Source organism: Podarcis gaigeae, assembly GCF_964106915.1.
Source record: "Podarcis gaigeae genome assembly, chromosome: 4".
NCBI lineage: Eukaryota > Metazoa > Chordata > Lepidosauria > Squamata > Lacertidae > Podarcis > Podarcis gaigeae.
In genome coordinates, this window is record NC_139677.1 from 32,409,353 (window position 1) to 32,470,300 (window position 60,948).

The 60,948-nt window shown below is 43.6% G+C and overlaps 3 protein-coding genes across 10 annotated transcripts in view; 1 reads left to right on the top strand and 2 right to left on the bottom strand.

Moving 5' to 3' along the window:
• The window catches only part of TMEM182 (transmembrane protein 182), a 17,101-nt gene extending 13,121 nt beyond the window's left edge, over positions 1-3,980 (bottom strand). For both annotated transcript variants that reach the window (XR_014563498.1, XM_083735688.1), the window contains exons 1-3: positions 3,470-3,980; positions 3,014-3,113; positions 655-753 (exon numbers count right to left, since the gene is read on the bottom strand). Coding sequence is in view for 1 of the 2 variants with exons in the window: in XM_083735688.1 (XP_083591814.1) it covers positions 655-753; positions 3,014-3,113; positions 3,470-3,610 (340 nt within the window). In the remaining variant the exon portion in view is untranslated. The remainder of the gene's footprint in view (positions 1-654; positions 754-3,013; positions 3,114-3,469) is intronic.
• A 9,057-nt stretch (positions 3,981-13,037) lies between these two features.
• MFSD9 (major facilitator superfamily domain containing 9) lies at positions 13,038-24,718 on the top strand. 4 transcript variants are annotated; one of them, XM_083735593.1, is made up of 6 exons: positions 13,038-13,464; positions 14,740-14,827; positions 18,345-18,388; positions 19,610-19,739; positions 20,913-21,122; positions 21,748-24,718. In XM_083735593.1, exons 1-6 carry the CDS (start codon positions 13,237-13,239, stop codon positions 22,536-22,538), a joined length of 1,491 nt encoding a protein of 496 aa, XP_083591719.1. In that variant the 5' UTR covers positions 13,038-13,236; the 3' UTR covers positions 22,539-24,718. The 4 variants fall into 4 exon arrangements, with proteins under 4 accessions (XP_083591719.1, XP_083591716.1, XP_083591718.1 ...); XM_083735590.1 differs by having other exon boundaries at positions 14,740-14,823; XM_083735592.1 differs by lacking the exon at positions 19,610-19,739.
• On the bottom strand, positions 22,841-54,719 carry SLC9A2 (solute carrier family 9 member A2). Of its 4 annotated transcripts, XM_083735522.1 has the most exons (13): positions 53,934-54,462; positions 51,874-51,929; positions 48,301-48,764; positions 44,114-44,364; positions 41,440-41,657; positions 40,328-40,530; positions 38,379-38,468; positions 36,996-37,066; positions 34,964-35,125; positions 32,856-32,958; positions 30,880-31,005; positions 30,458-30,548; positions 22,841-26,970 (listed from the first exon to the last, which is right to left on the bottom strand). In XM_083735522.1, exons 2-13 carry the CDS (start codon positions 51,899-51,901, stop codon positions 26,645-26,647), a joined length of 2,133 nt encoding a protein of 710 aa, XP_083591648.1. In that variant the 5' UTR covers positions 51,902-51,929; positions 53,934-54,462; the 3' UTR covers positions 22,841-26,644. The 4 variants fall into 4 exon arrangements, 3 of the variants coding, with proteins under 3 accessions (XP_083591648.1, XP_083591647.1, XP_083591649.1); XM_083735521.1 differs by lacking the exon at positions 51,874-51,929 and having other exon boundaries at positions 53,934-54,719; XM_083735523.1 differs by lacking the exons at positions 48,301-48,764; positions 51,874-51,929; positions 53,934-54,462 and adding an exon at positions 46,789-46,911 and having other exon boundaries at positions 25,941-26,970.
• Between the last annotated feature and the right edge of the window lie 6,229 nt (positions 54,720-60,948).

A 60,948-nucleotide genomic window follows, 5' to 3' on the forward strand; every position in this document is an offset into this window, starting at 1 on the left:
CAATTTGAAACAGCACCAATGTATAAACACAGCACACGTTTTATAAAATAGTATATGACACCAAATCAAATCACGTGACACAAAAGCTTACATGACAGAAATGGAACAAGGTGTAAGTAGGACTTTTTCCAATTAAAGCACTTATGGTAGATAAGAATCAGTTTCAGTGCACGCATTTAGGAGGTGCTGCTGTATAGCAATCATTAATGAAACAGCAATAGCAAATTATATTGATTGAAACATATGAAATAGTGGGTGGAAATCAACTAAGCCAGGGGTCAGCAAACTTTTTCAGCCGTGGGCCGGTCCACACTGTCCCTCAGACCTTGTGGGGGGCTGTACTATATTTTTTTGGGGGGGGGAGAACGAATTCCTATGCCCCACAAATAACCCAGAGATGCATTTTAAATAAAAGCACACATTCTACTCATGTAAAAACACGCTGATTCCCAGACCATCCGTGGACCGGATTCAGAAGGCACTTGGACCAGATCCGGCCCCCAGGCCTTAGTTTGCCTCCCCATGAACTAAGCTTTACTCAGATTGCAGCATGGTCCTCTTCGCCTAGGATTCTGTTTTCCAACAGGAGAGCTCTCATGCAAGTCATGAAAGCGATAGCGCTATTGACACAGTAGTGAACAGGAAAATACTTACTAATTGCCGAGTTGTAGGCAGTTGAATTGTGCTCATCTCGGAAGAACGGAAACGGAGAGAGATAGGCATGGGTGCAGTTTTTCGTAGGTGACTGGTTTGCTGAAAAACATCAACAGCACACATTAAAACTACTGTCCTGCATTTACTGGAATCTGCAGAGGAAGCCATTAGTCATACCATAGCCTAGACATGTCTATCTTTACAGTGATACAGAGAAGGGATTTATCCATGGTGCAACAAACTCCGATGGACATCGGGCAGGAAATGAATGTTGCATGCTTTCACTTACAATTAAAAACATGCCTCTTTTCCAGCTTTTCCCAACTGTTTATATCAGTTCCTAGGATTCTAGCTATTGTGATTGATACGGATGTTTTATTGCTGTTTTATTAAGAAGGCTTTTGTTATATAATGTGCCTTAAAGTGCACACATTGAGTAAGTATGGGGTACAGTGGTACCTCAGTTTTCGAACATCTCCATTGACTAACGTTTCGGAACTCGAACGCCGTAAACCTGGAAGTAAATGCTTCGGTTTTCGAATGTGCCTCAGAAGTTGAACCGGAAACACAGCTTCCGTATTGAGGTTTCCACTTTGAGGCTTCCACTTTGAGTTTTCAGTTTTCGAACATTTCGGAACTTGAACAGTCTTCCGGAACGGATTATGTTTGAAAACCAAGGTACCACTTGTGGTCAGTGGGGTGTTATCCAGATATTTTAAACCTCAACTCCCATTAACTTCAACTAATGGGCAGAGATTATGAGAGCTGGAGAACACAATATTCCTTTATCTACCTCTTTATTTAATTTCTATCCTGCTCTTCTTCCGAAATGGGCTTAGTGTGGCAAACAACAAAACTGCAAAGCAATACAAACAAATGTTTTGCTTTGTTTTAAACATTTAAAACATTAAAAAAAATTCAAAACATTTTTTTCAAAAGACCCAGATTATTATTTCATATTGGCTACACCTGCACTAAATGGCTATTCTTGTGTTTTGTTGTTTGGCTAAAGCATTGCTACTGTTTACTGATTGTATGGTTCTAAATTCTGTTATTGCAAAGCGTTCTTGTGTGTTATATTGAAAGGAGGGCCATGCATATTTCAATAAAATAATTAATAGCTATAATACTTGAACTTTTCAAGCACTGCAAGCAGCTCATACACCATCATTTAATCTGTCCTGTTCTGCATGCCACCTGTTTTTCATTATGATTCGTTATTTTTAAAGCTCCCAGGATAATGAGGTGCAGTACAAACTAAAAAAAAAAGACCCTGCCTGCCTGCCTGTGGGTTTGGAATATAAATCAAAGATACTTTGTGCTAGAGTAGTGCATGAAGAAAGTAAACCCAAATCCAAGTATATTCTGCTACCTGTTCAACTGCTTGAACAAACAGAGGCATCCAAAATGACGTAAAACCTAGTGCAAGAGCCTTTGCCAGCCTGCTGCCCTCCATATATTTTGGACTACAATTCATATATATATATATATATATATATATATATATATATATATACATATACATATACATATATACATATATGTATATATATATTCTGTTTTACAATTTAAAGTACTCATTTTTACATCCTTAAGATATCAAGGACTTCCCTTCTTCTCTTTCCATGGTTCATTTTACATATCATAAATCCCTGCATATTTTACAAAAAACTATACCATTCCGTATTCCATTATGACATACATCAAAACTTATTTACACTGTTGAATTTATCTTAATGCTGCCAGTATTTTCAGCTGCGCACAATTATTTCCCATATATTCAATAAACATTTTCCAGTTTTCTCTAAACGTATCTTCTTCTCGTTCTCTTATTCTATATGTTAAGTCTGCAAGCTGCACATATTCTGTCAACTTAAGTTGCCATTTTCTTTGGTTGGGACCTCACCCATTTTGCATTTGGGGGCTAACAAAACACGGGCCGCAGTCGTGACATACATAAATAATCTTTTTTGACACCTGGGAATTTCAGTCTGAATTATCCCCAACAGAAAAGACTCTGGGGGGCTTTGGACTACAATTCTCATCAGCCCCATCTATCCTGGCTGTTGACAAATGCTATAGCAGTGTGTGAACTCTTATACGAGCTGTTGCAAACACATTTGAATAATGTACTTGTACAAGCATTTGCAGAATTGCACCAAAGGGATCCCTCTGTGATCACTGCGAAACATCACAGCACTGTCGCTCCTAATGTGTGAGCAAACATCTATGATGACCACCACTTTAAGAACCAGGGCATTATACAAATAGTGCTCTTTTGGGAAATGTAGACATACTTTAAATAAAAGCACCAATTCTAAGTAAAATTATATTGCCAAAAAAAGGGGGGGATACTTACTGTACCAAAACTTTATCATACTGTGGGCATTCTCTTCGACATTCCCATCAAACCAGCACCTCCAGAAAAAACCCTCATGGTGGAAAGTTACTCTCTCTTCCTGTATAAAAGAAACATGTAAATTGCTATTCACCAACTGGAGCGCTACTCCCTGTGCAAATATAGACACATACAGGCAAGTAAGAAATAGAGAAAAAAATGTTAATAAAGGTTTCTGAAGACGCCTACAAAATTATGGGGAGGGGGGTTAATATCTCTGCTGGTTCTGAACGTAACTGACCAAAATGAGAATCACATAATATCATCTCCTGGATGTTAATAGGATTTAGATGAGGCTCACAGTAACCTATACAGAGCGCTCCTCATTTGTAAGAGATATTTCTGGTGAGAAAGAAGCAAGCACCTTTGTGGTCCTAGTGCAAGATGCCATTCAGAGGAATAAAAACATATACTGACCCTGGTGTCGTTCAAGCCATCTGAACAGCTTCCAACCTCTGTAGCAAGAAGCCAATAGTCCGTTCCAAAGGCAACCAAAAAGAACAAAATTCCGAGAGCTCCAAATAAGCCTCCAAAAAAGATCCCGATTCTCAATTTCATTGCTGATTTGTTTGTTTGTTGTTGTTCTTTGACAAAACGGACGTGAAAGATTTATAATATACTTTTAGTGAGAAAGGAAAACCTCCCCCGAAAAACAGCGCATCGAGGATTAAACTTCCGGACCAGAAGTTCTTCTGAAAGAATTGAAGTCTTGAAAGAAGTTGGGTTTTTTTAAAAAAAAAATCTTTCTCAATGGGTTTCCCACTTGTGCTGTGGTTTGATTAGTGCTCCATTAAAGTGCAGCCTAACGAATAGACAGGACTTCTATTTTAGGACACTCCATGGAAGAAGGAACTTGACAGGCTTTCCCTTCGCTAGGAGTGGCCAGCCCAAAATAGCTGACCTTCCCTTAGCTGGGTATTGACTGGAAATATTGTGGCACTTGGTGCATCAACAGACCTGGAAGAGGGATGAAGTTACTGTGTGCCCTTGTTACTCGGCGCAGGTTTGAGTTTCAACTCCAGCAAGCATGTACGCCATGCAATCAATGTATCTACCGCCCATAAGCAGGCAAGGAATTGGCTCAGCCTCCATCGCAGACAAGCACACAAAAGCAGAGAGCCAAGCTGAGACCCAGGAACATACACGCTACACTGAAAGCGTGGGCCTCATTGATCGACGAGCACACCCACACAATATCAGGCGTTGTTACAGAGCTTTCTTGACGGGTTAAAAGTGACAATTTAGAATAGATTTAGAAAACTTATTGATTAGAATATTTGTGTGAGATTGTATGGGGAAAATACTGAATAACAGACACATTCTTGATTAAAATGTATATAGGAAGTGCAGTGTAAGCGATGGAAGACAATCAATGAAATTTTATTAATATTTTCATATTGAGATATTTGTAGAATAAATTTGGAAGAAATTCTTCCAACTTTTCTTTCTATTTTTTCTTTTTCTTTTTTCTTTTTTTCTCCTTTGTTCTTTTATATATATGTGTGTGCTTATCTGAAATACGTATGTATGTATGTATGTATGTCGGTGTGTATGTATGTATGTATTTGCAATATTTTGCAATGATTATGTTAAATAAATTAATATTTTTTTTTAAAGTGACAATCTATCAACCTCTTACTCCCTCCACCCTCCCCCCAAAAGGAAATTTTATGCCTTGATCTAAAACCCATAGCTAAAGTCTACTTCATAGCAGCAGAACCAGCACCAGTAGACTTGGCGCATTTGCAAAAAAAAGGAGAAGCAGTCATTGGCAAACATGCATGCCCGACAAGCTATTCCATTGGTGGCAATGCTGTGCTTCCTTCAGGCCAAATTTCAGAAGGGAAGCAGTAGAGAGGCGGTACCCTGTAGGTGCTACTGAAGACCTTTGTGATGCAAAGGTTTCTGAGCACCATGATAGTTGACCCCTGATATAAAGGACAAAGACATACAGCTTTTTAGCCACATTTCAGACTCCTTTTTCTATTTTACGTCAAAACTATGCCTCAGATTTAAACCTCTCTAAGGCCCACATGTGTTAACTGCTTTGTTACAAAATATATATGTCAGGGAACTGCCATCGGAGGGACAGGTGGTGGACAGGCTCCAGGAGAATAGGAGAGAATCTGCAGCAGAGGAAGGAACCAGCAGGGGGAGTGCAGGAGTCACAGCGGAGGGGAGGCTCTGGGATACTTCTAGTGAGAATAGCGAAGAGGTAACAAGACCCCCATTAGGAACTCCCACCCTTCGCCGGAAACTGTCACGCAGAGAGTCACGAAGGCGCATGTCCGTCAAACAGCTTTTATGTTGGCGTAAATTCCGTAGACGCCCACTGTCAGATTCTACCAGCGACTGACGGAGTCATGCTTTGGGGGCTCCGTTAGTGCCTCGGTTTGGATGACCAGCCAAACCCCAGAGGGATCAAGCTTTTACGCACAAGCAGCTCACTATCCCATCACAGCAATCTGACAGTCTTTGAAAGCAGCTTGTGCAAGCAGAGGGCATCATGAGCGAACCAGCCGGAACCGGAGGAGCAGGAGCTGGAGCTGGAGCAGGTCCAAGCCTGGAAGAAAGGTACAGGGCGTTGGAGGTCCAGCTGGCGCTGCAAACGGCGAGGCTCGAGGAGAGGAGGGCTCAAGATGCGGATAAAGGGAAAACCACCCCACTTGCCAGACGGGTGCCTGGATTGGTGCAGAAATTTGGGGGGGATCCCAGGAACTATCAAGCCTTTAGGACAGAGATGCAATATGCTCTCAATCTACTGTTTGATGACTTCCCCGATGAGAACTCTAGAGTGGCGTACGTGATTGGCCATCTAGAGGGAGGGGCGAAGGACTGGGTTCGGCCCCTGATGGCAGCCAATAATGAAATCTTAAAGGACACTATGAAGTTTTTTCGCGCCATGGACTTGATGTTTTCCAGCGAGATCGAGCAGGGGGTGGTGCGCAGACAGTTAATGGCGTGTAAACAGGGGAGCCGATCTGTACGTGAGTACTGGACTGAGTTCACCATGCTGATTCATAGACTAGGGTGGGACCTTGCTAGTGAACCTATTCAAATGCTGTTTGAAGAAGGTCTCTCTCCGGCAGTGAAAGATGAACTTTCCCGGGCGCCTAGGGCGGAGTCTATGGATCAGCTGACTAAATCAGCGCTGTCCATAGGAGCACGCCAGGAGGCTAGAGCTATGGAAAAGCGGGAAGGAAAGGGGGAACGTTGGAAGGACTTCCGCATTCCAGAGATTCCGGAGCAGCCTTTCCCGCCAGCAGAGCCGATGGAACTTGGAACAGCGCGCGCGCGCGCGCAGTTTCAAACACCAGTGAAGGGCGGAAGAAGGAGGGAAAGAGCGGCAAGAGATGCTATCTCTGCCAACAGCCAGGTCACTTTGCCAGAGTCTGTCCGCAAAGGAAGGAATGGCAAGGGATGGCGGGAACTGTTGGGGGGAAGGAGGAAGAAGAAATCACGGAGCAAGTAAAAGCCAACGCCTGGTTGCCAACATCAGGGCACAGCAGCCAGGCCAGGGAGTAGTGAATGTGCCCACGCCGGAACCTCCAAGACCAGCGCTTGTGATAGAGGTGTTGCTGGAACTGGCAAACGGACACCCACTGAAGATAAAAGCGCTATTGGATTCAGGTAGCTCATGTAATTTCATGAGTAAGGAGTTTGCAGCTGAACACCAGATACAGACTATCCCATTAAGTAAGCCTTTGCAGGTTACCACGATTGATGGGAGGGAGCTGTTGGGAGGAGAAGTGAACCAACAAACTGTACCAATGATAATGAGGGTGGCAAGACACACAGAACTGATAGCGTTTAACGTAGCCACCTTGGGAGGAGCTCCTATTATCTTGGGAATGAGCTGGCTGGCACTACACGATCCGCTAGTAGGCTGGCATCAGAGAGTGGTTTCCTTTGGATCAGCACATTGCCTAGAACACTGCAAGGAGGGAGAGGCTCAGGCAGGGGCCAGGGCCACTCTAGCAGGGATGGAAGTGATAGACAAGGGGAGGGTGCCACCACAATACGCTGACTTGATTGACGTATTCAGCGAAAAAGAAGCAGATAAACTGCCCCCACACAGACCCTTTGACTGTCAAATTAACTTACTCCCAGGAGCACAATTGCCAGTGGGCAAGCTGTATGCAATGTCAGACAGTGAGATGCAGGAGTTAAGGGAGTTCATTGACAAGAACCTCAAGCGAGGTTTCATCAGAGAGTCACGAGCGGTGGGGGGCAGCCCAGTGTTCTTTGTGGACAAAAAAAACACGGGCAGGCCCAGGCTTGTATGTGATTTCAGGGCCCTAAATGCAGTGTCAGAACCAGTGACTTTCCCTATGCCTAGAATTGATGACATTCTAACACGGGTGAGAAAAGGGAAAATTTTTACCAAGCTGGACCTTAGGGGGGCATATAACTTGATACGTGTGAGAAAGGGGGATGAGTGGAAGACCACTATGTTCACCCCCTTGGGGGCTTTTGAGTACCGGGTTATGCCTTTCGGATTACAAGCGGGCTCCGCCTGCTTTCAATCATTCATGAATCACGTCCTGGGGCCACTGCTCTACAAGAACTGTGTAGCGTTCTTAGATGACGTCCTGGTGTACTCAGAGAATGAGGAGCAGCATGTGCGAGATGTAAGAGAGGTACTGAGCAAGCTGCGAGAAAACCGGCTGTGGGTGAAACTGGAGAAGTGTCAGTTTCATACCAGGGAGGTGGAATTCCTGGGGTACCGGTTGTCTGACAAGGGATTGGCCATGGATCCCAGCAAGGTTCAAGCGGTACTGGAATGGAAAACACCAAAGACCAAGAAGGACGTGCAAAGGTTCCTGGGCTTCGGAAACTTCTATAGGAAGTTCATCAAAAACTTTGCCCATTTAACAGCGCCTATCACGGATTGTCTTAGTAGCAAAAAGAAATTTGTTTGGACGGAAGAAGCGCAGCGGGCGTTCGAACGTTTAAAGCAGGCGTTTGCGTCGGAAGAGCAACTTTTGCACGTGGATCTACAACAACCAATGAGAGTGGAGACTGACGCGTCAGACCGAGCGGTGGGGGCCGTTCTTCTCCAGCCGGGAAAAGATACGTCTGAATGGAGACCGTGTGCATTCTTCTCGCGGAAGTTGAACAAATCCGAGAGGAACTACACAGTATACGACCGAGAACTGCTCGCCATTCATGAAGCATTCCGGAAATGGCGGCACTTGCTGATTGGGGCGCAGCACAAGGTTCAAGTCCGAACTGACCACAAAAATCTGGAATACTGGAGAACAGCCCGAGTGCTGAACCAGAGACAAGTGCGATGGGCCCAGGAGTTCTCCAAATTCCACTTTGAGATTCGTTACGTGCCCGGCTCCGAGAACGTGAGGGCGGACGCTCTTTCCAGGAAACCTGAGTACTTAGAGGGGGAGGGAGCGCCTGAGGCAAGGCATGTAATCCCTGAAGACCGCTGGGTGTGTGGGGCGGCATTGGTGGGGCAGAGGGAACTGATAGAGGGTACTGAGAACGATGAATACGCCCAAGAGAAACTCAGAGAGCTCAGGAGGACAGAGGAGAACACAGGGGGGTTTGAAGAAAAGAACGGGGCATTGTATTACAAAGGGGCACTGTACATACCCGATGGGGAACTGAGGGGCAGAGTACTCAAGCAGTTGCATGACAGCCCCACAGCGGGACATTTTGGACAGCACAAAACCATGTGGTTGGTTACCAGGGAGTTTTGGTGGCCCAAGGTGAGGGAGGACGTACGGGAATATGTCAGGGGTTGCGACAGGTGCCAGCGAGCGAAAGGAGAGAGGGTGGCGCCAGCGGGGCTATTACAACCCTTACCCACGCCAGAAAGGCCATGGGAGGCAGTATCCATAGATTTTATGACGGACCTGCCAAAATCCAAAGGCAAAACAGCTGTCATGGTGGTGGTAGATCTATTAACCAAGATGTGTCATTTTATAGCTTGTTCACATGCGGTCACAGCGGAGGAAACCGCCAAGTTGTTTGTAGAACATATTTTTAGGTTGCATGGCGCCCCCTTGAGGGTTTTGAGCGACAGAGGGAAACAATTTACTTCCAGGTTCTGGAGGAAACTTATGAGCTTACTGCACGTAGAACTCAATTTCTCAACTGCCCGGCACCCAGAAACAAATGGGCAAGCGGAAAGGGCAAACGGGATTTTACAACAATACCTGAGGTGTTATGTAAAAGACAGAGAAAATGATTGGGTGGATAAGTTACCTCTAGCAGAATTTGCCTACAACAACGCGGAGAACGTGTCCACAGGGATGAGTCCCTTTCTGGCAAATTATGGGTGTCACCCCCGGGCATTCCCAGGAGAGGGAGGGGAGAGGTGGAGCGTGCCGGCGGCGGAATATTTTTTTGAAGAGATGGAAGCGATCCACCGTCAGCTTCAACTTAACTTAGAGAAAGCCAAGGAAGAATATAAGAAGCAAGCAGACAGAAATAGGAGGGAAGGTGAAACTATAAGGGTGGGAGACCGGGTGTGGTTATCCACCCAAGGACTACCGTTCAAGGGCGGGAGTAAGAAATTGAGACCCAAAAGATTGGGACCCTTTGAGGTCATACAGCAGGTCAACCCAGTAGCATTCAAACTCAGGCTGCCCAGTCACATGAAATTACACCCAGTATTTCACAGGTCATTACTGTCGCCGTACCGAGAGGGACGTGAGTGGGGGGAGCGTGAGAGAGAGGCCACCCAAACGCCCGTGATAGAAGAGAGAGAGCGCGACATGAACGTGGCAGGAATCATTGATTCCAGGTGGAAGGGGAATCAGGTGGAATATCTGGTAGAATGGGAGGGGGAAGTAGAGTCGGAAAACACTTGGGTACCAGCAGAGGTAGTCAATGACGAGGTCTTAATAGAAACATTTCATCAGCGTTTCCCAAGAAAACCGCAACCCGTGGCACGATTTAGAAGGGAACACTTTGGGACCACCGATGAGGAAGGAGAGTTTGAAGGGTTCCCAGAGTCAGGGGTGGGTGAGGAAGCCGACTCCGACGAAGAAGAGGAAGACGGGGAGAGAGACGGTACGCCGTGGCTAGAAGTGTTTGAATCCTCGGATGACGAGGAGAGTTCCTTCAGGGGCTTTCCGCCCTCACCGCCAGTGGGAGAGGAGGCGGGAGGGGGTGAAGGGGGCCCTGGGGGGGAGGTGGATGTCAGGGAACTGCCATCGGAGGGACAGGTGGTGGACAGGCTCCAGGAGAATAGGAGAGAATCTGCAGCAGAGGAAGGAACCAGCAGGGGGAGTGCAGGAGTCACAGCGGAGGGGAGGCTCTGGGATACTTCTAGTGAGAATAGCGAAGAGGTAACAAGACCCCCATTAGGAACTCCCACCCTTCGCCGGAAACTGTCACGCAGAGAGTCACGAAGGCGCATGTCCGTCAAACAGCTTTTATGTTGGCGTAAATTCCGTAGACGCCCACTGTCAGATTCTACCAGCGACTGACGGAGTCATGCTTTGGGGGCTCCGTTAGTGCCTCGGTTTGGATGACCAGCCAAACCCCAGAGGGATCAAGCTTTTACGCACAAGCAGCTCACTATCCCATCACAATATATATATATTGAACATCTAAATAAGAGAATTTCAGGCATATTCAGTATACCTGAATCAGTGGAAGTGATGGCAATGTTTTTATCTCCTTTGTGAAAGTTTAGACCTTTTAGGAAACGGAACGTACAGTTGCAATAAACTTTGGGTGGGGTGGGACCAAAACAACTTGCTATGACTCCTACAATGTCCACCACAGTTACTCTCTACCTAGCGCCCACGTCCGGCCATTTTGTAAAACTTTTAGAATTCCATTCTTCAGAAGCTGTGCAATTCACTTTCAGAGGTCGCTGTTTCATACGTTTTGCTTATGAAACTAACAAAATAAACACTGCCCACCTCATGCATCCTTGTGGGAAATCTCGCAGTGGCATCTCTTACACTAAAATTAAGCCCTGATGTTTCGTTGTAAGAAATAAATTGTAGCCTTTACAGCCATGGCCTCCAGCCTTATGGAAACAATTATTTGCTCTCCTGATAAAGATAAAATCTTTTAAGATTCAGATTTTTTTTTTCTTAATGGAGAAGTTACTGGGCCAAATATATGTTTGGTTAACCATACACACACTTTGCGTTTCCTGGGGTTCGATCTGGCATATTGTGCCTATCTTTCCATTGCAATCCTATATGCAGGCTTATGTTGAAGAAAGCTCAACTGAAGATCATAAATTGGATCCAGACTAAGGATATGTTCACAATACCGCTTTGCTCAGCATCCAGTCAGAACCGGATTTAGGTTTGATGAGGACCTAAACTACTGAAGGTAATGGGGCCCTTTATATGTCCAGCTGTCCTTTGTCAACAACAAATTATCACTGTTTTTTTGTGTTGAATATATCCTATATGGTAATTTACGGACCTAATAGGTATCTAAAGCCATTTGCACATAACAAATAGGAGCCTACACAACACAAAACACTGTTGCATATGTAGGTTTTATTTTATTTGTTTTTTAATCTAATATTTTGGAAATATGCATCCAGGGGGTTTTTTTCTTTAATTTTTTTGGGGGGCCCCAAGAGAGTGGGGCCCTGAGCTATAGCTTGTTTAGCTTATTGAGTGGTACCTCGGGTTAAGTACTTAATTCGTTCCGGAGGTCCGTTCTTAACCTGAAACTGTTCTTAATCTGAAGCACCACTTTAGCTAATGGGGCCTCCTGCTGCTGCGCCGCTGGAGCCCGATTTCTGTTCTCATCCTGAAGCAAAGTTCTTAACCTGAAGCACTATTTCTGGGTTAGCGGAGTATGTAACCTGAAGCGTATGTAACCTGAAGCTTATGTAACCTGAGGTACCAATGTACATAAAACCAGCACTGGCCCAGATTGATCCTTAGATTGCAATTGTCCAGGCTGCCTAAACGCCATGCATTTAAAACCAGTCCACACACCCCCAAAGAATCCTGGGAACTGGGATTTGTTAAGGGCGCTGAGAACTGTAGCTCTGTGCAGGGTGAACAACAATCGATAGGGTTATTTGCTGGGGGGCACTTTAAATGTGCTTTCCAAAAAAATGTATACAGTGAGCTTGTGACAGAGTCAAGCTTCAGAAAAGGAACCAGTAATGTCAAGAGGTCATACCTAGGAAGAGAACTATGACTGTGTGTTGCTGTTCAGCAAAGATAGGGCAATATAAGAATGATGAGCCAAACAAGCTTCAATCCGACTAGAAAACGTAAGCCACATTTGCTTTGTCCTGAAGACTGGTGGTACACCTATGCACACCAACCACATTTCTTAACACATTTCTATTACCATCCAGAAGAACAAAGGGTTCTTACAGTTTGAATCAGAATCATAAGAATCTTTATTTGCATCAGAAATAAAATAAAATAAACTGAAGAGAGGTAAAAACTTAACTACAGAAAATACATTTTGAGGTTTTACATCCATAATCAAATAATAGATCTTATTCTAATTGCCCCCACTAAAAATCTTGCAGTTTGATATATAATCCATAAGGATAAATACGCCCTTTTTCTTTAATCAAAAATCAGGATAATGGATTTGAGAAAACACTCCAAAGTCAACTTTATTAGGTCATCCAGCCGAAATGTCACAAAGCTGAGAGAGAGGTTTTTATATTTTTATTTTACAAAAGGGGGAAGGGGGAAGTATTTCTGTCACAGGACTTTAGCGCTGGAAAGGACGACGAGAGTCACCGCGTCTAACCTCTTGCTGAAATGAAGCTTATTTAGCCCAGTGTGGGGTTCTCCAGAGACTACAACTCCCATCATCCCTAGCGACCAGGTCAGGGACGATGGGAGTTGTAGCCCAACGACGGCGGAAGCTCCACGTTTGAGGCAACACCGGACTACAACTCCCATCGTCCCTTTAGCTAGCAGGACCTGTAGTCGGGGTTGATGAGAGGTTATGCGACCCAAGTTCGGCAAAAAACCCTGAGGAGCCTATATGCCCCGCCCATCCTCTCGTTCCCTCTCCTCACAAGCGAATGACGATTCCCCTCGGAACGCCGAGCGGGCGCTGCGCAGGCGCGGAACTTCTCTTAGGCCCCGCCTTCCGGGGGCGGGGCGGAGCGGCTGCCGCTCCCCGGCGGAGCCTCCCCGCTGTTCTCCCGGCCGCTGCGCCGGTTGTGTCTCCCCGTTTCCTGGTCCCCGCGGCTCCTCCGCCCTCGCATGGCGAGTGGGAGGCGCGGCAGGGACCGGGTGCCGCCGGCGCTGCAGGGCGGCCCCTTCGCCGCGCGGGGGGCCGAGACGGGGGCGGAGTCGGCCGAAGAGGAGGTGGTAGTGGCGGCGACGCCGCTGCGGATGCCCTCGGTGCCGTCGACGTCGTCCTTGCGCGGCGGCGGAGGGGTCGCCTGGCCAAGCCGCTTCGTCCTCTGCCTCTACGCCGTGGGCTTCCTGGTGAGCTGGGCCTCGGCGGGCAAGGAGGCCGGGGGAGACCCCGGGGCCGGCAGGCGAAGCCCCCTGAGGGGGTCGGGGAGAGAGAGGACAGACCTCTCTCAGAAAAAGACACCCCCCTTGAACTCGTGCCTACCGAGGAGAATGCATTCTGCACATGTTCAGAGGCGCGCGCGCGCACTGTACCGCTGGTTCCTCGCCAGCTATAAATCCTGCCACTAAAAAAACAGTCTTTTCTTCCCCCAAACTTGGGCCTCCCACCTGCTTTTGGACTACAGTTTCCCTCATCGTCCCTGACTGCTGGCTAGGGATGGCAATGTTTTAGGAACAAAATAAAAAAATAAAATTCCTTCCAGTAGCACCTTAGAGACCAACTAAGTTTATTGGTATGAGCTTTCGTGTGCATGCACACATGCCATAAGCATAGCTGTCAACTTTCAGATTTGAAAATAAGGGATCAGCAGCCACACCTGTCCCGGGGACAGTCTACGGGATATCTAACAATCCGGGATAGCAGCGGGAAAGGGTGCTGGAATAAGGGAATTTCCCGCAAAAAAAGGGGAAGGTTGACAGCTATGACCATGAGCACCAAATGTACACGGCCGTTTGGAACACAGAAATCAAGAAAAGTCATCAAACCCTCAAATCTAGCATGCGGGGTAGGGGGGCACCTCAGTTATGTAATTCGGCATTTGAATGATTGGTATTAGTAATTGTATTATAATTTGGTGTTATAATATTGGATTGTAACTGAAAATTAATCAAATGGTACAGTGGTACCACCAGGGATGATTTGGGGGGCACATGTCCAGGACCATGCCACTGCACAATGAGCAGGACAGCCCCCTGCTTTCAGATGCAGTAGGGCTAGTTTATCACATCTGAAGGGAAATGATGCACAATGCTGTCTTGAAGAGTTCCTTCAGGCCTAAAATCCTAATGGCATACACCATTAGGTGTACACACTACATTCAGCAACCATGCCACATAATTCACACACCCTCCCCAGCCCCATAGTCCAGAGGTGTTCCTTAAATGGGAGTTTTATAAGCAAGTGTAGTCATATTTGTTCTATATTACCGGGACAGGTCTTTTCCTTGGGACGCAACAATAGAACGTGAAGCAAAAGCAAGTGATTACACAACATAATAGGTTTCTGTGTTGTGCAAAAGTTGCTGTGAAATTACAGTGTCAGTACATAGCTGTACATCACAGTGCATAACTGGCCTGGGTATATATATGCTTAAGTCGCTGAAAATCTGTGTTGTCTGTTTCCAGGATTTCTTTGGTGTCAGCATGATTGTCCCCTTATTAAGCCTTCACATCAAGTCTATAGGAGCAAGCCCAACAGTTGCAGGAGTGGTAGGTGAGCACATCATCTAACCTTGTAAGCAATTGGAGGAAGTGTGCCTTCCTTTTCAGCGAAAGGCTGTGGAAACCAGCCAGTCCGAAGCAGCAGGGTCTCACTCAGAAGCCTCGGTATAAAAATGTGCAAGTTGTCATTTAAGTTAGCAACAGTTGTTAATGGACCTGGGGATAGAAAATGAAAGACTTCTCTATACCCTGCTAAGCAGCCAGCAGTGAGGGCCTTTTCTTGAAAGTCTGTCTGACATCACAAGGCTGGCTCTTGAACAACTGACTTACTTGAAAGCCTTTAGCACAGAGCGCCTTTCAGGTTGGTGTGTCCAGCTGAGACTTCTGGACGGAGATAGTCTGGCCATAGTTACCCATACGCTTGTTACATCCCCCCTGAAGTATTGCAAAGCATTATACAATGTGGGAGCCAGTGTGGTGTAGTGGTTAAGAGCGGTGGACTCGTAATCTGGGGAACTGGATTCACATCTCTGCTCCTCCACGTGCAGCTGCTGGGTGACCTTGGGCCAGTTACACTTCTTTGAAGCCCCACTCACCTCACAGGGCCAGTCACACTTCTTTAAGCCCCACTCACCTCACAGAGTGTTAGTTGTGGGGCATGAAGGGAAAGGAGAATGTTAGCCGCTTTGAGACTCCTTAAAGGGAGTGAAAAGCGGGATATCAAATCCAAACTCTTCTTCTTTTTCTTCTTCTTATACACTGTGTTCTCTATGAAAATGGTTCTGAAACTTCAGTTAGTGCAGGTTGTGCTGACCAGAGTTTTGATTGTTTACTTGCATCATATCTTGCCAACCATAGAACTTCTCTGGCTGCCTATTGACTTCTGGGCCCAGTTTAAAGTGCTGGTGCTTCTTTTTAAAGCCCTAAATAGGTTGGGACCTAAGCATTTGAAGGAATACCTTCCCTCCCATACCAGCTGCCCACACACTAAAGTCACGTGGGCAAGTCCCTTTATTTCAGTGGGTCTTCTCTGAGCATTACATAGTTGGATGTCACCCTTTGTGATTATCATAAAAGAAACAGAAAGTCTAATAACTAAACCAGTTGTCATTTACATTTTGCATTACGTTACTAGTAAGGCGGGAAGAAGCTGGGCTTAATTATACCATAGGGGGGGAAATCCACTACAACTGCTGTTTAGATATTAAATCTGTAAGGAAGAATCCTACCGAGAACATGCCGGGAGTCATATAATATCTCAGAACTCCATCTCTAACTTCAGAGCCAATGTTGGATCCTCCCTTTTGTAGAAACATCTAACTACCACCAGAGCTCTGGCATTGGTAGAGCCAAAGGCAGGTGGGGGGGGGGGGTGTTGGAAACAGTTTGGGGGCATGTTGGGCAAGACCAAGAATTGGCCTGGATCCAAACCATATTAGCAACACAGGATGTTCCCAAACTGGGAAGATATTTAGAAAACTTTGTGAATTTCCTACAGTTTCCAGTGGGAAGGAAATGGTTGGTTGGTTGGTTTAAAAAATCAACCAGAAAAAGCGCAGAAAAATGCAAAAGTGCTCCTCTGCCTTTGTTTCCACTCTGCTGATAAGAGCCCTGATGAGAGCTTTGTCTAAGGCAATCAATCTCTGGGGCTTGCCTCCCCTTCTTTAGAACTGCAGCTTGAGTATTCTTAGTTGATGGCCATCACCACAGCTTATGATAGTGAAATTCGTATGTTTTATGTGAAGAAATGCTTCTTTTTCTCCTGAACCTATTCCAGTAATTTGCACTGATGTACCTGTGCTCTAACTTGAAGACGGTTTCTTTTTTTCTTTCTCACCACTGTTTTCACACTATTTATATTCCCATGTGCAAGTCAAAGTGAATTATTCCAAACTACTTTATGCATGTCAGCATCAGGAGACGCCAAAATCAAACCCTGAGTTTATAACTAAGGACTCAACACATTACAATCACTTAATTACGCAGTAAGAATGTCAGTGGTTTGCCTTTATTGTGTTCAAATACATGCCAATGAGTTTTTACTTTACTGTAAAACCTCCAACCGTTCCATTGCATTGCCACCAAAGAGAACTCTGATCCGAATTAAACTTGTCTCATAAATAGACCTCATAAAGTTACCAGCCTGCAGCAGCCTGCTGATTTGTATGCTGCATACAGAGAAGGGGGACTTCCTTTTTCTTGTGATTGCTTCGTTTTGTGCTATGTTTGCTCCATCCCTCCTCCACCAATTTGCTCTCACATTTGTGGAATTCCACGTGCTTGCCTTCATGCAGTTCCTTGTTGCTAGTAGACAGGTGATACGCTTCAATGGCCTTTTTCCAAATTCAAACAAAAATGATATATCTGGAAGCGTTTCTTTTAGTAAAATTTAGAAACATGCTATTTCTCAAAGTTCTGAAAGTTCTGAAGTTTTGCTGTGCACAATTCTGGCCTTTAGTATATGTAACTATGCACTGTACTTGCCCAGTACAAACTGCATCCTGCCGTGGCCTCTTAAGATCAGCTGCCATCTGCCGCCCATGTCTGAATCAAGGACAGATAAGTTGTGGCCCTCCAGGTGTTGTTGAACTGCAACTCCCACCAACCCTGGCCCTTGACCATGTTAGACGGGGTTAATGGGAGTTGCTGTCTCTAAATCTGATGGGCACCATGTTGGGAAAGGTGTGTTAAAATGGCATTGGTTCATAGACTGTTCCTGATTGGTTCAATGTTCCACGGCTGCAGAATTCCATTGAGCTCAAGCAGTGGATTCAAGCTTCCCAGACGAATTTGTGGGAAGGCAACCCCACACAGATTTGTCTGGCATCATATCCCAAGTATTGCAGAAAATATAAGGCATACCTTGGCTTCTTTCAGTGAGTTATTCATACCTCTTCTTTCATCTGTCTTTGACACAGACTCACTAAATGGTGGGATTTATCCAGTTTTTTAATTTTATTTTTAAATTACCTAGCCAGAAGAGTCAGTGAGCCAAAGTTTACAGCTGGAACAAGTCAGGATATATTTTCCCCCTTCATTGAAAATCTGCAAAAGGCACTCGATATCTTTTTGTACGCAACCGTGCCAGCTAAAATAGTACCGTATATGCAAACAAATGGGGAGCAGGAGAAGAGATACCCACAAAAGAAATTTGGCAGAACAAATTGATAGAATACATAGAACAAGTAACCATGACCAGGAAACTAAGGAATAAGGATGAGTTAAAGAGAAGAGTGGAGGTGTTTTGGAGATTATTTTAGAGGGTACAATATGCAATTTAACCTACAAGTAGGAGTTAACATATGAGCAGCAGATAACATCAAAAAAGGAAGACTTGAGATGATAATGGGTGAAATATCAGGATATGCCTCAGATCCAGATTTCCCTAGAATGTCACAGAGAGATGGATTGGGAAGTCACATTTTATGGATAACATAAAATGTGTGTATAAAAGCTGGTAAATTGCGTAAATAAAAGTTAGAATTGCATACATAAAGGTTTTTTTTAAAAGAAAGTCTATGAAGTTATAATTCTACTCTGATTTTTAAAAATGCTTCCTTCACTTTTAGGATCTTTATATGGCGTTCTGCAGCTCATTTCCAGTACCTTAGTGGTAAGTTTGGTCACCATTTTTAATGTCTGGACTAGTGTGATGCAGTAGATAGAATGTTGTATTTAAATACAGGCATTCCAGCTTCAATTTATTGTTGAACTCTTTAGCTTATTGGGTCGCTGTGAGTAAGTCAGTATCTCTCAGCTGAGCCTGTCCCATAAGGTTAGTGCGACAATACATACATATGCTGTGGAAGTGATGTGATAAAAACTGATCAAATTAAAAGTGTATTTTTTGAGTGGGATGCATAGTGACAGAGCTGGCATCTAAGAGCTCCATGGGTAGGCAAACTAAGGCCTGGGGGCCGAATCCACCTGAATCGCCTTCTAAATCCGGCCCGTGGACGGTCCGAGAATCAGCGTGTTTTTACATGAGTAGAATGTGTCCTTTTATTCTAAATGCATCTCTGGGTTATTTGTGGGGCATAGGAATTCATTCATTTTCTTTTTCCAAAATATATTCCGGACCCTGACAAGGTCTGAGGGACAGTGGACCCCTGTCTGCTAAACAAACGTAGGGGAGCTTCCATTGTTGTTCAACAAATGACCACCATATGGCAAACTGTATTTGAAACTCCTCAATTTCAAAAGCAATTTGTTGTGCATTATAGGTAGCCTCTTGGGCTGCCTTTATTTTTGGAGACAACAGAGTAATTAAACCATTACTTCAGATTAATTTTGAAATTTCCGCATGTACTTCAAAATAAGAAGCTGCCCTTTCTGTAGCTGGACTTTACTTATTTATTGTTGTTACTGCAGTTCTAGAAAATTATCTAATACATCAGGGAAATGCCATGCGGTTCTTTAGCTTTTACAGGATGGGGTCCCTAAATGGTGGCATTTAGGTTCTTCCTCCCCCCCCCCCTTAATCCCAGCCTATAACCAAATGTTTATGTCTTCCCCTCCTTTTCTATAGCTCCAACACCAACCCAAGCAAAAATTGCTTGTTCAAACCAGATATCACAAAACACATTTTTACGTTTGTAATCATACCCGTGTTCAGTACCAGTCAGTGCCACTATCTATCTAAAATATCAACTTCTTTATTTAGCTTAACTGTTATTGTCACACTATGTTAAGAGAGTGAAATTATTATCAGAACGCATTAATGAAAAGGCTTGAGCAACAACCCCACCCCTTCAATTAATGTTATTTATAATTCCATAGAAATAGGAAGTAGGCAGCTGTGTTGATTTGAACAGGCTCCTTCTGTATTATCCAGGGATCCTGGAGTGATGTGGTGGGAAGACCTTATTGCCTACTTGTCTGCATTATCTTCAGCGCATTGGGTTATTTTATGCTTAGTGTCTCCAGCAATGTGGTTTTATTTGCTGTTGCCCGGATTTTTGTGGGTAAGTAGCTGCTTGGCTATTCATACCCGAGCTCAGTTCATCTTTCAATCAGTAGTGGATAATCATAGCATAGTTCATTCCTCTTACTTCTGAGAGGCACAAATTCTGAAGAGTTAAATGCATTAGATGTAATAGAGCCAGTTAAGCACTTTTAATACCATTTTTCCCCAATGGGAAAGCTATATTTCTCCCATTTTAATTAAGGGGACAAGATTTGAAACGAGGGCCATGATATGCCCATTCTTGCTATGAGTGATAGAATTATTCAGTGTAGGGCTGTTCTTTTAGGATAGCTTTATCCTTCAAAAAAAACCTTCCTAGGACAGCTTACATTTGTTGTTGTTGTTGTTGTTGTTGTTGTTGTTGCCACAGTCAAAAGTTCCCAAAATGCAACCTTTTAATTCCATTATGGCGTCATTGGTTAGCAAAGTGGGAGCATCTTGTCCTCCAGCCTTGTAGTAAAGCTAGCAACATTGCAAAGTATCTCCCGCCAGCTGTTTGCTAAAGGTATAGGAAATCTCTAAACAAGAACAGAAACAGCAGTCAGTTGCAAAAAATACATCCTAGTGGGTAAAGGGCACCAGGGAGATCCGGGTTCAAATCTTCACTCAGTCAGGAGGCTGGTTAGTTACTTTTGGACCTGTCGCACACAAGCTCAGCTGAACCTTGCTCACAGGGCCTTTGTGAGGATTTGAGGGAAAGGCAGAATAAAAATGTGATAGAAACCATGAATTGCAATATTTTTAAGGCTGATATTATAGTTTCACAATAATAGCTATTTGATTTAATTTTGTCTTAAAAATAATCTTAAGTATCAGTGATTTTCTTCTCATAACACTAATGCCCAACTTTAAAATGATCACACAATTAGTCACTTCTGGGGAGGAAGAAGAAGAATTTGGATTTGATATTCCACTTTATAACTACCCGAAGGAGTCTCAAAGTGGCTAACAATCTCCTTTTCCCTTCCTCCCTGACAACAAACACTCTGTGAGGTGAGTGAGGCTGAGAGACTTCAGAGAAGTGTGACTATCCCAAGCTAGAAATTGAAAAGGACATTTTATTGCATTTTCAACTTTTCTTTGCTGCCTTTATGACATGGGTTTGACAGTTTGGGATCTGCACTTCTCTAAGTAAATTTCTTCTCTAAACACATTTCTCGTTCGTTTCTAGGTATTTTCAAACACACACACTCAGTTTCCAAAGTTCTCATCTCTGACTTGGTTTCTGAGAAGGACCGACTCCGAGTAATAGGACATTTCAACGCCGCTGCCAGTATTGGTTTCATTCTGGGGCCTGTTGTTGGAGGCTACCTTACGGAGCTCGAGGGGGGCTTTTATATCACAGCTTTCATCTGTGCTTCCATCTTCATCTTGAATGCTGGTATGTTGCTTGATATTTTTCTCTTGATGCCCCTCCTTTTACAATATAAATGTTGTTATTGTTATCAGTCTTTTGTATATTTATTGACCGACTGCAACAGTTGCATCAATGACGGATGGGGAACCTACTGCTCACAGACCCTCCACATTTGGTCCCCTGCGCCATTTTGGCCAGATGACGTCCATTTGCCCTACAAGTAATTGTCAGATCTCCATAGGCAGCATTCTGTTGTAGCCAATGTAATAGATTCAGGTAGGCAGCCGTATTGGTCTGACACAGTCGAAATAAATTAAAAAATTGTCCAGTAGCACCTTAGAGACCAACTAAGTTTGTTCTGGGTAAAAAGAAGTGTGCATGCACACAAAAGCTTATACCCAGAACAAACTTAGTTGGTCTCTAAGGTGCTACTGGACAATTTTTGTATTTATTTCCAATATAATAGGTAGCAGTGTGCGCTTGGTTGTGGCATGCATATGTTGCCCACAACAATTTCTCTGCTTTGCCCCCAAAGTTTGGTTCCATCTTACGTCGGACCTGTGTAATACATTTCGATGGGCACTAGGTTATTTCTAGAAAACCGGCAGCACAGCCTTGATTTGTAAAGGTGTCTCAATTTCCTTTGCAGGTCTTTTCTGGATACTGCTATGGCTGGAAAAGAAAAAGCATGGTAACGACTGGAGCATTATTAACCCAGCAAAAGGCAGTCCCTTACCAGTGGCAAAGCTCAGCTTGCAGAAGGACCCTCTATCTCGCGAAGCCACAAGGAACAGTACACACCCCCAGACCTCTTGGGCTCAGATTGTCTCTGTGTTGAAGAGGATTCGCAGCATTACCCGTTCCGATCTGCGGGACGTCTTCCTGGTACGGCTACTGATGTCGATCGCAGTCATGCTTTACCACAGCAATTTTGTCTTGGCACTTGAAGAGAGGTTTGGGATCAAACCTAAAATCACCGGTTACCTCATAAGCTACAGCAGCGCGCTTGGAGTGGCTGCCGGCTTTCTGCTCGGTCCGATTACAAGACTATATAAGCACAACACCTACGCCATCTTACTGCGGTCCACCATCTTCACCTGCGTGCTCACAATGATATATTCTCTCTCGAAGAACGTATGGGCGGTGGTCCTGTCCTCCACCTTTTTAGCATTTTCGACCACCATTGGACGTACTTGCATTACTGACCTCGAGCTGACTTTGGGGGGAGACCACGCCAGTGGTATGCTCATAGGTGTCGGTCAGTCGGTCTCGGCCATCGGCCGCATACTTTCCCCTCTTCTGTCAGGAATCGCCCAGGAGTTCAGCCCTTGTGGGCCCCCCATTCTCGGGGGCCTGTTGGGATTTATAGCTGTTCTCATCATGGTCCTCAACAAATCACGATACACAGTCATCAGGGGCGCCAGAGTTAAATTGAGATAAGCTGTTAGTGCTGCTACTTAAAAAAGCAACACAACTGAGAGAAATGAAAATGTTAAGGGTTCAGGAGGACTGTTGTTGGGACGCTTTATAACAAAACACTATAGTGTCAAGGAAAGAACAGTTCCCTTATCTTTCATCCTGACCAGTAAACTTAACAGGTAAATTTGAGGCTGGTGAAGGGGAGTTAATTCACACAGCTAATAAGAAATCTTGCTGGTTGTAGTGCAAAGGGAAAGCTGCTGAACTTTACATCTATTCAAATAATTTTAAATTGTGATTAAGATCCTGGTATATGTTTTTAAAAAAACAAGTATGACAATAGGAGTAGAGCCTGACTCCAGGTATCTGGTGTCATTCCAAAAGGAAAAAGGAGAATGGAAGAGATGTTATCCGTTTCTGCTGTGGTCCAGTTAGATCTCAAAATGTGGGGCAGACTTCCTTCAAGCCTCACACATCGTTGCCAGAAGATGCAGGGCAAGGTTTGGACTTTCTGCAGGGCTGTGGTCCTTGTATATGCTGGCAGATGAATGAATCTGTAGTTAACATGCAATTTATTAAAGGTGGTGTTCTACTAGTTGTGCCATCTTAGTTTGGAACAATTCTAACACTGAACACTTACTGGGGAAGGGGACCTTAATGACGAATGTGCTTTCGACTTGGGAAGAATAGTACCACTCAGGGCCATCAGCTGTGGGGTTTACAAAGCCGCAGCAAAGACTCAAAAGCAGGAAGAGTCCATATTGGGGGTTTTCAAGGAGTTCCCTGCCTCCTTTGCTACAGGACATCCTAAGCAAGTCGTTTCCTCTTTATTATGGTTTACTGAAGTGTTGTGTTTCAAGGAATGCATGTTTCCTTTATACTTGAAATAGTACAGGAATGGGGAAAGGCTGCTCTCTGCAGCAGACATCCTTAAAGGAGGCTTGTGATGGCGGCCACATATTTAAAAGAGAGTTTTAACTTGCTTGGCGGCAATTTTGTTGTTGAGTTTGGGGGCTTGGAGGAATTACCTGGTCAGGTTTGTCAGGAGCATTGGTTTCGTACCAAGTGTAATAATGTGATGTAACATGAGAGCATTGAAGCTGGAATCTGTATTACATGTAACTCAAACCTCAAGAGCCACAAACCTTAAACTAACGGTATGCCTTTTTGAAAACAAGTAGATGGAGCTTGCTTCAAAAATATATAGATAGGGATGTCCCTGTTTTGTATTCATCCGTCTTTGATCAGCTGCTTGAAATAGAAACAATTGTCCAATCAACTCCAGCTGAAATATAATGAAATATGGCCTGCTTTTTAGTTAAAATGGCACTGGCACAGGCTTGGACAACTTGGTCCCACTAAGATTAATGCATATTGTAGACTGCAATCTGAGGGAGGCAGCAAAAACAAGAACGCTTGGTAGGCTGCACTCATTTAATAAAACAGATAAGAAAAAAAATGTGATGCATTTACAAAACAGGCAAGATAGAATTGTCATCCGTACTAAGGCTGCAATTCTAAGCGTATTTATTTAGGGCCTAACTACATATTGCACGCAAAAGCAAGGAAATGAACCTTGATGGCCTCACCATCCTGAAAAGCTAGTTGGCAAGGGATGATGTTGAACATTTTTTTCTGCCTGCTGCTTCTGCACTCCAGGTTGCACCTCTTCCGCTTTTACTCTCCACACCCTCCAAATGAAAGTCCAGTTGCATTTGTCATAAAATTTAAGGCTAGAATTTCAAAGCATGTGAGAGTAGCTGTGGTGAGATGGGGATCAGAGCAAAGAGGTGGTGAGTTGGGAGCTGGTTAAGTACCTCTGCCCAAGCGTAGATGCATTCTGTTCTTAGGAACCTTTGCTTGCTTTAGTGCTGTCCAGTAAGAGGCTCAATTCCTAGGGAAATGTGCATATGAACCTGCTCACAGTTCAAAACTGGTCTGCAAAGTTTCTTTTGAAACTGCGAGCTCAGAAAACAATCTTAACTACTTACATGATGTAGCAGAATAAACATTTAGGAATCATTTCTCGTATCTGTGGAGCATTCGGGACAAAGAACATCTGTAAAAAGAGTCCCTCAGGGATGCATTGTACTTCGTTCGAAGGCAGTTTAGAATGGCTTCGCATTGTTCTCTTGAAAGTTAAGAGCTCTTGGAATTACATAACAATGTTGGTAACTGGAAATAAAAGGGAAAAGAATGTCCACCTTTTCTGCTTGTCGTCAGTTATTGTTGTCTATTTGCTCATTATTCTAGCCAAAATAATTGCTGGTCTATAAATTGCACATCCCACACAGAGGCTGTTCCAAACAGCTTCCATGTGTTGAGTATTTACACTTGTAAAGTGTTTACACTAATTATTATTATTATTATTATTATTATTATTATTATTATTATTATTATTATTATTATTATTAGAATTTATATACTGCCTTATACCCGGAGGTTTCAGAGTGATTCACAGAACAAAATCAAAATATAAAAGCACAAAAATATATAATCGAAATAAAAACAATACCCCCCCCAAAAAACCCCACATTTTAAAGGGGCACTTGTAGAACAACTTGCTATATGGATTATCAATTGGAGTTTTCACACCATTACCAACCACTCCTAAGGCTGTTTGAGGTGATTGTGTTGAGAACCCTGTGGTGGTGGCAAGCCTTGTAGTTTAGCCATCTTATAAATCACAAACATTTTTGTACTAAATGATAAATAGTTACATCACATGTATATTGCCCAATGATGAATCTCCATTTTATATAGAGTTTGGACTTCCTCACTTTGTCACGGTGCCTAGTTCCTAAAATATTTGTTATGCGAGGCATAAACTACCCACATTACAATCTTCAGTGGGGCTTAATCCAAGGTAAGTATGTACAAGACTCTGTCTCCAAATGATCAACTCTTCTCACAGAGCTTTTAATCACCGTTAGCTGATGGCTGATACTTTTGTATAAACATGGAGTATTCTGTGTTGGTACAGAGCAAACTGAAAAGAAAGTTGTGTTTTATATCTTCCAACAGATGGCACTAGAGATTAGGTATTACTTCGGCAGTTCTGCTTTCAAAGCATCCGTAAATTTACTGCAGCACAAACCCAGGAAAGAAACTAGCCATTTTACCGCCAAATAAAGATGTATTATGCTATTAGAACTGCTTGGGAAATGCTTGTCAAAATCATATTTTTTCATAGCCCAATCCAATTTATGCTTCATTTCACACTTTGCCATTCTGTAGATATATCTTTTTCATTTATTAAGCAAATATAACTGTATTTTCCGTGAAATAAAATCCAGATCCATAAAACCTACTGAGAGGATCAAATTCAATTTTGAAGTCAATAAACGAAACAATTTTGGACTGAAAACAAGGTATTGAGGTGACTATCCAATCATGAGCTCATTTACTTATTTGACAAAATGCTCCAGAAAAGTGCATATATATTTATAAATTAATATATTTCAAGTGATAAGTTTCAACAACTAAATCCAAAGAGTTGTTGGAATTATCAAGTAGAGGGGCATTTCTGACAATGCATAAGAGCAGTATATTCTCATACCACTTTTCTATTACAGTAAAAAGCATGGCAATAGAAACAAAAGCTTTTCCATTTACATCTTTACATAGTGTTAGAATTTGGGTTTCAGAAACCCAAATTAGGAATTTCAGAATTTGGGATTCAGGCTGTACTGCGGCCTTAATCTCTTGCATTTGTTCAGTTTCACAGTTTCCAACACCTAATTGTGTTTCAGTGCATCAGGCACTCTTAGAATTGCTTTCTGAGGATGAATTCTTTTAAAAAGAAGTGCATTGTGCAATTTCTTAGTGCAACTTATACTGCGAACCTGCCATTGGCAAACACACAAAACACAATTTACATTCAAAAGTACTGTAACTAACTGATAAAACTTATCTTCATCGCAGAAGTTTAAAAACAAAATATAAAATAAAATAGTTGCATTATTTGGTTCCACAGAAGGCGAAGATGTTTTTTTCCACATAGTGAAAGAACATGTTTTCTTTCCCTCCCATCCCCAACCAGTACCCATGACCTTAAATGGCTCCATCTGTCCAGTTTAAAGTGCCTCCCTCTGCTGTTCATTGTTAATGGCTCCATTTAGCTGCTTTCAATATGGTTTATTCTCGGATTTATCACTAGGCCTTTTTGAAGCCTGTCGGATTAAACGAGGCGGTGGGAGTGGTTTGGCGGGTCCCTCATCTTCCGCTGACTCTTCCTCGTTCAGTGTGCCAAATGGTGGTCTTGGCAAAAGTGGTTGTCTGAAGCCTCTGTTTCCCTGGCTTGCTGTCTCTCTGTTGTTCCTCTCCGTTTCGTTTTTCCATTCCATCCTACACTGCTGCTGTCGAAGCCTCTGGTCTCTCAGAATTTTTCCTGCTTGGGATTTCAAATTCAGCACTGTGCTTTGATCAGATTCAGAATCGCTGTCATCCGGTACTGTAAATTAAAGTATATATTGATATATGCATCACCAGAAGAATAAAAAATGGAGACAAACAAAATCTCAGCATGCCCAATGCTTCACTACGCAAAGTACCATGATGTTACGATGGCCCTGTTCAGGTGGTTTCTCTAACCCCATTAACAATTATATGAATCGGGAGAGCAGAGTTATGCTTTCCGGTGCAATCACAGTTCCACGCCATGGGGTAAAGGAAAATCATACAGTGGTACCTCAGGTTAAGAACTTAATTCATTCTGGAGGTCCGCTCTTAACCTGAAACTGTTCTTAACCTGAGGTACCACTTTAGCTAATGGGGCCTCCCACTGCCACCACACCACCACCACACGATTTCTTTTCTCATCCTGAAGCAAAGTTCTTAACCCAAGGTATTATTTCTGGGTTAGCGAAGACTGTAACCTGAAGCGTTTGTAACCTGAGGTACCACTGTACTTGCATAAAGCAAGTGCCCTCCTACACATGTCTGCTCCCCCATATGTAGATTGGGGGGAGCAACGAAGTGAGTTCCCACTATCCTTCTCCCCACATCATGTATTTAATCATGCAAGGAAGAGTGCCCAGGTGCTAATGTATTACTAGTTTCCTAAATCTGTGGTGCATTTTGCTACCTATGGTCCAGCTTCCTACCATCGCCAAACACATCCTTACACTCATTTTTTGCCAGCAAGTTTTTATTTGGAATTTAAGGTTTGCCGCAGTGGTTCCTAATGAAAACGAAAGTTCATGCTGCCACTGCTAATACCAAGTCTTACCACATGAGGGCACAGTCAGTCTCAGTACAGGAAAATGATGGGCGAAGGACATTTCGCAGAGGTTTTTACCACCCCAGCAACTTTACTTTGGGACACATACCACATTATTCCCCAGCTCTGTAGCGAAAATTGCACAGGCTACCTCCCCAAAGCTGCCTATACTACTAGGGTTGCCATATTTCAAACAGTGAAAATCCAGACAGAAAAGTTGTTGATGTCCTCTCCTCTCAAGTGAGAGGTCGCAGGACCAGTGATCAGGGAGGATGGGAACTGTAGTCCAAAAACAACAGCAGAAGACCCAAGTTTGGGAAACACTGATGGTGCATTGGAACTGAGTGCTTATTTACTTTTAAATAAGAGTTACGTGTTTTTTACAGCTATCTGTAAGGAATTCTCTGCAGGAGAAGCAGTTGCAAGGTTAGACCTGCAAAGAGGAGATATTAAATTAAAGGCACAGAAGCCCTGAGATGTTATATTTGCCTGCCCACACGGGACAGGCTGGTGCTGCAATTGCATTGTGCGGAAAAAGAATTGCCAAAATGAGAAAAAACACAGAAAACATTGGGTGGTGATGATTGTATGGGGAAGTTTTTAATGTTTGATGTTTTACTGTCTTTGATGTTTTAATTCATTGGAAGTCACCTAGAGTGGCTGGGGCAACCCAGTCAGATGCGCGGCATAAAAATAAATAAATGATGATGATAATGATGAGGCTTGAGAAATCACAACAGGCAGAGAAACAACAACACTGTCGTTCTTTTCCTGTTCCAGAGAGAGAACATGACATCTTAGGACAGACTTTTGAGATGAAAAAAGCTGTTTTGCAAAGGCATGTAACTAACAAGCAAGGTCTTAAGCAGGGGTCAGCAAACTTTTTCAGCAGGGGCCAGTCCACTGTCCCTCAGACCTTGTGGGGGGCAGGACTATATTTTTTTGGAGGGGGGGGGAATAATGAACAAATTCCTATGCCCCACAAAGAATCCAGAGATGCATTTTAAATAAAAGCACACATTCTACTCATGTAAAAACTCACTGATTCCCAGACCATCTGCGGGCCAGATTTAGAAGGCGAATGGGTCATCCCTGGCCCCTGGGCCTTAGTTTGCCTACCCATGGTCTTGAGAGTCTAAAACATTAGACACACAAGATCTGATGAAAATCTGGCTAAGTGTCCTAATCACCACAGCAACCATTCAAAAGTTGTTGCCATTTGCTTGAACCTGATGTTCACATAACAATTTATTTATTATTTTTCCTTCACGTGTGTGTGCTGAGTAAGAGATGTTCCGTTTAAAGCAGAGGGTATGAAAGGAACAGGTGAATACACAATGCAGTGCTACTGGGAACTCAACATTGTGGTGAATCGATGGCTGAGATCCAAAGAGTCACACAACTAGCTCCTCACATCCCGGGCCTTTGGGCTTGTGGTTCTACAAGCAGGCACCTCCCTGACTGCTTTGGCAACAATGGAGCCGTTTCAAAGCAGTTCGTGGCTGGGGATCTGCAGCGCAAAGGAGGAAAGACAAGAATGGTACTGTACGTTCAAGCCTTTGGGTGTGTCTAAAGTAGCTTTGGATCCAGGCCTAGGGCTATAAAGTCAGAGGAGGACAGTAAGTTTTCTTTCCCCCTCCCTGAAAATTAAAGGTGCAGTGATAGAGCCACTTCATCCCATGTTCCACTTTTGTCCCTGGCCAAACAAGTTTGGTAGGTTTTTGTGGAGAGAAGATCTACAATATAAGGCCTAAAGGATGGGGGTGTGCTGCAGAGGCAAATATGGCTCCATTATACCCCTTAACAGGACTGGGGCTTCAGCCAGATAAGGTCCCTTCCTGCTAGGTGCACTGCTCTGCTAGACTCCTTCCTTCCTCTCCCTTTTTCTCTAGATAGAATGCAGGCAGCAGTAGCTGCTCCTCCTTGCCACTGTTGTTCTCTCATCTGAGCAGGTAAGCAGCTGTCATCCCAATGGCTACCATGCTATCCCTTGAGTATATACAGTGGTACCTCGGGTTAAGTACTTAATTCGTTCCGGAGGTCCGTTCTTAACCTGAAACTGTTCTTAACCTGAAGAACCACTTTAGCTAATGGGCCCTCCTGCTGCCGCTGCGCCGCTGGAGCACAATTTCTGTTCTCATCCTGAAGCAAAGTTCTTAACTCGAGCTACTATTTCTGGGTTAGCGGAGTCTGTAACCTGAAGCGTATGTAACTCAAGGTACCACTGTACAAACATACTACAGTTGGTACCTCAGGTTAAGTACTTAATTCGTTCCGGAGGTCCGTTCTTAAGCTGAAACTGTTCTTAACCTGAAGCACAACTTTAGCTAATGGGGCCTCCTGCTGCTGCTGCGACGCTGGAGCACGATTTCTGTTCTCATCCTGAAGCAAAGTTCTCAACCAGAAGCGCTATTTCTGGATTAGCAGAGTCTGTAACCTGAAGCGTCTGTAACCTGAAGCGTATGTAACCTGAGGTACCACTGTATACAAAGCATACATGCATTTGCATGCACCAATTAACAAAAAATCACCAAGAGCACCTTCTTGGCAAGTGAAAGAAATGGACCTATTTGCATAGGGAGTAGCAGTTCTCTTGGAAAGTATGGAAATAACCCATGATCCTCTCTGGCACATTTGCTTGTTTTCCAGGTAACCACTTCATTAACGGAAAAAAACAAAAGCCAAATTCACTCTTCTTTTTACTCAGAAACTGTATTACCTTCATAAGAAGATTGATTTCTTTTCCGTACTCTCTCGGGGAGTTTAGTGTTTTTAGGCAGTGACAGATAACGGGGTGGTTTGGCTGCCACCTGCAGAAAGAAACATGAAATGCGTTCTGTACAAGCAAAGTGAAATATATGCATGATTACAGCAACTTCTGATACATTTTGTACCTGGGGACAAATGCAAGAGTATAAAATACATATTACACTGTGAGTTGTGATGGGGTCGTTATTTTTTTCAACTCCCTTGTGCAAACTCTGATGGATCAATTCGTAGAGCATGAGACTCTTAAACTCAGGGTCGTGGGTTTGAGCTCCACGTTGGGCAAAAGAGTCCTGCATTGCAGGGGGCTAGACTAGATGACCCCCGTGGTCCCTTCCAACTCTACAATTCTACGGTTCTGTGTCATACAAGTACCTGTCTTGACAAGCTGCTGCCCCTCTTCACAGTCTCCCTCAGGCTGTGTCGGCGACGAATCAAAATTTCTTTTGCCTGCTTTTCGCTTGCATCTTCAGCAAGACTGTACCTGTTGTATGATGGTGTCTGAAACAAGAATAAAAGCAACGGCCATATTAATGCCATTAGGTCCTGTCGTGGCCGACTCTGGGGTTGCAGCACTCATCTTGCTTTATTGGCTGAGGGAGCCTATGTACAGCTTCCGGGTCATGTGGCCAGCATGACTAAGCCGCTTCTGGCAAACCAGAACAGCGCACAGAAACGGCATTTACCTTCCCGCCGGAGTGGTACCTATTTATCTACTTGCACTTTGACATGCTTTTGAACTGCTAGGTTGGCAGGAGCAGGAACCAAGCAACGGGAGCTCACCCCGTTGCGTGGATTCGAACTGCTGACTTTCTGATCGGCAAGTCCTAGGCTCTGCGCCACCTGCATCCCTGCCATGAGTGGTACAGGGCTGCAAACTAGCTATAATTCAGTGCTTTAAGAAATCTCACAAACAACACTCAAACTAGCATAATGTTTACAATGAATTATATGCAATCAAGATGTGTAATTTAATGCTTGTACAGCCTTTGGACCTTTGGTTGTTGTTTGGTTATTTGGCATACAAAAAATAAGAATTTTAAGCATTGCATGTCGTGTTCATAACATTTATGCAACTGCAATATTCCTCTACCCCATTCTGGGTGATTTCCCTCTTGCCCTGGAGTTCCATAGGACTCCCCCTCCTCTTCAGGAGGATCCCCAATCCTCTGGAGAAGGCTTTCATAGGTTGCAAGGATGGCAAGAAAAAGAGGAGGAGGAGGATAGAAAGATCAGCTTAACAGGCTACTTTTCACTTGCACTTAACCAGGAGTCAGCAAACTTTTTCAGCAGAGGGCCAGTCCACTGTCCCTCAGACCTTGTGGGGGGCCAGACTATATTTTTTTGGGGGGGAGGGGAAAGGAACAAATTCCTATGTTCCACAAATAACCCACAGATGCATTTTAAATAAAAGGACAGATGCCATTACGGGCATCGTACAAACAGGAATGTGAAAGTGATGGTCCATTTAGACATTTCGATATTATCACACAGTACAGTGGACCCTCCAGTTACGTACTGCTCTGGATACATAACTTTTGGGTTATGAACGCGGCAAAGCTGGAAGGAAGTGTATACTTCTGGGTTTCGCTGTGTGCACATGTGCAAAAGCACTCTGTGCGCTGCACACAAGCATGGAAGGGCTGAATCGTGCCGCGCGCATGCAGAAGCAGCGCCTCTGCCTACAGACTTTGCGGGTTGCGGATGGACCCCCAGAACAAATTTAATTCATATCTGGAGGGTCCACTGTAAAATGCAGTGGAATCCATTATGTGGAGTTGTATTTAATCATCAGAAACCCTGGGCGATCAAATTCCAGCTTAATAGGATCGTGAACATTAACAGCTACAATAAGCTTCAACATCCTATTTACATAGAGGTCGGCCGCACAGGGTTCTCTTAATGACCAGCGGATAAGGAACTATTTTAAGCTACTGTAAAACTCACCTATGCACAGCACCTTAAATCTGTGTATGTATTAAGTGTGTGTTTGTGTGCGTGTGTAGCTCAGAATATTCAGAATTTATGCTCGTGCCTAGTGTTGAGTGGCACATCTTTGTGTTCTAAAAAACCGTCACAAACTCCTCTTCTTAAGACATTTCATAAAGCCTGGAGTACAACTTCTCATACTTCTTTGTCTTTACCATATTTATTTATCAGCTTTCCCATATACTAATCCTAAATACATTTTCCCAGAGGCGAGTCCCACTGATTTTAATGGAAATGGCTTCCAAGTAAGTTTGCTGAGGATGGCATCCTGGTGATTTTATTAAGGGAGGAAAAAACATCGCCAGCTGAGAAACTAGATACATTCACCACGGGGTGTTCCATTAATGCTGTATTCTACTTACTCTTTGCCGTATCTGATAGAGATTTCTTGTTAAAATGTATCTTATGTCATCCATCTTGGCAGGATAGGAAGGTCTTATTTCTTCTTCTTCTTCTTTAAGTTCACTGTAAGAAGGTGAAACAAAATATAAAGGAAAATACATAATAACTTGCAATACTATAAATAAGGCCACAGCTAGGTAAAGGTAAAGGGACCCCTGACCATTAGGTCCAGTCGTGACCAACTCTGGGGTTGCAGCGCTCATCTTGCTCTATAGGCCGAGGGAGCTGCCGTTTGTCTGCAGACAGCTTCCGGGTCATGTGGCCAGCATGACTAAGCCACTTCTGGTGAACCAGAGCAGCGCAGGGAAACGCCGTTTACCTTCCCACCGGAGCGGTACCTATTTATCTACTTGCACTTTGACGTGCTTTTGAACTGCTAGGTTGGCAGGAGCAGGGACCGAGCAACGGGAGCTCACCCCATCGCGGGGATTCGAACCACCAACCTTCTGATCAGCATGTCCTAGGCTCTGTGGTTTAACCCACAGCGCCACCCGCGTCCCAAGGCCACAGCTACCTTGAAGTAATTGCCACTGAACTCACCAGGGCCTACTTCTGAGTATACAGAATTTCACTGCTACTCACATTTCTCCATAAATGGGGTGCTGGGGGGGCAGGGAATGCCTATCCTTACAATTTCTGTAACAAAAGTCCCAGCTGGTCTAGCTACAGCTATTACATTTCAAACAATTTCAAGATATATGCAAGTACACAAATAGAATTCTAGCAAAATCCCAAATAGGACGGAGCCACGGGCTCTTTTAAATGTAACCATGATAGAATTTTGTTCACATTTGTTACTGGTGGGTATGTCAACCGACTGTAGATTGCTTTGAAAACTTGAAAACATCAGACAGCAAGGAATTTCAGTGTAAAAAATATCATGGCATCTCACAGTAAAAAGCATGCACTAATTGTTAGAAGGAAAAACTATCTTCAATACGTCAGTTGTCATTCCATATTACAGTAGCACAGGTTGTTTGTGGAAGCGCTGTAGTTTACTGGTTGAGTATCTGCAGTAGGTCTGAGATTCAGTTCCTGAAATCTCCAGTTAGGGCTGGGTGACATTCCAGTCTGAAAACCAGGAAAGCTACTGCTAGTCAGTCTAGAGTGTAGACAGTATTGAATAAGATGGCACAATCATGGGCCTCAGGAGCAAGATCCATTGAGTTGAATGGACTTTACTCCCAGCCAAGTGTGTGTAGGATTACAGCTTAGATGTCTGATACCAAAATCCCGTGTATTTCAACTCAGAAGAAAGTTCAAGTAAGTTCAATGGGGCTTATTCCAGGTAAGCGGGTACAGAGGTTGCAGCTCTGGTTGATTAATTTATCAACTGAACTCTCATTGAGTTTGCCCATTCACTAAGAACATTATTAAAAGCCTTTCTTGCAGTGCCTCCACTTTTGTGGATACAATGGGTAGATACAACAGGTTTTGGGGCCTTTTCAGTGGTGGCACCCTGATCATGGAATGTTCTGCTGGGAGAAGTTCACATGCCACTTTCTTTATTGTCAATAATAATAATAATAATAATAATAATAAATCCCAGGCATTTTAAATGTTTTATTGTTGGTGTTGGATCCATATATTGCACTGCCATTGATGTATTTAGCTTTACAACATAATAATTTTTTTATTTAATTTTATTTATTTATTTATTTATTTATTTTATTTATTTAATAGTAAGGTTTTTTATTGTAAGCTGTTTTTTCCTTCTATTGCAAGCCATCAGGATGTTTTTAATGTTTTGAACACAACATAATTCTTTGAAATAAATATACAGACTAGTTAATCCTAGATGTAGAAAATACTGTTTAATTCAGTGTTTCCCAACCTTGTGCCTCCAGATGTTTTTGGCCTACAACTCCCATCATCCCTGACCACTGGTCTTGCTAGCTAGGGATGATGGGAGTTGTAGGCCAAAAACATCTGGAGGCACAAGGTTGGGAAACACTGGTTTAATTCACTTCTGGCTATGATTTGGCAACTGTAGAATGCACACTTCAAAATGCAACATAGTCAGGATTCAAGCTAGCAATGATATTGCACCCTACTGCCCTCAACTTACCTTATAGAAGCCAGCGATGGTACTGTACTTATCATTCCACACTCTGCCATCTCTATTGCATGCTTTATTTCAAGTTTCTTGTACAGGGAAACTATACTTGATTTAGGCTCACTTTCCCTAATCAGAAGCCTTCGCAAGTATTTCTTGTCAAACTTTATAAACCTGTGAAGAAGAAGAAGAGTTTGGATTTGATATCCCGCCTTTCACTCCCTTTAAGGAGTCTCAAAGCAGCTAACATTCTCCTTTCCCTTCCTCCCCCACAACAAACACTCTGTGGGGTGAGTGGGGCTGAGAGACTTCAAAGAAGTGTGACTAGCCCAAGGTCACCCAGCAGCTGCATGTGGAGGAGCGGAGACGCGAACCCGGTTCCCCAGATTACGAGTCCACCGCTCTTAACCACTACACCACACTGGTGGTCTTAACCACTACACCTGTGAGGAGCAGAAGCAATGCTGCAGATTAAATTCTAAAATGCTGCAGTGTCTTCTAAACACTGTTACGAGGTCAACTTTCAGTTTTTGATATGGGTAGCCTGCGCAGGGAATGGCAGCTAAAATTCTGCTCACAGGCAGGACTAGGAGCAGCCTGAGCTATAACCAAAAGACAGGTGGAAGACATACTCTGAAATGCTTCCTATGTGACACACACAGTCAGCACCCCTGAGTTATGCCCACTGTTATAGTTTCCAGCTTAATCCTTTTGCTTCCTCTGCTCCTTTTTGGAACTGCCTGGCAAATTGGAAAATTCCCAGCTTAGAAGTAACCGAAGGGGATGGTCCCAGTTACCGTTAATTTTCACCTTCCATTTTTTAGCCCAGGAAGGGACAAGACCAGGCTTCTTCAACCTCAGCCGTCCAGATGTTTTGAGACTACAATTCCCAGCATCCCTGACCATGGTCCTGTTAGCTAGGGATCATGGGAGTTGTAGGCCAAAAACATCTGGAGGGCCAAGGTTGAGCAAGCCTGGACAAGACCTTTAACCAATACTGTAACTTCTTAATCCAGGTGTAGTACCCATCCTGACTTCAATGAGAAAGGAAAGGAGGGTTGTTAGTTTTTGTTAGTCTCTCTCTTTCTTATGCCTCTAGCTATTTTTCCTGGATTGGAAGGGCCTCCATGCCATTTCCCTTCCATCAAACTCCAGCTTCACAGAAGTAAAGGGTATCACATACTCTGTTTCATCGCAAGTCCCTCAGCTCTCAGACTTTTCATTCCCTTCCATGTCTCCTTTATAAGCCACCTTTTCTCAGGTATTAAGTCAACCCCTCACCCTTTCACATTCCCAAGCAGCTTACTGCTTGCTCTCGTTCTCTCTCTTCCCCCTGCCTCTATCGTCCAGCCCACGAGCTTCTTCTAGCCTCAGCTACCCTACACACAGAGAGACATTCTTTGACCAATTTCCCCACATCTTAACTTTCCCATGTACCTGTATGGATGCTGATTGAATGGGCAGCTTGAATCATTAGGGGTTAAGGCTACTGATACCGTGCTCTTTGTGAAAGTCCGAGTCCTGACTAACACCTTTTTTAAAGAAATAAGCTAATTCCATGTTATTCCAATAACATGGAATGATAGTGGTATTCTTTGACTCCATGGAGTACCACTTTCAGGACATACTCGGGCCACAAAGTCAAAAGATCCAAAAAAAGGAGTGTCGGGTTTGCATGGAAGAACTGCAGGTTTGTACACAAGCTATGCACTTCATAACAACACATTTGAACTAGAATGGTCCAATAGCTAAACCAAAGTCCCAGCAGAGTACCTCATGAATATTAACAAACACTTGTATTTTGAATGTAGGATTTTTGAAATAAAGTCAGGTTTTTAATTCATGTAGTCTGATGAGTGCAAATGCTTAAACTAATTATATATCAGTATTCAGGTTTGCTAAAATCATCTCATCCACAAAGCCACACAAAATAATGCTTTATAGAAATCATTGGCAAATTTCAGAATGTAATTATTGAACTGAGGAAACAAGTTGGGCTTCTCACTTTTCCCACACTCCACTAACATTTCAGTACACTACTTACTTATCTCTCCAAAAGTTGTGACTCCAGTGTCCACACACATCTTCAATTCCAGCTTTCACGTGATCAAAGAACTAAAATGTGGAAACAGACTCATTACTTCCTTTTGTATGTGCCACAGACTTAAGCCACATGCAATCACTGAGGAAAATTTTAACCAATATAAATATTGGTTATCTAAGCTTCTCTTAGAGTCATTCAATGTTTATAACCTAATGACCCAGTTCTAAGAACACAATGGCTGAGAGAAAATGGCATTTCTTTCTTTTCTCTAAATCTATATTCACACCATACATTAAAAGCATATGGCTTACCCCAAAGAATTCTGGGAAATATGGTCTGTTAAGGGTGCTGAGACATATAAGCTACAGTTCCGATGAGTCTTTGGGGGAAGTCGTGTACTCTAAATGTTTGGTGTTCATGCAACCGTATCATGCTAGTGAACCCTTGGCCACTATCGCACAGGGGAGCGGGTGGCACTGTGGTCTAAACCACTGAGCCTCTTGGGTTTGCCGATCGGAAGGTTGGCAGTTCGAATCCAAGCAGTGGGGTGAGCTCCTGTTGCTGTGTCCCAGCTCCTGCCAACCTAGCAGTTCGAAAGCATGCCAATGCTAGTAGATAAATAGGTACCGTTGCAGCAGGAAGGTAAATGGTATTTCTGTGTGCTCTGGTTTCCATCATCTGTTGCGGTTTAGTCATGCTGGCCACATGACCCAGAAAGCTGTCTGTGGACAAATGCCTGCTCCCTCGGCCTGAAAGCGAGATGAGCACCACAACCCCATAGTCGACTTTGACTGGACTTAACCGTCCAGGGGTCCTTTACCTTTTACCTTTACTATTGCACACTGTACCTAACCAGTGTTAGTTTCAAAGGGTGGCATGTGTGTGTCTCATCTATGTATCAGAAGCCATACTTCTCTTCTCCAGCATCCTGGTATACCAGTAGCTCAGTTCCAGGGGAAAGAGGGAAGCGAAGTAAGCAGCTTGCCCTGAGCCACATGTGCACAGCTGTGTCTATAGAGAGTAGATCACACCCCTGCTTTCATTATGTGCAGAATTTAACTGAGCTTCAATACTTACTTGGAAGTTAACAACCAGTGAGCTCAGTTGGAACATACTTCCAAGCAAACATGAAGGACTGAGCTATAAAGGTTAAACCGAATTAAATTGTGCCTAGTTGTGCCTAACTAGTGTGTTTTAAAGTCACTAAAGATTGCCGGGGGGGGGGGCGGAGAATGTGATACGAGACACTAGGCCAGAACTGCAGGCTGAAAAGGTGTTCATGAACTCAAAGACACACTGGTATGTGACACATGCAGTACCAAAATGAATTAATTCATGTAACAAGCACATGTTACATGTTGTTCACCCAAAACTCCAACATACCCGAGAATAAATTTCCTCGCTAACAGCTGGCTGCTTCTTATTTGCTCTTTTAACATCCAGAAATTCCACCAGTGGGCGAATTGTTATTCCCTGTTTTCAGGAAACACAAAAACAAGCATGAAAATCACATCAGCCCTAAAATTTCCTTTCCACTGTGTCACTCTCATATTCTGTTCAGCGTGTAGCTTGGTAAATGAATGTTCAGAAGCAGTAGAATAGTTGCATGCTGCCTCAGATAACAGCAAAATAGAGTCCCCCAAAATGTACCTGGCTTTCTTTCTTTTTCTTATTTTCGAAACCAGACAGCACAGACCTTAAAGATCTACTGCTGATGCCTGAATCCAGTTGCCCAAGAAATATAGGTGGTAGGTGATTGTGAAAAACTGGCCTTGGCCCTAGAAATCTGTTGTCTTTCACAGAAAACCATGCTGGACTAGGTGGAGAACCAGTCTGACCCGGGGCTGCTTATATGTAAACACACATATCCCCAAGAATCCTAGGAACTGTATTTTGTTAAGGGTGCAGAGAATTATAGCTCTATGAGGAGTAAACAACAGTGGCCAGGATTCTGATGGGAGGTACTTGAAATGTGTGCTGTATACACAGCTCTGGAATAAGCTAGCTTCCTAGATTTCTATCTGTGGTATTAACAGGGCAAAAAGCAAAGTATGTTCTCTGTGAGCCACTACATTTCCAGATAAAATGAGGCTTGAAGTCAACAAGCTGTAAAATGCATTGGGTCAAATTTATAAATGACTAGTGGCTGCCACCCCGGCTTGTTCTGATTCCTCCACACCTGGCCAACCCCTTCTCCCTTTATACCTCACCCACCTTCTCGCAGCTCAGCCAAACCTCACCTCCCCCTCCTCTCTCTGTTTGCCCCACCCTTTTGTGAATGAAGCACCTCCCTTCTCCATTACATGTGGCTACAGCCATGTTTAACAGAGGGAGACAACCAATTTACGATGCGGTTTGTCAAAAAGCTCTGTGAAGCTCTCCCCTCCATGAAACAGTTCACCTGAGTGACCTGCCAACCACACTGCGGCTTCAGCTGACAGACTACCACCACACTGGAGCTGGTGTGGTCTCCTACTGGTGGCCATGTGGACTGCAGCATAACGACAGCCTTGCATTTTTATGTACCGCATTTTTTGCCCTATAGGGCGCACTTTTTCCCCTCCAAAAATGAAAGGGAAATGCGTGTGCGTCCTATGGGGCGAATGCAGGCTTTTGCTGAAGCCTGGAGAGCGAGAGGGGTCAGTGCACACCGACCCCTCTCGCTCTCCAGGCTTCAGGAAGCTATCCCCCCCAGCCCCGCAAGCTCCAGGAGCGATGACGAGGTTGCGCAACCTCGCCTTCACTCCCGGACCCCCAGCCCCAAGGCTAAAAACGAAGCCAGGACAGCGAGCGGGATCCATCCCGCTCACTGTCATGGCTTCTTTGCTCCTTGGGGCTGGGGGGGGGAAATATTTTCCCCCTTTATTTCCCCCCCCCCAAAAAAAGTGCGTCCTATGGGCCGGTGCGCCCTATAGGGCGAAAAATACGGTATATAGGAAGATATTACTGGCAAGTCACGAATTGCAATCTTTGTTTTTAAAACTGATTTTGCTATTTGTCTGTAAAGCTGGAGACAAGATGTGTTAACTAATTCAGAATATGATTTACTAAGTTGTGTATAGGTCCTTCTGTGAGATATCTTTTCCAAATTACAGAATATTCATTACAGAAGTAAAATATGATCATACAAGATATTTGGGGGACAAGAGAAAGAAATTACTTATTCCAGTAGAAGTTTCAGGTGACATTTGTACTGGGCTACTTACAGGCTGTCAGTGCCAATACTATATTAGTCCCCTGGCCAAAATAAGTATTGGAACATTGACTGGGCTCTTTGCAGGTTTTAGTGCAAATAACTATTTAGTCCCATCACAAAAGAAGGATATTCTTACCTGAATGAAGACTGTGAAGAATATCACCACAATAACAGCAGTAATGAAAAGCTTCTTTCTAGGGAAGTCGGCAGAAGGAAGCAAGAAAACAAGAGAGAAACATATGGCTCCTCGGAGGCCTCCATAGGCAATAATAAACTGGTCCTTAAATGTTATAGGAATTGTCCGGAACACATTAATAATTTGAGTCAATGCAAAAACTCCTAATGAAAATATAGAAAGACAAGCATGGTTCAGAACCTTAAATTTAAGACAAATATAATAATGTTTCCAAAATAAATGTAAGAATATTATCTTCCATTTTATGTCGTATGAAAAAGAGGTGCAGAAGTTTTATTTACATGTGACACTCTCCCAAGGGCTTCTGTTGCACAAGCAACCTGAGTGTCCCTGCACTTCTCTCCACACTTCCTGCACAGTACGCTCTCTCTCTCTCTCGCTCTCTCTCTCTCTCTTTCTCTCTCTCTCTCACACACAGGGAGAGAGAGAGAGAGAGAGAGAGAGAGAGAGAGAGAGAGAGAGACTTTTCTCACTGTAGTTGGTGGGGGTTGAACCAAAGACACTTTCTTAATGGAAGTATCATGATAACCGAAATCAAGAGGAGGAATTTTAAAAAGCTCCCCTACTAGGGCCAGCCCAAAACATTTCACTGCCTGAAATGAACAGCAACATTCCCACCAACGGAGGCAGATTTACGGGAGGCCAGCTGATTTGGTCAAATCAAAGCTTCCGGGGCGCTGCAACTATAATGCAGAATGGAAATGGAGAAGTGGAAGGAGGCGCTGAATTTTGGTGTTGCAGACGGGCTGCCATTGAAATGCGAGACACCACACCACTCCCAAGCACAGAAGCCAACCAAATCTACATAGCTTATAGACTGCTGGACTGATTTACTTTAGCACTTGAAATAACATTGAAGGATTGTCTGGAGAGACCCACAGTCTTCCATGTCCAGAACATGTCTTTCTTTCAAGCAGTTTTTGCTTTTTCTCTTGATGGCAGATTTCTTTTCTTTCTTTTTTTGGTCAAGCACACTGTTCCATAAAGGATAAGCATGTTTCAGGTGTAAAGTATGTTGAAGTGCAATCTATACCGTTTTAAGTGTCTCTTACCTAGTGCACGCCAAATCAAACAAAACAGGAGGGTAAAGCAAACAAAGGCCCAGTTCCACTCATGGTTTTTTCCAACTGTGGACACGCCCATGAAAATAAAGATCAGGGTCTCGCTGACACTGCTCAGCATCTTCATGAAGTACTTTATTGTGGTGTAGGACTTTTGAGAAACATTCGCCTCCACGTATTTACTCATGGTCATAGCACAAGCTGTAATCCTGCAGAAGAAAGCAACTTTTAATTCAGCTTCCAAAATACTTAAAGTTTACACAGCCCAACGCGAAAAGCATAGCCTGTTATCCCAGGAAGGTTTTAAGGCGGTTCCTCAGATTAGCAAAATTCTGCTTAAGTTTACATTTCAGCAATCCAGCTGCTGTTGAAGCATTAAATACATGGAGAGGTTCAAAAAGCGATTGACTGAAAGGTGGAACCAACTTTAGCTAGAACAGGAAGGAAGAGCTCTGAGAATTTAGGCTGTAATCCTATACACATGCTGGAGTACATCCAATTGAACTCATTGGGGCTTCCTTCCAACCAGACATTTGATAGGATCATGCTGTCGGTTGATTGTGTGGGTCAGCGTTAGTAAATACAAGGGAACTGCATGGACTTCAATGGGACTGAGAGATCTGTGTGCGTCACAGGACATTGTTTCACTGTTCCTGAACAGCAAGTCTCTTGCATAACTTCATATTACAAACTGATGTTTAAATGCAAGGAAGTTTAAAAACCTGTTTGCAAAGCAGTGCCAGGGAGCCATGGTAAATTAACATGCACACACTGCTTCGTTTCTAACCTTTTTTTAAAGGGAAGGCTCCATTTCAATTTACTTGCAGAAAACGAAGTGATCATTCTTTGAGGAAACTCTGTTTCCTTTGCTGCTCTGTAAGGACATTACATGCTGCCACAGTGCACCATGGGCACCAGCTGACTGCTATAATTATCTCCTTTTTAGTTACTCAGCGTTGTGGGATTCAGCGTGTCATGATTTCACTTTTCACAAGATGCCATTTCATGACAGAGGATGAACTTCAAACAGATAACTTATGTGGGTGGACCTAGGGCTATGCATCCTGTTTTAATTTTGAACTCTAAGGTATTTTCCATGATGTTGAACAGCCTCACCTATCAAATGTCTTCCATTGCCAACCAAGGCCAGATTCACACACGAATCAGCCATTTAAAACATCATGTAGAAGCAAACCTATATGAAGCAAACCTATATGGTTACATTTATATGCCACATTTTGGGGTGTATACTTAAATCAGCCAGATAACTTAAAAAACATAAAGGCTGAGATACAAAGAATGCTTTGAGTGAGTAGAAGGCACATCTGCTGGGGACAGGTAGAAAACAGGAAGTTTATATGGTTTTCAATTATTTCTGTTTCAGCTATAGTTGCACGCACCATAAACCTGCAGACGACACATGAGTCTGCAAGCTCGATTGTGTGGCCTGGCCATGGGCCTATGGTCCACACACTCTGGTTCCCAACTAAAGTGTGAAGTGCTCAACAGCCAGCACTGTGACTGCAGGTCAAGTAAACTGCATGGAGGTTGCTCCACTGAGGGAAGACAGAGATGTGAAGCAATTCACCAAGCAGTTCTTGGAGAATTCATCACATCACCAGCCATTCACATAACCTCTGCTTGATTGTGTGTTTGCAGTTTGCAATGGAATGTTGAAAATCAGCCACATAGCCAATGTATGGTATCTGACCGTTGTAATGCTAGCTAGTCACAGTATAACTATGAACTGCAGCTATAACGGCTAGAATATATCAATATTACTCAAGATTTGCACCAGACTCAGAGCATTTAATAATATCATATGTCTAAGAAGATGCCACTGCTCTCCTAATTTTTTATTTTATTTCTGTGCCCAGTTATCAAACAAGGAGTCAGGCATACTTTATTCTATTGATTTCAGTTGGGTTAAGCACACTTAAAGCAATCATATTCACTTATCTAAAACCATCTTCACAGCAGGAAAGGGAAAGAAAAAAGTTTGGTGATAATACAAGCTGCATTTCATCATGGTTATACCAGTAATGCAAGTCACCTTGCACAAACAAGGCAGTTTCTGTCTGGTGACTGGAAAAATCTAGATCACTGGATGCAGTCATCAAGTTTCGTTTACCTGCTACTAAACTTTGCAAAAGTTTCAATGTGCTTCTAAATTTCACTTCACTAGGGTCACTTTACTAGGGATCCAAATGAAAAATAAATTAAATGGGAAATTTTAACATGAGTAAACGCGGGGGGGGGGGGGGGCTGGGATGTTCTGCTTCTTCCATGCAAGAATTTAAAAAGTGAGTACATACACAATGTTGTTTTCAAAAGCAAAAAAGGTTCCTGCACTGACCAATTCGCATTGCTTTATAAGTAAAAGCAAGGCACTAGAAGTTCAGGTTATCTGGATAAAAAGCTGCTCAAAACCCAGCTTTGAATTTGAACTCTGGCATGCACCTACCCCTCCAGTTGCCATCTTGACCGATGACAAGATGTTAGTCAACTGACAGTGAAATTCTATGCATGTCTATGCAGAACAAAACTCTATCATTGTCTTGCTCCCATTGAGTCAGCATTGGGCTGTGGTCTTATAAGAGCAAAGGTTAATGTTTCTAATATATCCACGGTATTCTTAGCGCAGTATATTTTCATAGATACTTACGCCATAATGCTTGAGAGATGAAACATTTCAGCTGTTATGTATGCCAGGTAACTGTACAAGAAGACAAACAGTGGTTCAATCACTCGGATTTTATGGGTGTAACGTGTCGTAAAAGCTGCTACAAAGCCCATAACAATTCCAATCAAAACTCCGCCGATTCCAACTACAAAGAAATTAGCAATTCCAGCAAATATGCTAACAGCCGCAATTGTACGCATCTTGCAGAAAGACTTGAAGAGGTTGTACAGGACCTATGAAAGGGAGAAAAAAAGTTAACTTCTTTTAGAATCCTCACTGTAGCTTTAATTGGAAAATTTAAATTATGTAATATTGCTACTATGTAATTTTAGACAATAGTACAGTTTGATGTAACTGAAGACCATGATACTATCCCAGTGAAAATGATCTGTCACTCATCCCATTAGTTAGACAAGCAATTACCCTGAAATAACGCAAAGTATGTTTGTGTTCTTTCTAGCCATATACAAAGTATTACACCAGAGGTCTCTGTTTACGGACTAGATTATCTTCGTCTAGTCAGCACAGTGCAGCACAGTAACTGCTTAAAAATGTAGCTGACTTGATGCTGCTTCATATAAGAAAAACATGCATACATCAGACAATTATTCCATTCATCTTTTTATCTTGCCGGCCCAACCTAGTTTCTGAACTAGGACAAACTGTGGTTAGCGTTAACTGTAGTTTATCCCAACAGGATAATTAGCCATGGTTGAAGTTGGCTTGTTCAGACAAACCATAGTTAAAACTACTCACAATTTGTCCTCATTCAGACATGATGAACCACGTGCAGTCAACTGAAAACAGAAGCTATCACTTCTGATCTCCTCCTCATGACCACACCAGAGGATAGAGGAATGCATGAGCCCAGCGGATCATGCTACATGTACGGTAAGCTATGACTCATTGCATGGAACAAAGTCCACGTTGCTGCTTTAAAAAATGCAGTAATTCGGACACAGAAAAAGCAGAAAGCCTGGAAAAGATGCAACAGCATGATGCATTCAGCTGAACAGATTTAATTTGATAAGACGCTTGCATAATTGAAAGACTGGCCACCACATTTAAGCCCCAGAACAGCATTTCTTTTAAAATATATTAACATGCAATGTAAATCCACAATATAGAAGATAGAAATGGAACTCTCAGCAGTGCATTCCCATCTCACATTAAAGCAGCAAGCTCACTTCCTTGTTCCATTCCCCAGGCATTCCTTGATGCTATCAAATGATATCCATTAAACCTAGGCATCAGTCCAGTTTGCACTCAGCAGAACTAAGCAGCAAGGCTTTTCCTGGACAGTACCACTTTAGTTCGCAGAAGGCAGACCTTGCATGTTTGAATACACATACTTTAAAGGCAATTTTATCAAGCTTGTACTTTCCAAAACAATATGAGGACCAAAACACAGCCATCCTCAAAATTCACAGTTATCTAAATTTAGTTTAGCAGTAGTTCTCTTTCCAGTGTTTACAGAAATGCATGTATTAGGGGGAAATGTGTAAAAAAAATGAATATATTAGTGAAAATAGCACAAACTTGCATCATAATGAGAGAGGTGATCCCATCTCAAAAAGGATACAACAGAAAATATGGAGAAAAGGGCACCCAAAATGATCAAGGGGATGGAGGAATTGCCCAGAGCATGGGTGGCACATCGCATTGTGCTGCCTGAGGTGAAACAGGAATGTACCACTGTGACCCATGCTGCCACGCTGCCCTGCCGCCACTACAACTTCCCTTGCTTGGGTTGCATGGTAGCAGTTGTGGAGCAGTGGCCAATGATGGCAGCTTCTGGCAGAGGCAGTGGGATGCCCAAGGAAGCGCCACCTCTTGGCCTTCTGCTACCTGAGGCAGCTACCTCGCCCTGTCTCATGTTTGAGCCGGCCCTGGCCTGAAGCAAGAGGGGAAAAGAAAACTGGGGATGGAGGATGACAGGCCAATAAGATTATGTCTGAATAATTTATGGAATTCATAGCCATTCAAAAAGAGTTCAGATCAAATTAATCATGGATAGGTTTGTCAGCAGCTATTGGTCATGATACTTGCATGGAAACTTCCAAATCCATAAGGAGCATGTTTCCAAACAGCAAGCACTGACAGGCAAACATCAGGGAAGGGCAACTGCCTGGTTACTGTAGGAAACAGAAGGCTGGATTAGATGAATTTATGGTCTTATCTTGCACAGCTCATTTTATGCTCTTATGTCCCTAGAATAATACTAGCACATTTTATAAATATTCCATAAATCTCCTGAGCTTGGCTGGTGAAATACGCTTTTATTAGATCAGATACATTATATGGGCAAGAAGGGAATCAAGTTTTTTAGTCCTTTTCATTTATTTTAATTTTTTACTTTAAAGAAAGTACAGTCAAGAAGGACTCACATTAGCATGTTGTGAATTATGCTACATTGGTTTGAAACGTAGTAAGGCTTCACAGGGTTTTGATTTTATGGGATGCCTGGACCGATCAGGTTTTATTGATCATCTCCAATACAGAACATTGCCATGGCCATAGCAATTTCACTCAGCAACATGAAGAAGATCAGGTAATTTCAAGTTAAACATAGAAAAAAGGATTGGTTTGGAATGTATTTGTTGCTGGAGTGGGTAAACTTTTCACCAACACTGAAAAAGCCCCATAGGTGGAATTACCTCATGATGTCTTCCCCTGGGCCTTGACTGAAGCCTGGGCACCAGGAAGGCCTCAGAGCGCAGACCACTGGTTAGAATCATAGAATTGTAAGGGACCACGAGGGTCATCTAGTCCAACTCCCTGCAATGCAGGTTAGATAATTTGTAGAATGAAAGACACCCCTCGAACATCTCAAATTCAAGACAATTGCATCAAACAAAAAACTGTACCTCACCACTGAGAACTTCACCAAAGTTTTCTCTTCCCTTTGATTATTGTCAGATGCAATTTCTTATCTCACTTATTGGTAGAAAACGGTCTGGAAAACGTGTGAGAAATTTCCAGCACAGCACCACTTCAGACTGTTGAATCCAGCTGATTGCTAGGGCCTTCAAAATCTTGGGAGACCAGTGGTAAGCACTTTAAGGGCAAAGTTACTCAGATTCACTCTGAAGTAGACTTCACTATTGGGGCAGTTCTAGAGGAGCGTCCAGTGCACTGTCTAGTTAAATTTATTTAGGTGCAGTTTCCCTTACTGTGGTGTCAGGAGATGCATTACAATGTTCAGTCTGCCACATGTGCTCTCAGTAGTTGTGTATCTTGAGTTGTAAAAGCTAGCTAGAAGAGGTTGACCAAACCGCATCTCGGAGGGCTTGCTAGGGACTGGCTTCTTCTTCTTTTCTTTTTTTTAGTTTAGTTTAGTTTAGTTTAGTTTATAACAAGACTTCCACCCCAGGCCTCAGACAAGCTCTGCATGAGCCTGCCCTGAGGTATACGACAACTACCACCCATTCACACACACTTCCCCTTCTTATGTGTGCCTGTTCAGGTGTGTGAATGCATGCATTGTGTGGTGTGCATGCACTTATATAGGTGCGAGTCATTACACTACCCATAAAGTGGCAATTAAAACAATTATAGCAGGAAGCGATCAGTGCAGCAATACTTTTCCAAAAGGAACCTGAGGTAAGTACAAAGTCTAGCAATGTTCCTGGTGTGATTATTCATTCATATGGAAATGGATAGCTTGGGGAATTGGTAGATGGATGAGGTCTATGATCTTTTAAAAACCAATCCAGTTAATGATTAAACATTGCTCCCATGTAACGGCTGCAAAGTGTGCTGCATAAAATAAACTGGCAATCTCAGTCCACCTACAAGCAGGTAGGTACTGTATATCCACAACAAGGTAGTGCTAACTGAAACATCTGTTTGTAAAAGCCATTCGATCAGCAGACCTACTTGTCCTATTACTCATTCAGTGCTAAAGACCTCTTCTGGCCCCTTTCACGAAGACACTTCTGCTTCCTGATTAAAATGACCCAAAATGTTATAAAGTGCACAAATCGCTTAAAAGATCCAATACTAAATCCATTAGCATGTATCGCAGGCATTTTTCTTCTCTAATTATTTTTTCCTAAAACACAATAAAGCCCCAGCTTCTTCACTTTCACTCTGTTATATTGCTGAAAGAAATGTGGGAAGTGCGAAGAGTTCGAAACAATGAAGAACACTTAAGCAAAGTGACTTACCACCGTTACAGCATCATTCAACAGCGACTCCCCAAAAACTAGGATGTACAGCTGCTCGTTGACATGAATGTTTTCAAAAACGGCCAGCACTGCCACAGGATCCACGGCTGAAATCAAGCTGCCGAAAAGCAGGCTCTGCAGCAGAGTGATATCACTCAGGCCGAATACTTCAATCTGGCAAATGGCAAAGAGGGAAATACCAATGCCAAATGCGTTCCAAAGAGTCCCCACAACCGCATACCAGAAAATGGTGCCGAAGTTCTCAAAGAAGAGGCGTGTTGGCATAAAGTAGCCGGCATCGAGGACAATTGGGGGCAGAAGGTACAAAAAAAAGGCGTCACTGTTCATCACCGTTATAGACTTTTCTTGTACTCCAAACATAATTCCACCTAGAATTAATCCAACCAGAATAAGGAGGCAGCTCTCTGGCACTACGTGGGGCAGCTTGTGGTACAGGTGGAAACCTTCAGAATGAAAGCACAGAGGGGAGGTTGGGAGAGAGAGATAGAGACAGTTAACTTGTGCACAAAATGAAAGCCAGTGCCATACTGTCCTTAAATTATCTACTTATGCATCTATTGGTATAAATTTACACCTCAGTGAAGGGATGCTGAAGGCACCTAAGAACATACAGGTGAGAGAGAAAGCATCATACAATAAACCAAGAGCGAAAATCCAGATAACATGGTATGCAGAGGGGCATGGGTGTAGTCAGGGTTTTTGTTGGGGAAAGGAGCAGGACTTTTCTTAGGAGGGGCAGAACCAACATGATTGGTCAGTTATTTAAGTACAGTGGTACCTCGGGTTACATACGCTTCAGGTTACAGATGCTTCAGGACGCTAACCCAGAAATAGTACCTCGGGTTAAGAACATTGCTTCAGGATGAGAACAGAAATCGTGCTCTGGTGGCGCAGCGGCAGCAGGAGGCCCCATTAGCTAAAGTGGTACCTCAGGTTAAGAATAGTTTCAGGTTAAGAACGGACCTCCGGAACGAATTAAGTACTTAACCTGAGGTACCACTGTATTTCTATTGTTTTACTTGATCGGGGGAGGGGCAGCTGCCCCCGTTGCTACACCCATGCAGTGGGGTGATGTTCACCAGCAAAATTTAAGTGCCAATCAAAACCATGACTGTCAAAAAAATGTAAAAATGCTCCTGTATCTGAAGCACACAAAGAAAGGGAACAGTCTGATCTTCCACAACAGTGAGTTCTGCAGACCCACTCCCAGATCCCCACCACCAACCAATCCTCAGACACACAGCAGGGCCTCCCCAGCTTCAGTCAGGGGATGGACAGGACAATGTTGAAGGAAATGGTCCTTCAGATATCCCTGTCCCAAGCAAATGTAATGGCTGTAAATCTTAACCATGCTTATCTCACAGTGAAGTCCACTGACATCAGTAGGACTTATTTCTGACTAGACATGATTAAGATTGCACTGAATTTATCTATTGAAGAAAGCTTTATCCCAGTCTTCACATTCCTGTCCCCTGGGCAAGGTAAAAACCATAGAAAAGCAATAAAATACATGTTACAAGAGGAACAGATAAAACCGATATGAATCAAGTTAATATTCATAAAACCAGCAAATACTGTGGCCTTTAAATGTAGTGGCCAGCTGGTATTTGTCCAGTAACTTAGTTCCACCCCCCTCTTGTTTTAATACAAATCTTCTGAGGAACTAGGAGATGCAGGCTTTAATATTTTGCATAATACAACATTTTAAGTCTTGGTTAAGGTACAATATTTTGGGGGCACTGTAGATCGAGCAGCAGTAGGGGACTATCTGTACCACAGCTATGAATGTGTCGTGGCCTTAGTTCAATGTCAAATTCAGAAAAGGATAGTCAACTAATATTCCTGTACCACCAACTGAGATACTGGACTAAGATCCTAATACTGAACCAGAGGCCAGTAGTGGACTGGTCAGGAGCCTGCAGAACTCACACCTTCCATCCCATCACAATTCACCTGAACTGCCATAACTCCCATCCTGTGCCCCCTGTCCAACAGCATGTTGAGTGTGCCACATTGAAGGCTACATAGAGAAGGAGAAGCGTTCATCTTAGGGCCAGAAGGTTTCCTCTATAAGGATCCACACACTTTAGGCAAAAGGATGAGAGTTTAGGAGGGGTAAACTGGGTGCAAGGACTCATAAGGCCCACTCGTTGCTTTTTATTGCTTGTGTCCTAACAAAGCAAGAAGTTGGCTCACAGGCAGTCATTGGTTCTTAGACTCTGAAGGACCTTGGTCAAATTTTCTACAACATAGTCCTATCCATGTCTACATCCAGGTAAAACTCACTGTGTTAAATGGCTTGCTCCCAAGTCAATGTGCTCTAGATTGCAGTCTTAGTGCACTTAGTCCTAAGAGCACTTTACTAGGGTGCTGGCCCCATTGAACCCAATGGGATATAGCCCTGAGCAAACATGCTTAGGAGTATGTTGCCCAATGGTGAATCCCAATGCAGTATTTCTTGTATGGCTCATTTTCTTTTTCCATGTGAAAACAGTTCCCCCCCAGGCACTAAAGGTCACATTTCACATTTGACCCATACCTCTCTTTTTCTATATATAACCCATATAATTACACAGCTTGATGAACTGAAAACACAGCTACCCAATGGAAAAAGAAAATAAACCGCTCCCAAATAGCTTTATGGTTCTTGTTCACGGAAGGAGAATCAGCCGTTGGTGGTTCACTACTGAATTCAACTAGAAGTCATAAGTTGCTATGTTCTGAAGTACATCCTACGATGACACTTAAGTGCCCTTGACTTTTGGCAAGCTCCAAAATTTCACAGTAGCCTTTCCTAGATGACTAGGAATAAAAGTTAAAAACGTAGCTTTCCTTGTACATTAGTGTCTTGTGAGCTGCTTTTTACTACTCTTCTGCACTTTTATAGTTTACAATGATAAGTGAATGCAGTACTTATAAAAAATTTTTGGAAGAGCAACTGAAACTGCTCAGGGGCATGTATCAGGAAATTTTCAGTGTCTGACGTTTTTCAATTTTTTATGAGCTGTGAGCTGCCCAGAGTGGCTGGGGAAACCCAGCCAGATGGGCGGGATATAAAGAATGAAATTCTTATCCTTATTCTTATTATTGGAATCTACATAGTGCTGCTCAAACTTTAATTCCATATTATTAATTATTCCGTATAATTACTTTTTAACCATAATCTCTTATATTTTTAAGCTATGTGTGTTTTATCTGGGACATGGGTGGTGCTGTGGTCTAAACCACTGAGCCTAGGGCTTGCTGATCGGAAGGTCAGCAGTTCAAATCCCCATGACAGGGTGAGTTCCTGTTGCTCGATCCCAGCTCCTGCCAACCTAACAGTTCAAAAGCACGTAGTGCAAGTAGATAAATAGGTACCGCTCCGTCGGGAAGGCAAACGGCGTTTTCGTGCGCTGCTCTGGTTTCGCCAGAAACGGATTAGTCATGCTGGCCACATGACCTGGAAAAACTGTCTGCGGACAAACATCAGCTCCCTCGCCTGTAAAGTGAGATGAGCGCCGCAACCCCAGAGTCATTTCTGACTGGACTTAACTGTCAGGGGTCCTTTACCTTTATGTTTTATCTGCATTTCTTTCATTTTCCATGAGCCTCCTTGAGTCCTGGTTCTAAGTGAAATAAATAAACAAGCAAGCCAGCTTTTGAGAGTCATCCCACTCATTCTGCTGAGTGAGGTTCTGCATCTCTGCCCCCAAAATCTTATCCTGGTGAGACCACTGTCACCATCAGTTCAATGAGATTATTCCCAAGTAAGTGCAACACCCTTAGTACTTTAAAACAGTTGTGGGATGCATTCAAAATTATGCACTTTTAAATCTCATTTAAATTTCATTGGGAGAATTAAACACATTCTGATATTGGACAGTTTGCACAACTAAGAGAATAATGCCGACATGGGATTACACTGGAACTGGACTACTAAAGGGGCTATATCAAAACTGTTGAAATGCTGAAAGGATTTCTAGTGATTATGAAATATGCAATATTGCGCATACATTCACTGCAAGATGGCATGCCCTTCCTTCTGCCATATGTGGAGAATCACATATTATATCACAAAGACGGAAAGATTCATCAGTACCAACAATAAATGAATGGTTGTTGAAATTAAGACTTAGCTGAGATAGCAAAAGTGACATGTTTACTAAGGATTGGAAACCTCTCATAGACTTTTTGTGTGAAAAAGAAATAACAACATTTGGGTTTGAAGGCTGAAGATAATGTTTGTTTATAGAAAGTGGTTTTGTTAGGTGTTATAGTAGAGTAAAGGAAGTGATTATTGTTTGTATATAGTGGGCAGATGATGAATCAGAAGTTCTTAAATCTCTGAACTTTATCTTTTCTATTTCCTCTTGAAAGCTCTTTTCTATTTCTTCTTTCTCATCTCTCTCTCTCTTTTTATTTTTCGTTGTGTTTTTATCTTACTTAGCTTAATGTTGGACAAAAAAATATATTTGAGATTAAGTTTTGTATTTCTCTTTATAAACTCTAATGAAATTTATTTTAAAACAATATATTTTTTACCTCCCCCCTTTCTCTATCTTTCTCTCATTTTGTTTGAAGAAACACAAACAGAACCTGCCAGCAAAAATGCATAAAGGCTTCAGGTTACACACACCATCAAGTTATTATGCAGGAATCCTCCCAAGAGATGTTTATCTCCACTCTAGACCTTTGTCAGGTCAGGAAAGCAAAGAGATGCCTGTTACTTCACTGCTTCTTCAGTGACAGGCATCCACCCTGATTCCCTTATGCATAACAACTGCAGTGCAAAGACATCTTCACCACGAGAAGAAGCGGAGGAGGAGGCAGCAAAGTTGAGTCCACTCAGGATCTCCTTGTCCTGCTTCTTATGGCAATTTGTGAAGAAAAAGAGCAGCAGCGATCTGACTTCACAAACGTGGACTCTCCTTCCTTGGAGGCGTATATTTCTGTTTTACAATTTAAAGTACACATTTTTCCAATCCTTAAGATACCAATGAGTTCCCTTCTTCTCTTTCCATGGTTCATTTTACACATCACAAATCCCTGCCTATTTTACAAAAACGATTACAAAATTCAGTATTCCATTATTACATCCGTCAAAACTTTTTTACGCTGTTGAATTTATCTTAATGCTGCCAGCATTTTCAGCCCATATATTCAATAAACGTTTCCCAATCTAAACGTATGTTCTTCTCCTTCGCTTATTCTATATGTTAAGCCTGCAAGCTGTGCATATCCTGCCAACTTAAGTTACCATTCTTCTTTGGTTGAGACCTCACTAGTTTTCCATATTTTGGCTAACAAAACACCGGATGCCACAGTAGTGGCATACATAAATAACCTTTTTTGACACCTGGGAATTTCAATCTGAATTCAGATTCCTTGGAGGTTTTTAAGCAGAGGTTGGGGTAGCCACCAGCTTTAGCTGAACTTCCTGCATTGCTGGGGGTTGGACTAGATGACCCCTGGGTCCCTTTCCAACTCTGATTCTGTCTCCCCACAGAACTGGAAAAAGGAGGCTACTTGGAGATCAACCGCAAGCTGGATGAGGGCAACACGCCTGTTCCCCTCCTGAATAAAGCCAGGAAAACTCGAAATCGACCTGGTGGGGTTCTCCCGCCCCTTACCGATCTTGGCCAAAGAAGCCAGCAGGATCCACAGGGTGATCTCGAAGGGCACCCTGACGTGCAGGTAATCCAAGGTGAAGACGTGCAGCCTGGTCTCCTCGAAGGGGGTCCCGCTGGGCGGCGCAGGCGCAGGGGTCTCCGCCCCGGGCGTGGGGCTGACGCCCAGCATTGCTGCCGGCTCGGGCGCTCCGCTTTCCGAGAGGGCGAAGGAGACGTCGCCTGGCAAAAGCAGCAGAAGCCAAGCCAGCAGCGCCAGCCAGGGGCCCGACTGGCGGGGGCCCCGAGAAGCGCCCATCTCGTAGAGCTGCCGCCGCTTTCCCTCCCTCAGGCGCGGCTAGGAAAGGGAGCGGAGGAGCGCGCGGCTCCCCGCTCGCCTCAGCTGCGCCATGGTCGGCGGCGCTGTGTGGCGTCGGGGGGTCCTGCGCTCGCCGCCTGCAGGGGGAGACAGGCGTCACGCGGACGGAGGCGGGCAGCTCGCGCGCACCTGCTGCTTGCTGGCCCCGCCCCTTTCTTGAGGGTCCGCCTCGCCCAGCCCCTGTCGCCTCGCCAGGCGCTTTTCAGTGCCCGGCAGGGCGCGCGCGAGGGTGGTTGCTGCGGCGCAAGGAGGAGAAGGAGGGCCGGGCAGAGGGTCCGAGGAGGGACGCGGCCGGTGGTGGCTCCCAGCTTTCCCTCAGAGTGTTCCGCGCTCTTTCCTCTTTCCCCTCCCTCAGCCGGGACAGGTGGTGCCGCCGGCAGACCCGCCTGGGGTTCACCGAAGGTCACCCACACGAGGCACAGGCAGGGCTGCAAATAGACACGCGCCCGCCCAGCCGGTCGGAAACACACCGGCGGCGGCTGCCGCTTCCCGGCGCGCGCCAAATCTCTGGGGCGAAGGGAGGGGCGGGGGGAGTGGAGCGCCCGGCGCGTCACCCCCTCCCTCAGTTGCCGTTTCTTGAGGAAGCGGGAGGCAGGCAAACTACCTGAGGTGTCAGGAGCAGGTACGACAGTGAGGAAAGCCCGCGCAGACTCCACATCTCGATAACTGGAGATTTCCCAGAGCTAAGCTTAGCTGGAAGCTGGCGCCTAGTCGGCTGGGACAGTCCCTCTGGTGCGTTTGGCTGCGACAACGGACGGACTCCTCAGCTTTGCCCCTTAAATGCTGGAAGCTTTGTGACAATAAAAGCATGCAGATCTGTGACATTGAAAGAGAAACCCCTTGCTTACTTGATGCCAAAGGACCCCTGGACAGTTAAGTCCAGTCAAAGGCGACTATGGGGTTTTGGCGCTCATCTCGCTTTAGGCCAAGGGAGCCGGCGTTTGTCCACAGACAGCTTTCCGGGGCATGTGGCCAGCATGCGCTACTGGCACAATGGAAAACCATGACAGAAACCAGAGCACATGGAAACACCGTTTACCTTCCCACCTTCTACTTGCGCTGACATGCTTTCTTTTCTTTTTTCAATTTTCCAATTTTATAACAAGCAGAAGCAACATAAAAGAAAAAAAACATTACAATATAAAAAACAAACATACAGGCATTTATCCCACCTGTTATAATCATACTTATAATTATAACCATTATTAAATGACTTCCTCAAATCACTCAAGTTGTGTTTCCATGTTGCTCATTGTAGCAGTTTTCCAATACTAATTTCCAATAAAATTAACTTAATCAATTAACATCTTTCTTTCTTTGCACTGGCATGTTTTCCAACTGCTAGGTTGGCACTGGGACTGAGCAACGGCCTTCTGATCGGCAAGCCCACAGTGCCACTCACATCCTACCTGTCAACAATGTGATGCAGCAGCAAAAAAAGCTAATGCTATTCTAGGCTACATCAACAGAAGTTTAGTGTCCAGATCAAGGGAAGCCATAGGACCACTCTATTCTGCCTTGGTCAGACCCCACCTGGAATGCTGTGTCCAATTCTGGGCACCACAATTTAAGAAGGATGTTGACAAGCTGGAATGTATGCAGAGGAGGGCAACCAAAATTATCAAGGGTCTGGAAACCAGACCTTATGAGCAACAGTTGAAGGAGCTGAGTATGATTAGCTTGGAAAAGTGGAGACTGAGAAGAGAGATGACAGCCATCCTCAAATATCTCAAGGGCTGTCACATGGAAGCTTGTTTTCTCCTGCTCCACAGGCTAGGACCCGAACCAGTGGCTTCAAGTTACAAGAAATGAGATTCTGACTGAACATTTGGAAGAACTTTCTGACAGCAAGAGCTGTTCAACAGTGGAACCGACTCCCTCAGGAGATTGCAAGCTCTGCTTCCATGGAGGTTTATAAGAGAGGTTGGATGGCATAAATGATTTAGCTGACATTCCTGCATTGCAGGAAGTAGATGGCACTTGGGGTCCCTTCCAACTCTATGATTCTGTGAAGTGAGTGACAGCCCAGCAAAGCTTGTGCCACCGTTAATAACCGTGGCTATTCTTGCTGCAACAGAATAAGGCTACCTCCTCTGTAGGCTGTGGAGAAGCTGCATTTTGCCAGATGTTGTTGGACTCTAGGTCCCATCAGCCCATCAGGGAGCGTGGTCAGTGGTCAGGGATGATGGGAGTTGTAGTCCAGCAACAGCTAGAAGGTCACATGTTCATAGGAAGCTGCCTTGTAGAGCCAGAACACTCATCCAGTATGGTGTAGTGGTTAAGAGCGGTAGTCTCGTAATCTGGGGAACCGGGTTCGTGTCTCCGCTCCTCCACATGCAGCTGCTGGGTGACCTTGGGCCAGTCACACTTCTTTGAAGTCTCTCAGCCCCACTCACCCCACAGAGTGTTTGTTGTGGGGGAGGAAGGGAAAGGAGAATATTAGCCGCTTTGAGACTCCTTAAAGGGAGTGAAAGGCGGGATATCAAATCCAAACTCTTCTTCTTCATCATCCATCCAGCCCAGATGGTAGCCAATGGCTGCCCAGGATGTCAGACAGGGACTCTTTCCCAGCCCTATACTTTGAGATGATGGGAATTGAACATGGGATGCTTTGCATGAAAATCATGGGCTTTACAACTGAGCTATGGATCTCTCACTCAGCAGCATGCATGCACACATATATCTCAAGCTTAATATTTCAAAAGTCCTTGGAAAGGGCATGTCACTGACTCCCTTGAGAGCTTTGCACTTGTTTGCACTTACGATCATATTAGTGTTGATGTCTTGGATGTTGCCAACCCCGGGGTTCTGTGAATAAATAGAATTCTGCTTCCAATAATATCCATGACTAGGTGCCCATAGTTTTGTGTCAGTGCAGAATTAGATACTAGGAGGCCAAGCTTCTCATAGCCTGGATAATTCAGGTTGGATTACTCTGATTAATTGGAAGCACTGGAATTGTCCTGTGGAATCAGGTCTTTTTCTATCAAGGCACTCAATTATTCAGGGATTTTTATTTATTTTGATCTTTTAGAAAAACTGATATGGAGTTGCCACTTATGGAAGAATATTAGGATACCCAGTAAGCTTTGTACACAGACAGGCTATCACGTTGTTTCTGCGGCCAATTAACTCTTTGTAGAAAATAATATAATAAGAGCTGCTGAATGGGCTGTGAGACAAATCAGGAAGCCCCAGGTTTTAGCAGTGAATTTGCTGGGTGGTATTAAGGCAAGCTCTTATTCTAACACCCAGCTCCACATCTTTAAAACGGGTCCTGCCCTTCCGAGTTGTTCTAAGAATTGTAACAAGATAATGTGTGATTTGAACACTCAAAACAACAAATTCCACTTAAAAACCAACTCATAATTAATGATTAAATGACCGTGTGTGACAGCACGGCATTAATAAAGGCACATAAATAAATAAAAAACCTCTCCCTCTCCATTTGATACAGTCACTTGCCTCACCCTGAGTACTTGTTCTCATGACAATTGTCTCATGACCATCAGCCCACACCCTTGTGAAGGCAAGCCTCCTAGGCATGTAGATTCTATGTGGACTCAAGGACTGTAGCAACATTCCACTGAATGAATAGAAAACCTCATGCCCAAGAAGTGTGGGTGTGTTTGAAGTTCTGGCTATTGCCACAATGTATTTTCTTAGCCACAGAAATAACTAGGAATTCATCATCCTTTCCCCCTTGGGGCACTAATGCATTTTATTAATGGACTTGTTGGATGTTCCTCATTTGGAACACTGATGTGTGGTAAAAGGAGATCACAGATAATGTGACAATGTAGAGCCAAACTAGAGACGACACAGACATCTCGACCACATTTAATAACCTTTTAGGCTCATACAGAAGTACCTGCTTAATATTTAAACAAAAGTTATTTCAAAATGGAAAAGCAAACGCCAAATTGCAGCACAACAATTGATTGGACTCTAAAATCAACATCAGACAATGCAGCATAAAAAAAGAATTGTTTTTATTTTCATTTGGTTTAAGAAACACAACTTCGGGTTTCTATATTATGATACACCACGTAAAGGATGCATTCAAAATCACGTTGGGGCACAATAGGGCGTTTTCCAAATGTAAGCATAATTTTCATAAATATTTAAAACCCACTTTGGAGATTTCTGAGACTGAAACTGCATTAGGGAAGCAGTTGCGTTTATCTTTCCCCCGTTTCATTTTAAATCAACAGCAGGCTCAGTAGGTTGCAATATTGAGTGGACAACTGTGGAAAGAAAGGAACTGCTTAATCCTTTCCTTTCTGCCTTTTTCCTGGTTCTGCCGTTTTCCTGATCAGTGGCGTAGCGTGGGTTGTCAGCACCCGGGGCAAGGCAAGTAATTTGCGCCCCCTAACCCATGGATTTGCGCCCCCTAACCCTAACCCCCAGATGTTGCACCCGGTGCGGCCGGCCCCCCCTGCACCCCCCACGCTACGCCACTGTTCCTGATTGGCCATCCAATTGCCTTTCCCTCTGCAAAATGCAGGTACTGAGATATGTTCTACTATAGGCACAAAAGGCAGAGTGAGATGATTGACTTGGGCCACAGGTCCTGAGGAACAGTGGCAGTTTCACTGTGCCTGTGGGCATCTGAAGTATCCAACCATTCCTTTCTGTTGGAAGAATATGCCACACCAGCTTGCTCCGAGCTCCCTAAACTAGTCTGATGTTCCAAGTAAGTGCAGCATGCGATCCTGTCACCAGTATTGGAGTAAGATTTAGCTCTCCATGCAGTCAGCTCCTGTACATGGAATCGGGAGGGTTGTCATCTTGACCTCAGGCAGCAAAATGCCTTGAAGCAGCCATGCATGCAACCAGTGTTACAAATAATTTACTCCCCTTGGAAAGAGGAAACGTATCAGCAGTAATGTAAACAATATTTACCATACTTAACACAAACCAGGTCAATCCTATGCAAACATGTCAGTTTAAGGATTGTTGGCCACAATGTTTAATACACAGTAGTAGACTTCTTGCAGGCTTTTGTTACTTGTACTATATATATTTGAGCTAGGCTGCAATCCAGTGCAGAATTAAACAAGAAAGAGAATTGCACCCCAAGTGGCATGTACACTCAGCAGCTGCCCACAGATGGTATTGATGTGCCATTGCAACAAGATGCATAGGCCATCTTACTTTGGTTAAACCATTTACTTTGGTTACTGAATGTGGCACTGAAAAATCAAAGCTTGCTTGATTCCTAGCATGTCTACACAACACATTTAATCTAATTCGAAAGCACAGTTCGAAAGTGCAAGTAGATAAATAGGTACCGCTCCGGCGGGAAGGTAAACGGTGTTTCTGTGTGCTGCTCTGGTTCGCCAGAAGCAGCTTAGTCATGCTGGCCACATGACCTGGAAGCTGTACGCCGCCTCCCTCAGCCAATAAAGCAAGATGAGCGCCGCAACCCCAGAGTCAGTCACGACTGGACCTAATGGCCTGTTGAACTGCTATGGCTCCTTAGGAAGGAAGGAAGCCTAAAAATGATACTTCTGTGGTGGTTCTTTGATATGCACCGAAAGGGCAAAGGGACCAGGAAGTATCAAGGTTCAGCAGTTGGGATTTGAAGCTGAGTCCCACGGGCTGCAGAGTGGGACTTTAACATGGGCGTAGCTAGGATTTGTGTCAGAGGGAGCAGATTTTTGTTGAGGGGGGCAGTACCTCAGATTTGTATTGGTTTTGATTGATTTAGGGGGGCAGCTTTCCCTCCCCTGCTCCCCTTGGCTATGCCCATGGACCTTAACCATTGTAGCACACTGCCTCATTTGATTTCAAAGGTGTTTTTTTACATGGTCTCTGTGGACAGCTTTTACTGAAGCAGGACAGATCTGTAATGGGGAACGTCACATTGTTGAATTTGTAGCAGCTGGAACAGATTCATTTCTTCTTCATTGTATCTCCTGTGTTGAAACAATTCAATTGGTTAAACAAGAAATCTTGGACTGAGCATATCTCATTACACAATCTTATTTGTCTACGTCAAAATCGTGGAATTAATCTTGAGTAGGGTTCGCAGTACGATAGAATACATTGTTCATGGATATAACTGGAGGACAGAAGTGATCTTGGAGATTGCACCACTCCATTCTGAGTCCTTTGTCTTTAGGAGCAAATGCACAGCTGATTATTCTGTGTGTTTGCTTCCTAGGAAGGGTGAGGCCTAAGCATATGCATTATTTATCCAATTGCCCTGAATTCTGCAAAAAAAAAGTTCATAAAATGGACCAGAAAGCTGTGATTGCTTTCCAGAAATGACAACAGTCTTCAGTCCCTTAGTTCAATATTGCAAGTAGAATATTGTTTTAAGTGGGGAAAGCAATATTGAAGGAAATTGTAGGACAATAGTTGTGTGTCGGGGAGAGAGCAGTGTGATAATATATGTAAAGACAACCTTACAACTTCAAATTACCATTTATTCCTCACATCCTTTTTTGAAGAATTGTTTTGGCGAAACCTTATCTTTCTGAGGAGGTACATCTATGTGAAAAACATGTCAAGGACATATTGTGATTGTGCAAAAGTAATAGCTATTTTTGAAACCTATTCACCCCATGATTGGGTTGACCATAAAAGATAATTATTAAAAACATAAAATGATAAGCCTCTATAAATAACAAAGCAAAACTGATTTATTGAAAT

Bases quoted from the DNA above. Each gene is read 5' to 3' on its own strand.
- MFSD9 (XM_083735590.1), top strand. From the start codon at position 13,053: ATGACGATTCCCCTCGGAACGCCGAGCGGGCGCTGCGCAGGCGCGGAA. The intron at 19,740-20,912 runs GTAAGTAGCTGC...GTTCGTTTCTAG, and splicing joins TGTTGCCCGGATTTTTGTGG to GTATTTTCAAACACACACAC. The intron at 21,123-21,747 runs GTATGTTGCTTG...TTTCCTTTGCAG, and splicing joins CATCTTCATCTTGAATGCTG to GTCTTTTCTGGATACTGCTA.
- SLC9A2 (XM_083735521.1), bottom strand. From the start codon at position 54,228: ATGGGCGCTTCTCGGGGCCCCCGCCAGTCGGGCCCCTGGCTGGCGCTG. The intron at 44,365-48,300 runs GTAAGTCACTTT...TCCCTTTCATAG, and splicing joins TGAATGATGCTGTAACGGTG to GTCCTGTACAACCTCTTCAA. The intron at 38,469-40,327 runs GTAAGAATATCC...TCCTGAAAACAG, and splicing joins TCTTCACAGTCTTCATTCAG to GGAATAACAATTCGCCCACT.